The sequence below is a fragment of the Haliotis rufescens genome, unplaced genomic scaffold (genome assembly GCF_023055435.1).
Source record: "Haliotis rufescens isolate VD_foot unplaced genomic scaffold, xgHalRufe1.0.p SCAF_107, whole genome shotgun sequence".
Lineage (NCBI taxonomy): Eukaryota > Metazoa > Mollusca > Gastropoda > Lepetellida > Haliotidae > Haliotis > Haliotis rufescens.
The window spans coordinates 184,086-256,174 of record NW_025963788.1 but is presented as its reverse complement, the minus strand read 5'-3'; the positions used below and the strand labels follow the sequence as shown (position 1 = coordinate 256,174).

Sequence of the window (72,089 nt, the reverse complement as noted above, 5' to 3'; positions counted from 1 at the left end):
TCACAACATTTGCCAATATTGAGGTTGCTGTGTCTGTGCACAGAACATTGAATTATTGTAGAGGCATCGTTTGCGACCGGGCTCGTTGCTTGTCGGACATGTCGGAAGAGGATATTGCTGCAGAGTTAGAAGAGCAAGCTGTTACTGCAGTGAAACGTTTCACTGTCAAGAAAGAAGGTGTCATAACAAATACAAACACATATCTCTTGACGTTCGCGCGTATATCGATTCCGCAATCAATTAAGGCAGGTTACATCAATATCGGAGTGGAGGTGTATGTCCCCAATCCACTCCGATGTTACAAATGCCAACAGTTCGGTCATGGGTCAAAATCTTGTCACAAATCTGTGGTGTGTCATCGTTGTGGAGGCTCCCACGAAAACTCTGACTGTGTAAATGATGTACAATGCTTTAACTGTCATGGCCAACATCCTGCATCATCAAGGTCCTGCCCTGCGTGGCAAAAAGAATAAAAAATCATGAAAATTAAAAGTGAACAAAACCTATCATACCTAGATGCCAAGAAACTCTTCACAAATCAGACCTCGACTCCTTCTCACTTAACCTACTCTGCTGCAGTCACTCGTTCTGTAGCAATGTCCTCTATTTCATGTCAGACTGACTTGACATGGGTCAAGTCGAAACATCCTGTTGACAAAGATTCAATCCATCAGATTATTTCCGAAGTCACTCAGTCTAGTGCTGGATCTCAGACAGAGAGTCAGCCTGACAAACAATCCTAAACGTCTGTTTCACAACCAGCCTCAGTTCCTTTAACAAGAAAAGAAAGAAAAAAACTAAATAGCCATTCAACACCAACCGTCCCTACATCTTCTGAGGTTCCTCTACAGAACCTTTTTGGACCTCTGGATATGGAGGTCACCCTGTCCTCACAGGACAGGCAGAGGAGTAGTTCCTCCTCACATTCACGTGAAATATCTCCAATTGAGCCACCATGACTCAATTGCCAAATCTAATGCAATGGAATTGCAGAGAACTTAGACATAATTGCAATGAGATCCAATTATTGATACAAGATTTAAAGCCGTCAGCACTATGTCTTCAAGAAACCTACCTCAAAAGTACAGATAAGTTTACTTTCAGACAGTACGATGATTATCATTCCTTTTCTCCTCCTGGAGATAAAGCAACAGGAGGCTCAACTATCCTGGTGAGGCAGGGCATCATACATAGCCTAGTCCCTCTTAATACAAATCTTCAAACTGTTGCTGTTCGTCTGACTCTCCACATTGCTTTTATGTTGTGCTCCTTATATATTCCGCCTTCCTCTGATCTTCGTCAATCTGATCTTCAAAATCTATATGATCAACTTCCAAAGCCCTGCATTATCATGGGTGATCTGAACGGACACAACCCGTTGTGGGGAAGTACAAATGCTAATAATAAAGGAAAACTAATTGAGGATTTTCTTTCTGACAATAACTTATGTATCTTTAATGATGATTCCAGCACCTATTTACATCCAGCCACTGAAACTTATTCTGCCCTTGATCTGTAACTCACAGACTCAAACTTGTATAATGAATTTGCATGGTCAGTCCATGTTGACCTCTGCGGGAGTGATCATTTTCCCACTATCCTTAAGACTGCTAACCCTACTGATGAGCCACCGTCATCCAGGTGGAACTTTACCAAGGCCAATTGGTCCTTATACGAGGTACTGTGTACTGACAAATTAAAACAAGACATTTTCAAGAATATTCCAGATCCGATACAGTTGTTTTCGGACTTCCTGAATGACATTGCTGACCAAACCATTCCTAAGTCCTCTGCAAATCCCCATATTCGTAAGCCATGGTTTACAAATGACTGCAAACAGGCCAGAAAGTGTAGGAAGAAAGCAGAAATATAGAGTTAAAATTACAAATGCCAAGGCACGACGTGCTTTTAAACAGAATAAGCGTCAATCTTGGAGGAACTATGTCTCGAAAATAAATTCCCGTATGCCCATGTCCAAGGTGTGGAACATGGTTCAGAGAATAAAAGGCAAAGGCTCAACATTTTCTGTTCATCATCTTCAGGATGATGACAGGTTATTAACGGATAAAACTGACATTGCAAATAAGCTTGGAGAAACGTTGGCAAAACATTCTTCAACATCTAATTATCTCCCGGAGTTTCAAAAAATTAAGAAACAACAGGAACAGATCAAATTAAATTTCACTTCTGATAATGGTGAAGACTATAATGAAGTCTTCTCATTACATGAGCCACACACCGCCCTTGGGCAAGCTCATGACACAGCAAGGGGTGCTGACAACATACATTATCAGCTTTTAAAACATTTACCTGAATCCTGTCTGGAGACACTTTTAGATATATTTGATCAAATATGGATATCTGGGAATTTCCCTCCTTCGTGGCATAATGCCATTGTAGTTCCAATACCAAAGCCTGGCCGGGATCATACAGATCCCTCTAACTATAGACCTATATCCTTAACAAGTTCCGTGTGCAAAACCATGGAACGAATGGTGAATAATAGATTAATTTGGTATCTGGAAACCAATAATCTCACTACCAATATCCAGTGTGGTTTCCGAAAAAATAGAAGTACTATCGACCATTTAGTATGTTTGGAATCCTTTGTGAAAAATGCTATTGTAAACAAACAGCATGTAGTGTCAGTCTTTTTCGATCTGGAAAAGGCCTATGATACTACTTGGAAGCATGGCATTCTAAAGGATTGACATGATTTTGGTTTGAGAGGCCGTTAAACAGACAGACAATTTCAAGTCGGAATGGGTTCAACCCTGTCTGACCATTATACTCAGGATTAGGGTGTCCCACAGGGCAGTATTTTGTCTGTTACATTATTTAGTATCAAGATAAATGGTCTGTCAAAAGTTTTGAATGATTTCGTTGATGGGTCGCTATTTGTAGACGACTTTAACATTTCTTGTCGCGGGAAAAACATGAACACTATTGAGAGACAACTGCAGTTGTGTCTCAATAAAATCCAGAAATGGTCGCTTGCCAAAAGCTTTAAATTTTCTAAAACAAAAACTAATTGTATACACTTCTGCAGGAAATATAGACAGCACAAAGACCCCAAACTATTTCTATCTGATACACCCATAAATGTAGTTGAGGAGACCAAGTTCTTGGGGCTTATTTTTGACCGCCACCTAACATTCTTGCCACATATAAAATATCTCAAGGCTAAGTGTCTGAAAGCACTAGACCTGCTGAAAGTCGTATCACACTCTAAATGGGGTGGGGATCAGACAACCCTCCCATCTTTGATCCTCTCAAAATTAGACTACGGTTCCATCATTTATGGTGGAGCCTGTAAAAGTATTTTACAGAAACTAGATACAATTCATCACCAGGGCTTGAGACTCTGTCTTGGAGGTTTCAGGTCCTCTCCTGTCAATAGTCTGTATGTAGAGGCTGATGAGCCTCCGTTGAAACAGCGTCGTTTAAAACTTGCATTACAGTATTTAACAAAACTAAAAGCAAACCCGTCCAATCCAGCTTATGATTGTGTTTTTAATCCTCTCTACGAGGAGTTATTCCAAACTAAACCAAAACTGGTTCCACCTCTGGGGATCAGATTACAACCCCATGTAACAGCAGCTCATATAGACCTTGATATTATTGCACCCTACCGTTTACTGTCCATGCCTCCTTGGCAATTGGTCAAACCAGAAGTAGATCTTACACTTACCAATTTTAAGAAATCTGATACAAACCAGTTAATCTTCCAGCAAGAATATGTCCAGTTACGCTCTAAATATAATTCTCACCGCTCCATCTTCACAGATGGATCCAAGGATGACGGCAAAGTTGCCAGTGCCACCATCATTGGTTCCAAAACCGTTTCCTCCAGGTTACCGGATAACAGCTCAATCTTTACTGCTGAAGCTAAGGCTATTCACACAGCCATGACATATATTCAAAAACAAACTGTATGTAAACACTTCATCATTTTTTCCGATTCTTTATCATGCCTACATGCACTTAAGACTGTTAACTCGAACCACCCGTTAATTCTTGATATTTTAGAACTTTATAATAACCTTGCTACTAGCCAATACGACATCGTACTTTGTTGGTTGCCTAGTCATGTTGGTATTGCTGGTTACACACGAGCTGATGCTGCAGCTAAAGCAGCTCTTGATAAACCAATGTCCCATCTTACCATTCCCTACAGTGATTTTAAACAAGGCATCAAGGAATATATTCGTAGTTTGATGCAGAAAAGATGGGACACCCAAGTAGGTATAAATAAACGTCATGAATTTAAACCCAAATTAGGCTATACCTACTTGGGTTGCCAGTCCAGACACGACGAAGTTGTCCTGAGACGATGTTGCATTGGTCACAGTCGCTACACCCACGAGTATGTATTGAAAGGTGATGATCCTCCGTTTTGTGTCCCTTGTGATGAAAGAATCACGGTCAAGCATGTCCTGCTTGACTGTTTTGATTTTTCAATCACAAGGGATCAATATTTCAAAACAGCATCTATTAAGGATATTTTTACTAGTATCAACTCTCGTTTAATTATAGATTTTTTAAAACATATTGAATTGTTTTCAAAATTTTGATTAATAATATTGTATAAACACTATGTTTTAAACTTTGTAGAATAAATTAAAAACTGTGATTGTAAATGGCTGTATCCTCGAAGGGGGTTAAAGTACAATAAAACTATTGTCCCCTGGAGAGGATACATAACTTCCATTTCTTTCAAAGTAAACTTATAGCTATCACATTTTTAATCGTAGTATATTTGTTCGTTTTAATTGGTGGTTACTATTGCCTACAATCGCCAGCGGCTGAAGGGTTTGTGTAAATCCTGCTGGGGAGCCGTGCAGGTAGCAAAAGGATTGTAAGTCCCCTCGGTCCCTAGTGTGGTGGCTGAACTTTGGTTGCTGGCGATCTATAACCCGTTTTTATATTGTGTTGTTGAGTTGTACCATTGTTCTTTTATATACTCTCAAACTAGTTTTAACTACAATATGTGATACTCTTGTTATTGTACTGTCCTTTGTCGACAGGTTTTATAGTTCATAGTTCAGTTTTGTGTTTCATTACTATATAACTTGATTTAGTCACGATATGGCTGAAATATTGCCGATGTGACTATGAACCATAACTCACTCACTCACTCCTTCTAAAATTAGCAGCTCCAGGCCCTGGTTTTCAAATTTTGGCCAGGGAATGTAGGAACAGAGTTTGTTCTTCCGTCCGTCCGTCTGCTTCTTAAAAAAATATTTAAATTCAATTTTATACCCTGATGTTACTGATCATGATCTTTAATGAGTTCAAACATTAGTGTCTTAATTTTATTTTTACAGAGTTGTGGCCCGTGCTTTTTAACTTCGTGCATATTGTGTGAAATGGGGACACATTTTTCTATTCAGAAGTTACATGAATGGAAGTTTGCCTGCTTATTGAAGCGATACTTGTCAAGACTGAGTAATAACTGTGGTGCCGTCATTATTTGTTTACAGTCTTGAGTCCCTTGATCAATCCTTTCCATTTTAGTGCATCGAGTCGGCAATGGGGAAAGTTTTCTCAAACTACTGAAGTTACATGAATGAAACTTGGAAAGTTTATGAAAGAGATACTTATCAAGACTGAGTTCGAAAAATTAGATTTTCTCGTGACATAAAGCCACACTATCTGTTCTTAAGGATGTATAGGACTCTGTTTTGGAGTTAACATTAACTACCATGTTATTCTCTTCTCTATGAACAAACAAAATTCTAATGTGCCCCATGGCGGGGATTAGTGATAAGGCTGTTTTCTTGTTGGTTCTTTCTTCATTGTCCCTAATGTGTGTCGTTCAGTAAATGTCATAATATAGAGTTTCCTTCTTGGATAATTGAGTTTTATCTTTAAAAAAGGGATAAAAATATACAGTCTCAAAATGTCTTTTTTCTAAGTTTTATATCACATTTGTTAAGTTTTATGGTCGAAGAAACCAAGTAATCTGACATTAACATCCTATTAGTTGAGTTGTTGTTGCACAGTTATTGTCCCTACTGGTTTATATGTCACCCATCAATCATGCTGAATGTGTTTTCTTGTGCAGCAAACTAAGTAAATTATTTAGGCTGTATCATATAAGAATGCTTTAAAACCATCGTCAAACAAAATTGAGATGTGTAATCCAGCCCTATTCAGTAACATGATCTCATCCTACATTGGAAGTCAACTTATATTTTTTATCTCCATCCATAATAAATAACGCCAGTGCTTGCCTCCATCAAGCGACGTAATGGATCCCATTGGGCAAGAGTGAGTGATTGAGTTGGTTTTAACGCCGCTTTTAACATTATTCCAGTAATATCACGGCGTGTCAGCTTGATGTGGAGGAAAGCCCGAAGTGATGTAGGTCTGAGACGTTTACCACTTCGGTGAAACCCACGAGCACGGGTATGGTGCTGACAAACCTAGAAACGTACTCGGGGCGAACCGGGATTCGAACCCACAATCATAGGTATCTGGCGTGCCCAAGGGACGCAACTCTGTACAGCGAATCGCGGCGCCTTAGACGACTGGGCCACCTGTGGTGAAAACTATATGAACGGACCGCTGAAAACCAGTGATGCCAGCAAAAAGGGACAAGCATGTTCTGTCCTGCTGATAGCACCTGCGACTCACACAAGTTGCATAAAAAGTGTATGGTTTTACAACAGTACTCCTACCATGCACACAAACCAGACAGTCAGAAATCCAATCACACGGAACTAAAACCATTATGTTAATTTTGAATTACGCCTGCTGTGTGCAAGTGCAGAGATGCTTCTGCTTGTGATGACAAAATGTTGAAGAAATATGTTCGTTTTGCAAACCGACTGACCTAACGACCGACTCACTCTTTGGTTCTGTGTATTGGGTCCAAACAGGAAAGGATAGATGAAACTCGTCAAACTACTTACTATTTATTTAATGTGATTTTATTCAATAGATTTAAAATGTATTTAAATACACGTAGATTCAGATACTGAATAGTTTCTCAGTGGTTTCTTTGATTCCCAAGCTGGTAGATAGATGAGTTGAAGATATTTATTTATTTCGACATGTTTAAAAGAAATGAGGTCATTATACATCTGCAACTGATGTTGAACGTTTTCACAATATGTCCTCTCTCAGATTTAACTAAGGTAGTCCAAAACTTCCAATACATGTTCAAAGAGAAACAGATCAAATAGTGAGCGAGTATGGTTTTATGTCGCTTTTAGCAATATTCCAACAATATCAAGGCGGGTGACACCAAAATTGGGCTTCACACATTGTACCTATCTGGGAATCGAACCCGGGTCTTCGGCTAGCCGATCGAATGCTTAACCCACTAGGATAGGAGAGGGACAAAATCAATAGCCACGGGAATACCTACTACTTATCTCAATGTTTCATTCCCTAATTTAACAAGATACTGTGAGTCCTGAAATCTAAAATCCAAACACTGGATGTAAATTCAAGTTAGTCAGTTCAGAGCAACGGAATGATTGAAACTGGAACAGCACACTGGGAAGGGGTATGTCAGTTAAATCTGCGCATGAACGCAATCTTGAGCTTCTGGAAACAAACTAACAACGCTAGTGATCGGCCTGCAAACAGAAGAGCAGGAGGAGCCATCATCAGACATTATCTCTTCATTTTTTTCTGTTAACCCATCTTCCCGAGTTATCTGACTATAACAGTCCAGTTTCCCGAGGCAAGGGAGACTACTGACTCTTGCCGAACTAGGCTGGAATTCCCGGGCTCGACCGTAGCGCCACCAGTGGTTATTACGAGTTATGTCCATTCTAAGCCTCTCCCATGGACCAATCAGATTCCACTTCTCGTATCACTTGCATTTGTTTCAGAGAAAATGGTGCAGCCCAGTCAAAACCATCTGATTGATAATCGAGATCTATATTGTGGTAAAACGTGTCTTACATAGCGAAGTGCATCAAATTACGTGAGCACCTTGATCAAAAACATAAAAATACTTGGAAAATATGTGTTGACAACGAGATGGCGGTGCACATGCTTTGCAAATCCTGCAATCGACAGAAAGCTGCAGTACATTTTACAAACCGGATTTCAATTTCGGTGCGCGATTTTGATTGGACTATGCATAGACTCGTTAGCCCAGCCAAAATGTAACTCCATAATACCAGCCTAGTTCGGCAAGGATGGAAACTGGACTTTTATAGTCAGTTAACTCATTTGCCCTGGGAAGATGCTGTTAACCCGAATCGAATAAAGTTTTCATTACAGAGATAAGTTAGTGTCTTGCATTGTGAGAGAAAGCGTGGCCCAAAAACGTTTGTTGTTAGTATAGTTTCATATTGATTTCATTAAAAGACCATAAATAAAACATAATCTTGAAGGAATTAAAGCTGACTTGGAAAGAAAGTAAACTGCAGAAATACATCATCTTACTGTTGACACACTATTGAATAATAGAACATTTAATAAAGACCTTGCCTAAGTGACTAAGAATTGATCTCCGAATAAAAGATGACGAGTACCTTTTAGCACAGAATGCAGATAAAACAGCACTCTGACAATAGGTCCCTCTCAGCACTCTGACAATATGGCCCACAGAACACCCTGACAACATGGCCCACACAGAACACTGATAAAATGGCCCACACAGCTCCCTGACAATATGGCCCACACAGCACACTGATAATATCCCCTCTCAGAGCACACTTACAGCAGTCCCTCTTAGCACCCTGACAACGCTCCCTCTCAGCAGCCTGACAACAGTCCTAGACAGCACACGAATAACAGCCCCTCTCAGAGCACACTAACAGCAGTCCCTCTCAGCAACCAGGCAACACTCTCTCTCAGCAACCTGGCAACAGCCCCAGACAGCACACGAATAACAGCCCCTCCCAGAGCACCCTGACAATAGGTCCCTCTCAGAACACACTGACAGCAGTCCCTCTCAGCAACCTGACAACAGCCCCACACAGCTGCCTTACAACAGCTTCACACAGAGCACTAATAACAGCCCCTCAGAGCACACTAACAACACTCTCTCTGAACACCATGACAACGCTCCCTCTCACTGGCCTTACGTCAGCCCCACACAGCACACTAATAACAGCCCCTCTCAGAGCTCACTGACGACAGCCACTCACAGCACCCTGGCAACAGCCTCTCTCGACACGCCAGCAGCAGCCCATGACAGCACCCTGAAAACAGTGACGGCAGCCTGACAACAGCCCGTGACAGCATCCCGACAACTGACTCTCACAGCGCATGACAACAGACTCTCACAGCATCCTTACAACAGCCCATGACAGTACCCTGACAACAGACAGTGACAGTACCCTGGCAACAGCCCGTGACAGTACCCTGACAACAGCCTATGACAGCATCCCGACAACAGACCGTGACAATACCCTGACAACAGCCTATGACAACTTCCCGACAACAGACAGTGACAGTACCCTGACAACAGCCTATGACAGTACCCTGACAACATCCTATGACAGCATCCCGACAACAGACTCTCAGAACACACTGACAACAGCCCATGACAGTACCCTGCCAACAGCCCATGACAGCATCCCGACAACAGCCTATGACAGCATCCCGACAACAGACCGTGACAGTACCCAGACAACAGCCTATGACAACATCCTGACAACAGACTCTCAGAACACACTGACAACAGCCCATGACAGTACCCTGACAACAGCCTATGATAACATCCCGACAACAGACTCTCAGAACACACTGACAACAGCCCATGACAGTACCATGACAACAGCCCATGACAACATCCCGACAACAGACAGTGACAGTACCCTGACAACAGCCTATGACAGTACCCTGACAACATCCTATGACAGCATCCCGACAACAGACTCTCAGAACACACTGACAACAGCCCATGACAGTACCCTGCCAACAGACCGTGACAGTACCCTGACAACAGCCTTTGACAGCACCCTGACATCTGCCTATGACAGCATCCCGACAACAGACTCTCAGAACACACTGACAACAACCTCTCACAGCATCATGACAACAGCCCATGACCGCACCCTGACGACAGCCTCTTACCGCACACAAACAACGGCCTTTCTCGTTATGGTAGCAGCAGCCTATGAAATCACCCTGACAACATACTCTCACGAACCCTGACAACAGAATCTCACAGCACCCTTAGAGAGACTGTGATAGCACCCTGACAGCACTGCTTACCTTTCTCCGAGTTCGGGAACCGGGCTGCCATAGCTATTATTATGTTGAAACACAGCAGGATATTCGTGATCATTGCTCCAGCAAAAACCCACAGCAACTGGCCGACAGTCGTGGAACCACCACGTTATGGGCGCTTATCAATACTTGTTAGGATCCCTACAACAATTTTCTTAAAGCTTCTGAGTAGGCCTTTCAAACTACTAATAGTAAACCAAAAAGATTACATAATTTGCATTAGGAATATACACCTGGAAATTCATATCTCATGGATGAGTCACTTTTCTCTGCGACCTCGTGTAAAATCGATAGAACAGTATCCGATGTTGTTTCCTGGTTTCAAGAGTCAGCAATAATAAAGAAACCAAGGGTTTAAATCGGAAAAATGATATTTATAATAATGGCAATGCTTGCAATATGAAGAAAGCTGTGACATATGTACCAAACACAAAGCGGAAATTGCTATCGTTGCAAAATAAATACTAAACTGCTTGAAACCATTCTGTATTGTAAGAATCCTAAACCAATGTCAGAAGATGCAAAAAAGACAAGTTGGGACCTTGACGGCCTTTCCGTATCACATTCGCTGGAATATAAGATCATCACAATATCTTTTTGAAAAAATAACAAAATGAGAACTGTTACTATTGCAAAGAAACTTAATGGATGTTGATGTGAAATAAGTATCCCATCTGATGTTCCTCCTTACAAAAGTGACTGGTCACATATTACTCCTGGAACACCATAGCGTTAATGTTTCTAAATGGACAGAGTTTAATCGTTTCCGTGAAGCTGGTATCCGATCACGGAGGGCTTGCATTTGAATCTCTGTACAGACAACCCAAAGGTTGATCGGCTTACTGACGTTCCTGATCCCAAACAATGCTTTCCTGATGAACTAATGAAAACAATTGAAAAATGTGTTCCAAAGTCCTCTGCAATGCCACACATACCTAAACTGTGATTTAGCGATGCTTGCCAATAACCTGGGAAGGTTAGGGAAAAGTCAGAGTGTTATTTCCGTCACTAATTTGAATAAATTTTAAATTTTAAACGCACATCTTGACGAAATTATATGTCAAAAATGATTTCACAAAGTCTAATGTCCATGGTATGGAACATGGTCCAAAAAGGGAACTAAGTCTAGTATTCACCATCTTAATACTTTGGACCAACTACTAACTCATAAATCAGATGCTGCTTATAAACTTGGTGAAACTTTGAGTGAAACTTTTATGTACCTGTTGTCATTAGCATCAATTTGATACAATATTTTTTCTGATCATTCGACACTCAGCTAATAGCTGTTTGACAACCATTATCAGCCTTGACAGGGGAAGAGGAGATTGCATCAGAAAAGGTCAGTGAAGAAGTGGAAGTGGTTGATACCAGTTTCTTGGCGTCTGAAAAGGAGATATCATCTGCACACTTTAGTTTCAGAATTTGGGTCTGTGTTACAAAAGAGGACATGATTTTGAAGTGGACATGTGATCACCACTGCAGTGTGCACATTTGATGGTATCCATGCAGTCAGTGCTATCATGGGTCTTACTACAGAAAGAGCAAACTTGGATATGGCGACAGTCTTTTGCTCCATGTCCAAATTATTGGTATTTAAAGAAACTGAGTGACTCCACATCGTTTATTGTTATTCCTTTTAAGCCTTTCTTATTCCTAATCATTATTCCTGGTATCTAAGCTACAAGCAAAACAAGTAATGGTTAAAGTGGGTCTTCTTGCCTACATCCTCTTTGGTTCTGAAAAGAAACTGGAGAGATATCCATTTGGTATGGTCTATGATGCATTCTTATTTAAGATATTAACCCATTTCATGATATTTGGTCTGAAACCAAATTATTTCATAACCAAGTCAATAAATCGTTTGGAAACTGTGTCAAAACCCTCATCAAAAACATACAGTAATAAACGTCCTGCCCTATTTTGCTCTTTCAGCTACACACATGATAATTATACATGCTTCTGTCAGTTTCACTTATCCATGGACAAGGTATGAAGTCGGTTTGGTTACTATGAATTAATGTTTTGCATTTTAATGTTAAAGTTTTCTTAATTTTGGTTTCTATACAAGAGCTTAAAATTGTTAAATCAGTCGCCTGTTTTTCAGAGGCCTTCTGTCTTTGTTTCGTTTCAGAATACATGCAATTATTCCTCTAACTATAGTTGAGATTATCTGATTAATCTGAATTTTGTATATATACCTAAAAACCCATACACCGAAGTCATTCCAAAAGAATGAAAAACTGGGGACACAAATCAGCCAGGGCTTTTGTTTACAACTTTTAGGAGTTAAAACATTTCAGCAGGTTTTTCAATGCTATCTGCACATGATTATAGACACCATCTAATACTTGTCTGATTTCAAAAGTGTGTTCCCTATTAGAACTTCTAGATGAATACAGGATTTTGTAAAGTTCTTTCTGTTCAGGCAGTATTTTGTATCCTTCAGTGACACCTTCACCATTGGCATTTGTTAAATTATTAATGGTCTTATGAAATATTACTCAGTGCGGCGTTCAACAACAAACCAACCAGCCAACTAACCTATAGCTGGAATATTGCTCAGTGCGGTGTTAAACAGAAAACAAATACAAGTCACCTTGTTGTAATGAAGGCCGGGAGTCAAATACGCAGCAATAGCCATGACACCACAGTGTAATTTTATTTCCAATAAAGAACAGCAGAAACGCTGAAATATACCTGTGCACAGTGAATCTTACAGGCAATATAGTGTGTAAAGGATATCCTGTTCCCGTGTTTTCAGAATTTGCAAAACCAATTTATGTTATGATAATGTTATCTGGCATTAAGGCGTAAGAAAATAACCAAACAACTTTATTTACGCCGCCTCTATGTGTTAATTTTGTATTTACCACATTTTGTCTTCACGTGGTTAATGCCAGGAATTATTTATATCTACGTGTATAATTTTTCCCATGCATGAGTAACCTCTATGAGAAGGTGCCAAAATTCACCAACAATCATTATAGCTTCATTAGAGGATAAAAATCACACATCACAAAGGCATCCGGTCATTAGAAAAATCAAGCCAAGTGCATTGGTCAGTGTCAAATACAAAATGCAAAGGTAATTAGCTGATGCCAGTGATAATAATATATATTCACCCAGCAGTGACAGTGGTCAAGCTCCCGAGATGGGCTAGGCAAGGAACGATCAACAAGGGACGATCGGCGATCCCAACACGAAAGCTTGTCTTGACTTGATGAATATAGATGTGAGACAGAATGTGTGAGAGATCAGGCACACGTACTCTTGACCCACTTGTCCAATGCTGTAAGACCCTATACAATGCGAGACCAGTCTCGCCGTTTGTGGAAGTTTACACCCCTCTGTAGCATCTAAATACTAGTAAAGCAACTTCCTGACTGCTTAGATTAAATTGCACTACATTCCTGACGACTAATAACAGTCCAAATACAACGCAATGAGCTTCTACCGAATCTCAACAATAACAAAGTAACTCAGTTACAATCTTTGGTAACCAATAAAATACACTGAAACATAAAAACAACACTAAAATTTTGAAGTTTCCAAAATAATTTTCAATCAAACAATCAGTTTTTATATCACATACATTCAAGTTCACACACATTCAACTTGACGTGTCTCCTGGCGGTAATGAAGGCAGGGAATCACAGTACACAGGATGTTATAAGTCTTTTTACGCGGGCTCCAGTGACTTTGCCAAAGCATGCGAAAAGCCGGGTTCTTTTGCAGGAAATTCCACAATAGGCAACCCTGACTGATTAAACATGGACGCAAACTGAATGACGAACATTTTCCAATCAACTCAAACAAATTTATAATCTGATCTAACGACTTTGTATAAAACAAAAGTAGCATAATACTTTAATTTAAAGGTTATATTTAGTTAACATTAAGTTTGAAATTGCTAACTGAAACAACTCGATAGTATACAAGTAGTTCTGTCTTATATATATATACTACTCAGAAGAAGCTAAACAACTCGCGCTTGTTTCATATGACTACAGTTAATCTGTGGTTGGGCTTTGGGGTATTCCTGTTCATCCATGGGTTGCACCCTACTCGGCCCTGTGTCCCTGATATGTTTCTGGGTATGTGAAAGATCGACATGATATCTCCTTCACACAACAAGGCATCTGTCCTTTCTTGTCCCATCTCCACGGGATATTAGTGCCGTCAGTTACACTGGTACTTAGTGACAGAAAGTTAAATGAAAGAGGGATAGATGTGTATGTTTAAAAGTTGCTTATGTCTAAGATCTGCATCACTTCTCACCCCATGCTATAACTGAAATGCTTTTCTGTCTGTTGACATTCTACCCTGACGAACGATGATTGGATAGGCAGGTGCTGCAGGCATTATTTGGTGAACATGTTCAAATCACATTTCACACACAAACCAGCGTATTTTACTACAGTCATCATCGTTCCAAGCAGACCCAGACATCTGGATCAGGACACAGTCCTCGTCATGGCCTTCATATGTAAAGCTTGGCTCCCCTTTGTGCCAGTTCGTGTACGTCGGGACGGAACCGTCAGTCCATCTGTAGACGTTTGACCTGGTTGTGTCCCGCAGTCCAATCCAGGGCTCCTCTGAAACACCAACTGGAGGGGATGAGGGGAAGGTGTGACTGACGGGAGAGTGAGACGGAGGGGTGTGTGATTGGCGGAATGATGTGAAGACGCTACAGTATCGGATATTTTGTTTTTTCTGGAGGTTATGCCTAGAGGATGGATGTGACTGACGGAAGTGTGTGACTGATTTGTTGGTGTGATTGACGGGAGGGCGTGATTAAACTAAATGTTTTGTTTAAATCGGGAGAGGGTGTGACTGACGAAGGGGTGTGATTGACCGGAATGTCTGGCTTCTTAGTTGGTATCACTGACGCGACTGTGATACTGACGGGAGAATATGTTTTACAGAAGGTGGTGATTGAACTGTTTGTAACTTATGTTCTGTGTAACTGATGGGAGGGGGCAGACGAGGGTAATGACGGACTAGAGGCTGTGATTGATTGGTTCGTGTGACTGAAACATCTTTTGTTCCAGCTATATTCCAGCTATACGACAGCGATGTGTAAATAATCGAATCTTGTCCCCTGACACTCTAGTGAATGACAGCATGAGCATCGATCTACGCAATTGGTATAGGATGACATGAATCAACCAAATCAGCCAGCCGTACCACCCGATCGCGTTTCTCGACTCTTACGGCAAGCATAGTCGCCTTTTATGGCAAGAATGGGTTGCTAAGACTTGGATATTGTCGGGTTTTAGTCTATCACATGTTTACCTGAAACCTGTAGAAACCTGTGACAACTACATACAACGGATAAGGCAGTGGGATGTTTCTGAATTGCAAACTAAAAGTGCCCTTACACAGATGGATCTTGCGAGTTATTAGTCTATAACATGTTGATTACAGAAATCTGTAGAAATCAGAAGCTATCCTTACAGTGTCACTTACTTTTGTTTGTGTAGTACTTGAAGTTGAACAAGCCTCTGACGATGTCCTGTTTCTCCGCGGTGTCTATCTTGACCAGTGTGGCGCCGTCAGACCTGCACATCTCTAAGGCTCCGTCCCATGTACGTGCCACATTGTATCTCTTCAGATGGATCTCGTCCCCCTCAACTTGGAAAGTCGTGTATCCCTTTTCTTCAGCTGAATGTTGAAGATGGAACTCACTCACATAACGAAACAGTAATAGGCCAACTGACTGCAAATATATACTCAACAACAAAAGTCCCCATGACACCAATATTTTAGTGTATTTTTCAAACAAGTAAAGTTTGGTTTTCAATGTTGTAGTACATGAATTGAATCAAGTTACAAAAACGCAATTGCTGCAGAAAAGCTGGCATTCATGCAAAAGATGACTTTTATGCAAACCCCATGCATTTCACTACCAAGGAATGGGTATAAAAACATGTGCGTTGACAGGATTTTATATGCATTGTTTAGCATCGTGCTGACAACAACCATTAAGAAAAACAACACAATTACGCAATTATTCAACATTACGAAAAGCCACGCCTGTCTGAAAATGAGCGTCTGCGAGCCATCGGTTGCTTGAAGCAGGATCGAGTCAACGTGGTGTGGCAAGACATATTACCGTCCACAGAAACACCATTTGGTCAACAGACACTCCAGCAACTTCGAAACGTGCTCCAGCAGATATAGACAGATATCCCACAGGACGCCTGGTCCATTCCATGAGACGAAGATCGCAACCAGAGGTGGACACACATACTATTGATTTGTAAATTGACATTTTGGCATGTTCATGTTTCATGAGAGAGCACAGTCATGTTCTTACTCTCAAGCACAATATAGTAATGATGATAAAATGAGTGAGGATTGAACAGAGTTTTATATGAATAAGCTCAAAACACTTGGAAGAGATATAGCATTTTCAGGTAAGGTGTAATCTCCTCTCACAATAGGGGATAATGATAGCTTTTGACAACGACACAGGAAACTCCCCATATTCGTTTCGAGAATTGGAAAAAAAACAATCAAGAAAAGATTATTGCCTGGTAATTTTAACATTTCGACAATAGTGTAACCTACCCTAGCTGCCTCATTAGCCTTGAGTTTGTTAATTCAAACATGTATTTCAACCTTACTAATTCGATCATCTATTATATCAGTCAAAGGCAACCAATCAAATTGGTTAGACGGGATATAATCCTCGAAAGCTGAATCGTTGATGTGGTCATTTCGGCCTGTGAGTGAGTGAGGGAGGGAGTGAAGAAATTGACTCCACACATTGAACGCCTGCGGGGAATCGAACCGGGTCTTTGGCCTGACAAGCTTTAACCACAAGGCTACCCCACCCCTATGGAACTCTGAACTAGGCAGACGGGTGTATGTCGTCAGTAAAGAGGCGTAATTAGGCTATTACCACAACCTAGGTTTACATTGTACCCATCCAATCATATATTTCAATCGCCTAAACGACAGGTAACGGGGAATCAGAGTTAGAATAGATCCTAAGAAAGCTATGAAGGTCCTATGAAGGTCGTAAGAGGCTTCTTAATGGATCGAGTGGTTAACTTTCGATCCACATTTTAGACACCCCTACACATTAGCATCAGCTGGTTGGGAATAGCCATTGGAAATTATGTGACTTTTCTGATATGAGTACCATGAAATGAGATTCCACTTACTGTCCGAAATTGCATATCTGCATGCATCATCTGAGACTCGGCCCACTGACACTGGACTCCCGTCTGTCACACTGAGGTGGCCGTACATGGTACAGTGGGAGGTAGTACGCTTGTACTCCAGGGCGAGACATCCGGGAAGAACACTGCATTCTACATTGCATTTCAAGAGAGATACAGCACTAACTTCGTATAAAATGTTTAGTGTATCATCAAAAGGTTTGTCAATTTTCTTAAACCTTCTTCCAAGTACTGTTGCTTCTTGTGGTGAGGCCCCCAGTAGTATCAACACAGGCACAGCCACCGAGAACATAGTACACCTCGTGTGTTTCTGTGGAAGCGGTAACAGACAGACTGACTGTCACCTTTGTTCAATATATATGACCTACAGTACAGCTCAAAAGTAATCTCCCCGCGATTATGATATGATGCTGGTAACAGTTACTTCACACACACACAAACATACACATTAACACAAACAGATAAGAGATATGCACACACAGACAAACAGAAATATACACCTACACACACACACACACACACACACACACACACACACACACACACACACACACACACACAGAGATATACAAACATACAGAGACACACACAGATACACACAAACAACACACCGAATCACACACAGAGATACGAACACATACACGAACAAACTAACAGAAAAACACAGAGAAACAGATAGAGAGATACAATCAGATACAAACACATACAGACAAAACACAGAGAGAGATCCATCCACAGACCCACAAACAGACACACATAGATAGATATACCACACAAAGAGACATGCACACACATTCAGAGAGAGAGAGAGAGAGAGAGAGAGAGAGCGAGAGAGATAGAGAGAAACACACACACACACACACACACACACACACACACACACACACACAAACACACACGCAGATAAATCCACATGGTGACAAACACATACAGTGCATACACAGTAAAACAGACATGAACTCCCAGATATAGACAGAGTGACAGACATATGGGCACACAAACACACACTGACCCACTTAGAAAGACACTCAGACACTCACACATATATAGACAGATACACAAACACAAACACACACACACACAAATACACACACACAAACACACACACACACACACACACACACACATACACACACACACACACACACACAATCCACATTGTGACACATACAGCGCAGACACATTGAAACAGACATGTTACCTATAGAGCTGATAATTTTTGTGCTCCTTTAAGTGTCAAAAGTCAACTTAAAGGAGCACAAAAATTATCAGCTCTATAGGTAACAGTTATCGACACTATATATTGCATATAATTGTTGCTGACAGATAAGTATGAATTATTGATGGGTATATTATCTTGCTTGTGTATCTAGCATCAAACGAAACAGCTACCTGATATATCCCAGTAGCTTATTTTCGATTAACAGTTCTCCTATTTTACACATTTATCAAAAACCTTCAGAAGCTAATGGTTTGTCCCAGACGAAAGAAAGTCATATTTCATAGCCTGTGCTTCTCCAGTGATACAAAAGACTGATGGAAGTCGGCAGAAACAAACAACTGATACAAGTAAAGAGGCAATATATTTATAGTAGTGTTATAAGGTTAAAAATGCATCTCAGAAACGAATGATAATAAATAAAACCCATTAGATATAGTTCGTGACAGAACTTGTAATTGGAAAGGAATCAATAGAGAAAAGACATTTCACATTTATCATTGGATTGGTCTCTGGCTATTATCCATGAGTTAATGAAACAAATGGGGAATTACAAGGTATAATCCATTTGGAGCTTCGGAGAGAGTCACGAAATCAATAGAGAGATGAGCAATCTGGCACGTAGGTTTTTGGTATTTTTCCGATGGCGACACACATGAGTTCATGGTCAGATATAAACTTCTAACGAATCAAATGGAGGTATTGAGACATGTGACAAGGACAGGTCAGGCTCGAACACTATAAAATGATACCCACAACATTAGGAGAGTGGAGCGCGGTTTACAGTCGATCGAGTCGAATCTCGATCGTTCTATGTTTCCACCAGCTAGTGACGAGCCTGGCCAGTCTGATCCTGTTCTGTAGTGATAGATGGACTGAGAGTAAGTAAAACTATGTGAGTATAAACTGGTGTTGCGTTTCTTTATTATGCGGGTGTGAATGCTGATAGAGACAACTTGGAGTAAGGGTCATTAGGCCAATCACTCCTTGACGGAGCCGAGCCGTGGTGGACAAGGCGAGGGCAATGTCCTGGCTTAATTGACCACAAGGACCAGGAACGGCAGTACATTTAGTAACTGTAGCAGGGTTGCACTGGACCCCCGAAACCAGTTACGACATGGTGGAGTATGCGGGTTTTCTCTTGAACAAAATGTTTAAGATGATCCCAGTCTTTGTTTTTCCTATTGTCGTTCCGTGAGTAATTTCCATGTGTCGGACTTCCCTTCTACCGAGGACAACTTCCTCCGCCCCTCATCCCCTCCGCGCCCGCATCCGCTCCGCTCTTACAGAGATTACGGAAGTCCATATGGCAATCGATACTCTGAGCGAACAGTTAGCTACCCTTTTGGCGACACTTATTTTTCACCGTCCGAGATCAATACTTTTCACTGGAGTCAGAATCAGTATCCCCAATCCCTCGGACCATATCCTCCCTACCTAACTCGGCCGTGTAAACAGACAGGACAAAAGTTTCAGCACCAGCAGGACCAACAGCATCTTTGACGACGGCAACCAACTTCGCAACGGGCTAACCTCACCAGTGGTGGTAAGTATGCTTTTCTTTTACTCTGATAGGTGTCCCCCGTGTAATGCAAAATCTCATTTTTGCCTGCCAATTTGACATGTCACAGGAGTATGTAGAACTAGGTACATGTATCACTCCGTTCCCCACCCAGCCATGAACAATTATAGTCACTATCCTTCAGGCAACTTTGCCACTGTGCTGAGCAAACCATACTTACTGACTTTTGACAATACTTATTTGACGTCACGTGACCCACCGGTTTCTAAGTATCCATGTTGTAAGCAGCCTTAATCTCCTCACTGGCAAGTCACTTTAAACAAAATGACAACAGGCATATGATTCATGTTATTTAGGGAGAAAGTTAGTTTCTACAATTGTGGATTCAGGAGATGCTACTAGATTTTTAAGTCTTGAAGTTTTCAATGAATCATGTCTGTGGAATGACATCATTTTGCAAAAGTCAGGTATTTTACCTCAAATTATTGGTGATTTTTTTTAAATAGACCGACGCTTTCAAGTTGTAGCCAATTTACCTTCTATGATTTTAGGCTCAGATTTTCTGATACAACAAAACGCGGTCAGGAATTTTCAATATCGATCAAAATGGTTCAACAAATGTTCTGGGTAAATTGTATTTTGTTACCACCTGTTGCTGTTGCTGGTCAACAAACAGTGACCACAGAACAAGAACAAATTACTGTTCTCTAGCTCTCAAATATTATAATCTCCCCCCCCCCCCAATCAAAAAACAATAAGTTACTTCGCTTTCGCAGTTCAGTATCGATCGGGGAAAAACATGTTACTGATAAGAACGGTGCAGGCAATGATTTCGCCAAATCAGCTGACGACGACAAGATATCGATTTTGACTGTACCAGACATAGTATCAGATTTGTATGATAGACAGTACAGTTCCTTCTCTCTTAGTGTAATCTCAGACCCCATAGGGATTCGTCGATAGCATAAAGGCAATATGACGGTTCAAGTGAATTGTAATATTTTACTTACAACCTATCTTGGTATAATGATCACAGAGTATTTAAGTTTTGTCCACGCGAATCGGCTTAAACAGTTTGTCAACCCGAAAGATAGACCAACTAACCCAATTCCAGTTGTTGCTACGGACAACCAAACGATTCTGTCTCAATCTGACAACAATCATACGGAGATGACCACCCCGACGCCTCAGACATTAACCCCCAAGCAGGTACAGAATCCCGATTTGATTTACAGGAGGATGACGTTTTCATAGTAAAACGAATCTTAGCGCATAAAATAGTGAATGGAGAAAAGTACTACAAGATTCACTGGGAAAATTTCACTTTACAGGAAGCTACATGGGAACCTGAATCTAATATCCCTCAAGGATTGATTCGTGATTACATGATCCAGAAGTCATTAAAAAAGAAGCGAAAACGTTAGGATATATCTGAATATATTTGTCGAATAGTGTTTCAGATTAATTGTTATATTTTGTTTCCTTTTTAGTTCAGACACTGCAGCCTTCGTGTTGGAGACGGTACACTCTAATATTGATTTTTGCATGTGTTTTATTTCAGGTTTAGAATTACATGATGCTATATGCATGGAGCTAGCACATGCTATAGGTCGTTATTACATTGTTAGATGATTCGATTGTCACAAGGTTATAGAAAAATACAAACGTGCATATATGTTGAAAATGTGTATTGTGATTGTCAAATATTGTGTTTTGAATACTCCGAATACTCGGATTATTTACAGAGATGTGTTGGTTGACATTGAAGAAAACGAATCATGTTCATGGGTTATGGCCGCAGATGTATTTCGCGGGCCACGAGAATACAAATGAGTTACAATATATGAGAAATGACGACTACGGGTCGCATGGTTATATACTCCTTCTACGAGATGATTCTGGCTGCACATGTATTTCGAAGGCCACTATAAAGCAAGTTCGCTTTGTGTGTATATACGAGAAAACACATGAGTTACAATATACGTGTAATGACGACTACGGGTCGCATGATTATACAATACGGTTACAAATACAGTGACGTGATATACGATGATGTGAATTGAGATACAGTCATGTGAACTGAATACAGTCATGTGACGTGGAATACAAAAACGAGACAATAAATAATGTTGTGATGATATATGTTGATACTGTAAAAGAAGTTCACTATTGTTGGATGTTGCTTACTCGCACGGTTCCCAGTGTGAGATTATATATTACCTACTTGTGACAATTGTTATCATACTTCTAAGATACAGTCAGCGAGGTGAAGATTCGAGACGAATACAGTCAAACAGTTACTAGGTTTCACAAGACATGGAAACCTTTTTCTTACGATGAGTGATATATGATATTTAGTATGAAGTTAATAATTATGTTGATGCACTTATTTCTTTGAATTTTATAATCCAGAGGCCTCCTCCGACCAGTATTGGTCTTATTCATTGTCATCGCGTTGGTTAGCATCCAGAATCGGGTTAATTCCGTGCATACGGAACTCCGACTTCCATGGGGAGTTGTCTTCGTACATATGTCACGAATCGACATTTCCCAGAATAAATGGATTCATATATTTCAATATAAATTGCCTGATTTAGATGGAATGGGCAATAGATCAAGATATCGAGACTTTTGTTCCACATATACTTTGGCCTGTTATACCGTTTCGGCGATGGATGGATAAATAGAAAAGGCCGAACTAGAGTTGTTCGGATATTGGACAAATGTCCATAAAGACATTAACCTGTTAATTCCCCATATTAACATTTTTCACAAGGATTCACGCACTAAACGGGCGATACTTCCTTTTATTGGATCAATAAGTCGTTCGCTGTTTGGTACTGCTACAGTCGAGGATGTTGAACGACTGGCGCGGTATGTTAAACAATTGTCGTTGCATGCTGCTAATACTTCTCGTGCTTTTCAAGTCCAAGTTCGTCAGATGTCGTCATTTATAACTAAAACAAATGAACGCATTTCATCCGCTCTCGCGGGTATTGAAACAAACCATAAAGATTTTATACTTGTCACTAAACAAATACAAGATGTTGAGAGATTTATTTTTCGCCTCACGTTCCTAACTACTATTAGACAAGAAATTGATGAAATGTACTTAGGCATTCAACAGTTAGTTAATCAACGATTGAGTCCATCTTTACTCCCAGTTTCGGAAGTAAAGAGAGCGTTAAACATGATTCAAAAACGTCTCAATGCAGAATACCCGTTGTTTCACGTTGCACATAAGGATCCAGGTTATTATTATCGGGAACGCACTGTTCACTGTTCCCGGAATTCAAATTCAATTTTAATTTCGCTTATTGTACCTATCCAGACTCATTCTACTCTCCTTGATGTATATCGAATAAATTCTTTTGGCTTACCATTTAATCAATCAAGTACACATGTCACTCAGGTTATGAATTTACCAGATTATCTTGCTGTTTCGGAGGCTAAAGATCAGTATATTGAATTTTCGGCTAGGGATTTTCAAACATGTTATGGTGAACACGAAAAACACTGTCCAATTTTTCACAGTCCGAAACCAACAACATCGCTCACATGCGCACTTGCTTTGTTTACTAAAGACACACAAGAAATTAAATCCTTGTGTGAGGCACAATTCTTTTAACTGGCATTAAATCCATAATACTAACGTGCAAGGGTCGCATTGAGAAGCGTCCAGCTTGTCAGATTTGTATATTTAAAATTCCTTGTTATTGTGCGTTGAAACTGGATGAATTCGACATAGACATGAGAATTCATACATGTGTGAAAAAGTCAACTGCTTCAAAATTATACCCACCTAATTTTTTACTTTTATCGGAATTTTTTAATGCATCCATCTTAAAAAGCATTGATAGTTTACAGCCCCTTCTGAAAGATTCCGCTTTTAAGATCCCACATTTATTAATTGCTGATAAAGTTTTCGATGAAATTCGTAGAAAGGACACAGAATTTCAAGTTGATTTACGCCTTATTTCTCAGCGTATGAAAAAGGCACAGGTCATTTCGGATAATTTAATTGATGGTAATTGGATGGATTCCCTCCCACCTTACGCTTTAGATGGGGATTTAACCAACCCATATCACTTAACGGCAAGCATAGCCGCGGGTTTATCCCTGTTTCTCTTAATAGTCGTTCTTTTCTAACGGATTAAAGTTTGACGCTTATTTTTTGCATTGACCTTACTTACAGCAGGCTCCCCAACTGACGGTTTGCCAATTTGGAAAACAAATCCAACTACACCCTATCCAAATTATCCCCCTCCTTCATTTATGTCGTTGATTAAATCCACTATTTCCATGGATGTTTTTCTGATCATATCGACAGTATTTCTGGTATTCATTTTGCTTTTTTCGAAGAATAAAAAAAGTCAATCGACCGGTTACGTCACTGGTTTTACATTTGACAAATTCCTTTGCATGTCATGAAAGTATGGTCTCACAATTTTATCTTTGTCCCCAAGACCTCACGTTAACGGCTGGACATCCTTTAACTAATTTTCGTATTCAGCGGGTATTCCTCACTTATTATTTACTGTTTGATTGTCACAATTTGCAAATTCAAACCCCGACACAATCTATATATATTTTGGGAAAAATTTATGTAAGTTGGCTAATGGCGTTTCGTTTAAAACGATTCCTTCCTTCCACGACAGGTGTTTTTATGGTACTTCAACATTGTGGAGTCGCTTTGCCGTTACCTCTGACATGATTAACATCGAGATCAGTTCCTCTGAGGTTTCTTTAAGCACTGTTGACCTCTCCACTTTGGCCAGCTGCCTTGAAATAATGATAATGGTTTTCGTTGCCCAAATAGGATATTATGGCACGTATTACTTCATAATTGATTGTCTTTGTTATATCCCAGCCTTTTAACGACAGGCCACTCGTCACCCTCAGCATCATAGTCAGTAGGGTACAGTGAGAATATCAGAATATAAAATGGTTACGAATTTGAAATATTTGATCATATTAGTTATCCCCTTTACAGATACTGATTTACAAGGAGAAAAGTTTATTTCTACTTATTGCATCTCTTTATTGTGACAATATTGAATGAATTACTTTTCTGTAGAGACAAGACCTGTATTTGGAATTGGTTTCTCTCATATGATGGTCATCTGATAGTCACTTGGTGACATTACGTTACATTATTCTCCTATTGTGTATCTTCTATATTACTGTCTAGGTTCAATTACTATCGGTGTTTCAATGTGTGCTCTCAGTCCACCCCATAACAATTATATATGTTGTTCGTTTTGGTGTTAATAACTACAAAGCATTGGCTGAATGTTGTTGGTTAGAATTTTATGATAGTTAGTCCGACTGTACTGTTCAAGCAGTCCATAAGTTTTGCGATTTGATCGTGCTTATCAATGTCTTTTTCTGATAATATGTGACAACGCAATTGGACCTGTACCAATTAATCCAAACATTCGATTCCTACCGTTAGCATCCTTATATGCAGATATGTATTTGCCAGAAGACTATTCTTGTGTCTATAGTCTTATTTTTACAGGCAGCTGTCTGAGCTGCAGGTGGCACATCGTTCTATGTATTGATATTTCTATAATTGGTCTGGTATTCGTCACTTGTTGTTCGTGAATTACCAGTCTTTTTAAGTGTTGTAGATGATGGCCGTACCCCATTCTAAAGGGCGGAGAGTCAAGCACTTCCCCCGCTGTCGTCTGGTCCACGCCAAATCCTTATTCTGGCTCCTTGCTACACGCTTGCTGTCGAGGATGCACGCTGTCCTATCACCTCTGCCGCTAAACACACACCGCTAGCCACAGAGAGTTATCTATATCTGTCAGCACCCCGACGTCTACATCTACAGGTGCTCACGACGACCGCATATACACTGTAACTCTATCGGCATACAACATCTTTAGAGAGCGACCAGTCAACACTCAAGCAGTGTCAAGAAAAGTCGACCTCTCGCTTTGTCACCCCAGCCGAGGACCTGACTGTGTGCATAGACTGCGTGTTTTCAAGGATTCCAGGACATTGGACAGCATTCCGCCAGTTGACTTTTCGAAACAAGAAAGGAGCCAGTGAATTCGATTTGGACCAGCGACAAATGAACTTTCGTGAATGGTGGTGCCTTATTGTGGCCATGTGCAGTGACATTTGACTTTTATGCATCGCTATTAATTAATTCTACATGGTATTTGAATAATATTTCATGGTGTTTATGCTTTGTGGTTATACGAAATAACACAGGATCATTAACTTATTCTTTACCAGGTAAATACATTTTTAACTGTAAAAGTATTCGTTGTTTTCGAAATCGTTATAACATTTGAAAATTGATTACAATTTTATATATATAATGATCGATCCTGTTTTACTTCCATTATGTTTATTGTGATTGTATTTTATATCTCAGACCGGAACTCATGCTTAGATCTTCCGAGCTGTGGGCAGCTCTTGTCCACAGGCGGAGGATGTTATAAGGTTAAAAATGCATCTCAGAAAGGAATGATAATAAATAGAACCCATTAGATATAGTTCGTGACAGAACTTGTAATTGGAAAGGAATCAATAGAGAAAAGACATTTCACATTTATCATTGGATTGGTCTCTGGTTATTATCCATGAGTTAATGAAACAAATGGGGAATTACAAGGTATAATCCATTTGGAGCTTCGGAGAGAGTCACGAAATCAATAGAGAGATGAGCAATCTGGCACGTAGGTTTTTGGTATTTTTCCGATGGCGACACACATGAGTTCATGGTCAGATATAAACTTCTAACGAATCAAATGGAGGTATTGAGACATGTGACAAGGACAGGTCAGGCTCGAACACTATAAAATGATACCCACAACATTAGGAGAGTGGAGCGCAGTTTACAGTCGATCAAGTCGAATCCTGATCGTTCTGTTTCCACCAGCTAGTGACGAGCCTGGCCAGTCTGATCCTGTTCTGTAGTGATAGATGGACTGAGAGTAAGTAAAACTATGTGAGTATAAACTGGTGTTGCGTTTCTTTATTATGCGGGTGTGAATGCTGATAGAGACAACTGGGAGTAAGGGTCATTAGGCCAATCACTCCTTGACGGAGCCGAGCCGTGGTGGACAAGGCGAGGGCAATGTCCTGGCTTAATTGACCACAAGGACCAGGAACGGCAGTACATTTAGTAACTGTAGCAGGGTCGCACGGGACCCCCGAAACTAGTTACGACAGTAGGATGAGTGAAAATGACATGTTTTTTTAGCAGACGAAAAAAGCAACTAAATAAATAAAGTTTACTCTTTGGAAACGTATACCCTGCCAAAAAAAACCGCACAAATCGTAAATATCTGACAGACCATGGAACACATCTAAACAAAATTAATACCATGAATGTAATAATGTATGAATTGGGAAAATACTTTATTTGTGTGGAAAGAATGGGATATTGCAGAAATTTGGTGAAAAGATGGACAGTACACCCACGTGAGAGCACTTGAGTGCCAAAACACACCATCATGACATGCACGTGCAACATCACCTTTTGGGCTAAAAACGCTGGGTTTTCGTTTGCATGCCATCACAAGATCACAGGAAGTGAACAGCGAAAACATGTCACGACTGAAGGAAGCCAAACGCAACAACGCCATCATTCGACCGCAAACAGAAGAATCGTCTTTGTCCGTATCCAGGTTTTTCCACGTAGGACCAAGTACTATTACAATACTGTGGGACCGTTATAAGACACATGGGATAACACCTGACGGTTCAAGATCCGATCGATTATGATTCGCTACGTGAGCACAGGGACCTGTGAAGATCGAGGTAGAATAGGTCTTCACAAACCTATGCTTGTCGTAAGAGGCGACTTACAGGATCGGTTGGTCAGGCTTGCTGAATTGGATGATGCATGTCATCGTATCGCAATTGTGCGGATCAATGCTCATGATGTCAATCACTGGATTGTCTGGCCCAGACTCATACCACAGCAAAAAAAGTGCAGGTTTCCGTCTTCCAGAAACCTTCAGGAAACCTTCCGGATACCTACCCATTTTGGATCCGGCCCGGATCCCTTCCGGAAACCTTCCGGAAACCTTCCAAAAAAAATGTCATAATTTGGGGGGTGCATTTTGTTCACTTAAGTGTGAAACACATAAAAAAATTAACTTGAAAATACCAAGCAATTTGAAGGTTGCTGAAGGCATCTGGAAGGTTTCCGGATGCAAATTTTCTTCATGACTTGCTTCTGGTAAAAAATGTTAGCCTTTGTATTACAGGTAGCTGTTGTGATATTCTGGGTTACTTTAATGGTAAATATCCTCCTAAAACATTTTTGGAGAAGACAATTGTTCAATTTCATATATTGTCCTTTTCAGATGTTAATGCTATTTAATGAACAAACATCAGTTCTCGTATAATGATATCCTTAAATTTCATGTCCAGACTTCCAGTTTGTACTGAGAAAAAGAAAAAGTCATTGACAATGTGCTCACTTGGGCCTTTAGTCCTAGTGAGATGATAATAAGATGATAATATTTGTAACGGTACATGTATTTGTTATATCCAAAATACTAACTTCATTGAAATTTGCCTAACCCTAGTTTTATGGTACTACAGTAAGATCTTCCTCAGTTACTGTGAATTCTTTTATTAAAAGGGATTGAGAGTTAATTTGACACTGGAGTTGTAACCACTGCACATATATGTGTATTCAAATAATATAACAACTATGTGCTTAATACTTCACAAATATCTCCAGAAATAGGCATTTTAGTTATAATTGCAGAAATACTTTATGAATGACCCCTTCACTATTGCCTTGATCTTACACTTCAACCCTTCAAGAGTTATCACTTTTGAGTGTGAATTTGACCTTCAATATCAGTGATAAATATTTCAAAAACATTTCAAAGAGCTATCCAGCACATAAACCAAATATGCAGTCCTTTGGTAGAATTCAACATATCACTGACCAAAATACGGAAGTAATGTAACCAGTATATGTATAAGAGTTACTAAGACTTCTGCAGAAAAGGCAATTTAGGGGAAAATGTAGTATATATAGATCACACACGACCTTTTTCCAACTTCGACCCCTGTCCAAAGGAAGAGTTAGACCACAAACAAACTTTTTGTCTGGTTGTGACTTTGACCTTTGACATAACAGATCAATGTGTCATCAGACGTTTTCAGAGCAAAGGAAACATGTGTTATTTATCTTGAGATGCCCAAGCAATGCATGGTTTCATAAGATAAGTGTGGCTATTAAACTGAGGCAAAATCATGAAACATCCCCATTTACACAGCTGGCAAATGAAACATAAGCAACAATCAAATTATCAATTTCTTTTATTCATATGCCTATATGTATATCGCACATTGAACAGTGTTCACATGATGGTTCCTGATGCAGTATGCAATTTCATCCTATTCTTCAATACTCACAACAGAGTGTGATAACTGTTCGCTTGACAATCCTCCTTTTCTTTCTATATTGCCATGGATGAACAGGAACCAGGATGAGGGGATACCAGTTGGACTCTATCTCTGCTGCATTGTGTTAGTAGAATTGTGAACTTTCCATTTGGTGTTTGGGTCCACATTTAAAAACAATAAGTCCCATTTATCATTCCTTTCAAGTGTTTACCATATGGCTCAAGACAAGAATTTCCTGAATGTCCTGGAAGAATTCCACTCCAGCTTGGCATTGGTTGGTCTTCTCACATTAGCCAGACCAGCCTTTGTGTGTCCCAGTACCATTTGGCATACAACTTCTCGGTCGGCCTCCATTGAAATAACAGGACCCTCGTCATCGCTGTCTGCAAATCACCTCTGATATCTGAAGGGGTGCAGTCTCTGTTTAGGACTCCCTTGTCTCGTCCTTCCAGACTGTCAACCTGGAGTACTCATCCAGGGATCTCAAGCAGGACTTCAGTTTCTGCAGCATTATGTAAAAAGATTTTAGCAATCAAAAAGAATTGTTGCCACATGTACTTACAGATAGAAGGCAGCAACATCACTTAAGTTGTCATATGTGAGTCTTGTTATATGCTAAACATTTAAGATAATCACATCTCAAATCTCAACCAGACAAACCAGTGACTAATGTTATGAACTCGGTCCAGACAAACCGATGATAACTATCAGGACAATATCCCACATCACTGTGGTATGATTACATGCGATCAATGAGCCTACTCAATCACTACCTTATCTATTAATTAGGCTTGGAATGCTGGGAATCTTTTTAAGAGATGTCATTTAGTGATTGTTTCAACTCATCAACATGGAAAAATATATATTTACAATCCTTGTCATATAGCCAAACTTTTGCTGGATGCAGTGTTAAATAAATGAGTTGGCTTTAACACTGCTTTGAACAGTATTCCAGATATATCACCGCATGTTAGCTTGATGTGGGAAGAAAGCCCTAAGTGATGCAGGTCTTTGATGAATCCCACGAGCATGTGTATAATGCTGACAAACCTAGCAACATAATCGGGGAGAACCAGGATTTGAACCCATGACTATAGGTTTCTGCAAAGCCCAAGAGATGCAACTCTGCACAGAAAATCGTAGTGCCTTAGATAATAGGACATCCGTGCCCACAGCGATAAGGAACAAACTGAAGACATATTTGCAAAATAACCATATGAACCAAACAGAATAATTTCAAAATATTTACTACTCACTGTTGCTCTTCTATGGTCTTTCTTTGCATTGATGCTGCACAGATGACTGTCTCTTTTATTCATCCGGACATTCTACAAACATAAGTAGCATTCACATCACAGAAAAATGTCCAAACTGTACATGTTGTACATTTGATTCAAATGAAAAGACCCCGGTTGTGATTCCGACTTAGAACTACCCTAATCATAATAATTCATGTCAAACATTCAGAGATGACATTTATCCCCATATTTAACAAATGTCAAAACAATATTTTGACAACAAAGTCAGGGTCATTCAACACATACATTACATAGGAAATAGCTTGTTCGAGGTGAATATCATTCCATGAATTATTGCCAAATTTTCTTGAAATGCAGATTAATGCAATGCAGTATTTACTTTTATTTCTAGGCTATTTGTTTGGCTTTTTCATGGCACTGTTTTGACAGAGATCTAACCTTGATATGACACTTTGTTCAGAAATGATATAAATAAGAGAATACTTTATTATCCCCGAGAAAATTTGGGTTACATTGTAAAAGCACGGAGAAACAAGCATAAGATTCATGATTTAAGTTAAATACACTCGACCTGTGAAGATTCCGGGGTAGAATAGGTCTTCAGCAACCCATGCTTGCCGTAAAAGGCCATTATGCTTGTCGTAAAAGGCGACTAACGGGATCGGGTGGTCAGGCTCGCTGACTTGGTTGATGCATGTCATTGATCTCAATTCTGTGGCTCGATGCTCATGATATCAATCACTGGGTAGTCTGGTCCAGACTCGATTATTTACAGACCGCCGTCATATAGCCGGAATATTGCTGAGTGCGGCGTTAAACAACAAACCAACCTAAATACACTCATACATACACACACAAACACAACATCCAAACACGAGGGTTAGAAATTGGCACTAGTCATTTTGACATTTTAAAGGTTTTGCTATATGCTATCATTTTAGGACTAGTGGACTGAAAGAGTTAGTTCCTACCGCTGCAAACACTAATCAACTAATGAATTGGGTGGTCAGACTAGGTTGTCATCATACTCTGAGGGCATGGATCATTGCTGATAATAACAATCACTAGATTGCCTGGTCCATGTTCAATTATTTACAGGCTGCCATCACAGAGCTGGACTATTGTGAGTGTGATGTTTCACATTGCATTGAAATATACCATGATGAATACATGTAGTTTGTATTTATCACAAACACAAATACTCACACAATACTTAGTCCTCCCTGAGGATGTCTGTGAACCTCCCCACAAACCCTGAACAAGCTGAAACAGAAAACAACTAACTTGTCTTTATCCTTTCAATGTTTCAGTGTGAATTTGTTAAAGATTGATAAGCTGTCATTATTCATTGTGATCCATATCTCACTTTCAGGCGGTTCAGGTGGCAACACATGATTGGAATTGAATGCAACATGTTGTTTGACATGCACTCTGCCAGATTTATACCCTTGGTAACTAACCCTCATCATCAAATCCCAGCGTTATGAGAATAAGGACACGAACCTTAAAAGTCCTGCACCTGTAGCTCTTATACAAGCCCAAATAGAAATACCATGTCACAACAAACACTTGATCATAATAATAACAAAGGGTTTCCGAAAACAACAAAACTAAAAGGCCCTTGGCGTTTACAGTAGTAACATAGAGATCAGGAAAATATCTAAATCAATCCATTCCATAAGATCTCTGTATAGAAATCATGGAACATTATGTCTCGAAGCCCTGCTACGTACCTGGCATCTGCAAGCTGATCTTCCTTCCTTCGGCTGCCAATCGAGTTTTCGAAATACTTGTCGTCCTCGTTGTGGATGGCTCAGGTGGATTTCGACCGGGATTTCCGTGTTAGAGGTGATTGAGAACAATGTATTGATACACGAGGTAAGCATATCGCAATCAAGCATCACGGTGTACATCGATTACACGAGGTTTAAGTGTTTGTTTACATTTGTGTTCCAAAATGGCGCCCTCGGTCATACAGGGAATTATGGGTAGACTTGCTTGTCCCGGAATAACACGAGTTGGTCACGAATGACGAGCGGTCATTTCTGCAGCAGTTACGGAAAGAGACGAGGTTGGCCGATTACAGTTCATGCAGGCCATATTGGGAGCCGCGGGGATTTCGACAGTGTGTATTAGGAAGTATATCTATGTGGTGTATGGAATATGCGTTTGCCTACCATGCCAGGCAGTGTGACAAGGGATATCCCGGCGGATGTAATATTCCTACAGCAGAAATGTTTCACAACCTCGATTGCAGGGAGCTGAAGACGTGACATATTCAGACAGAGACCATAATACATAGACTGTTATATGGTCTCTGATTCAGGTAAGGAATATGTTAATAATATTGATAACGTATTAAAGTTATTTATCTTCTGTAAGCCACTTATTCTGTTTTATATATGTTAGTTAATGTGTGATTTAATTTTTGTAGGATAAGCAATCTACCTAACTTATGTTAATCCTTGCTAATGTATATGATGTAAAAATATGTTTGCTTACTTATATTCCTTTATCTAGATACTCTAAAGTGTCTCATTTTTTTAGGTCATACCGTACCGACTAAACTTACTTTTGCAGGTGTGAAGAATCAAGAACAAATTAAATGACAGGAGTTTTGCAACAGTGAACATTGTGAAGTGGAAGATAAGACATTTGAAAGGTATGGATATTTTCACTTGAACTTGTTGAAGAATACCGTGATGACAACTTTATAATGTTGGGAATTTTGGCGGTGGGGTAGCCTAGTGGTTGAAGTGCTGAAGACAAAGGTTCGATTCTTGTCATGAGTACAATGTGTGAAGTCTACGTCAGGTGTCCCTTGCTGTGGTATTGCTAAAAACAGCGTAAAACCATACCCACTCATGTGGGGATTCCGGGTTGGAATTGGTCCCCATCAACCTATGCTAGTTGTAAGAGAGGGTTATACTATAAAGGGAAATAGCACCTTGCCTACTATTGCCTGGTGAAAACAGCACCTTGTTATTTTTTTTACCTTGGGTCTGAATATGCCCGAATACATGAAATTAAACTTGCTTGGTCACTTGTAAACACAAATAACTGAGAAATTCAGACAGAGACCATAATACATAGACTGTTATAGTGTCTCTGATTCAGGTAAGGAATATGTTAATAATATTGATCACGTATTAAAGTTATTTATCTTCTGTAAGCCACTTATTCTGTTTTATATATGTTAGTAAATGTGTGATTTAATTTTTGTAGGATAAGCAATCTACCTAACTTATGTTAATCCTTGCTAATGTTCAAAAAGGTTTACATTAAAAACTAGCATCTACTCGCCGACTCTGATTTGGAGATGCAACTAAACTTATTGTGAAAATATATTATGCTTTGATTTCTTTGAAGTAAAATAAATGCAATTAAACTTGCAAACACAAATAATTGTTAGATGTTAATCACCTAAAAATAGTTTACATTATAAATTAGCCTCTGCTCAGATTTACTCATGATTCTGATTGGGAGGTGCAACTAAACTTATCATTGAAAGATCACATGCTTTGAAGTCTTAAGTAGCTTTACTCAGATTAGCTCAATGTCAAGCTGAAACTGAGTCTGGCGAAAATGTCAAGAAACTGGACAACAGGTATACTATATATGTCATATTTATTTTAGTAAGTAGGAAATAAATAGTAATTTTATAGAAATTTCATTTATATATCTTTCGGCCAGGAATCAACATGTCTCTCCAGATAACAGACAACAATTAGTAGCCCTTTTTGCCAAAACAAGGTGCTGTTTTCGTCCGAGAAATCAGTGACATTTTGCCGAGGTGCCGTTTTAGCCTCACCCATAAGAGATAACCTAATAGATCAGGTGATCAGGCTCGGTGACCTGGTTCATGGCATCTGACAGTAACAATCTAACAGTGTGGATTGATGTTCACAATATCAATCACTGGATTGTCTAGAATTTTGGGCCTACCTTTAGAATACAGTACCTAACTTTTCAAACAGGTCACAGTACCCTGTGGTGTAATTCGTAGTATTCTGTTGCCTGACACACTGGCAAAACAATGCCTTGTGATGTCAAGGGTCATTGGATGTGCATATATATGCTCTTTTCAGTGGTCTATCGTCTCCACACGCTATGTTGTTGCATAAGTTTTAATTATTTGTTTACTAAATATTGTTTTAAACATATTTATTTCACAACTTGTGAACTGGATGGGTAAACAAGCAAAAACTTATTTGAATACCGCTCCAGAATTAGAATACAATATGATATGACAAAAGTACAGTCAAGGAATACAATTATATACATGTTCTTATTATAGAAACTACGTTGTCGGCGCTGTCAGGTCGCATTTTTAGTAGTAATAGTGTACTGCAATATACGGCAAGGAATAGTATTATAAATTTAAGATGCTATGTAAAATCACAAAACCTATTGGATAGCTGATTGTAGTCTTGTACTGATTTAAGAATTTCTAAGTTTATTTTTGACGTCCTTTCAGGATTACCTAATAGAACTGAATTTAGATCATATCCCTTAACATAATAGTACATATTCTGTCTTAAATCATTGTAATTTGGGTATATGAGAAAGAAGTGAAGTGCATCCTCAGTGTGATGGCCACAGCTACATGCAGGATTATCTTATAAATATTGCCTGCGGATGCACATTGTATAACAAGTGCTTGTTTATTTTCTATATGCTTTTATTTCATTTTTTACTTATTCAGTGGTTAAAATGATTTTAAATATAAATTGAAACTTATAATGTGCAATAAGCGGGTTATAGCTGAAACGACACCTTAGCAAAACGGCACTGACTGGCGAAATACTGGCCGAAAGCGAAAACGGCGATTATTACTTGACGAAAATGATACCTGTTTTTTTACTTACTTACTTACTTTGGAGATTTAACGTGCGCTTTCCGACTGATGCGTATTTCGCACACGGGCCCGGCCAGGCCATTTAATGTGTTTCCGAAAGGGGCGAAGGTGGTCTGTGCAACCCAAGAGGGGGGTTTTAGGGGTTGCTTATATAGAATTTGGGAATTTTGAGATTTGGAATAGATGCCGATGGGATTGGGGAGGAGAACTAAGGGAGCTGGGTATGGTGGATGTTTGTTTGTTTATGTGATTTTGATTTGGTAGGTTATTGTGTTTTTAGATGCGTTTTATTAGTTCCGTTTTTATTAAGAATACGCCTAAGGCCTTGAAGTTTTCTAGTTTATTTTGTGGGTTTAGTATTGCTTCTAGAGTTAGAGCCTTGTTTAGATTGAGGGTGGTTTGTAATGCGGTTCGATGTGTTAGGTAGTGTGTGCAGTGGATGAGTGCGTGTTCTGGGGTTTCTGGTTGTTTGCAGTGTGGGCAGTTACCTGAAGTGTGTTTTTTAATTTTTTTTAGGTGGTTATTTAGGTTGGTGTGTCCTGTTTGGAGTTTAGTGATTACTCTGTCGATTTTTTTGGATGGATGGAGAATTTTGGGTTTGGTTAGTGGTTTGCTGAGCACTTTTTTGATTTGGCTATTTGAGTTTAGATATAGGTTATGCCATTTTTTTGTGATTTTTTGCTTGTTTACACTTTTAATTTCTGATTTTGAGATAGGTAAGTTTAAGCTTATTTCTGGGATTTTGAGGGATAGTTTAGCTGCTTTATCGGCGTTTTCATTACCGTATATTCCTACGTGGGCGGGTATCCACAAGAAGGTTATTTGTTTGCCTGCCTTAGTTAGGTCGTTGGAGCTTTTAAGTATTTGATTTATTAATTTAGGTCGGTTTTTGGTATTTTTGTTTTGGAGGGCTTGCAGTCCACTTAGGGAGTCGGTAAGTATTAGGATTTTTTTGTGGTTTTTGGATTCTTGATTATGGAGGGCTGAGGCCATGCCCATTAGTTCCGCCGTGAATATTGATTGGTTGTTTGGGAGTCGGAAGGATTGTGTGGTTTTAGTTGGTTGTGTGGTATGGACTCCGAAACCTGTGTGTTTGGAGGTCGGATCTGAGGATCCGTCCGTGTAAATGTGACACCAATTTGGCCAATTTTCGTGTATGTATGCTAGTGTGGTAGTTTTAGCTATGTTTGGGTCGGTTTGTTTATTTATTTGGCTAGCTAGTGTTGTGTCTATTTTGGGTATTTTAAGTTTAGGGGTGAAGATATTTGATTGTTTGCAGTTTTGTTTAAGATTTTTAATTTGGTGTTCATTTAGGTAGTTTGTTATTCTTTGGGATATTGGGGTAAGTAAGGGGTGTTTACGAGCTAGAGCTTGGTTTTTGGGGCTGATGTTTTGGTTTATTAAGTTTTGGATGAGAGGGTTTGATTGGGACGCGGCCCAGAAATTTAAGCTTAGCTGTTCCCTGCGTAGATTTAGTGGCATTTCTCCTGTTAAGGCCTGGAGTGAGGTGTAGGAGGTGCCATGTTGGGTGCGTGTAATTAGTTTGAGAGCCTGATATTGTATTGAGTCAAGTTTTTTAGATAGAGAGTTGTTTAGGGTGTTGTATATGGCGCAGCCGTAGTCTAGTTTTGATCTAATTAGTGATATGTAGAGAGAGAGGAGGGTATCTTTGGATGCTCCCCAGTTAGAGCCAGTTAGGCATCTTAGGGTGTTTAGGTCTTTACTGCATTTAGTTGTTAGGTTTTGGATGTGAGCATCCCAGGTGAGATGTTCATCGAAAATAAGTCCTAAGAATTTGGTTTGTTTTTGAAATTTGATTGTTTGGTTGTTTAGCTGGAGGCTTGGGGAGGCGGGTTTCATGTTTTTATGTTTGAATACTATTCCTGTTGTTTTTTCTGAGTTAAGGGAGAAGCCCCATTTGTCAGCCCATTGTTGTATTTTATTAAGAGATTTTTGGAGTAAATTTTGGACCATGTTCATGCTTTGAGTGCGGATCCAGATGGCTCCATCATCCGCGAATTTTGATGTGTTTACTTTAGGGGATAGGCCCTCGAATAGATCGTTTATCATTATATTGAAGAGGGTGGGGCTGAGGATACTGCCCTGTGGAGTACCATTTTCTAGGGGACATTGGTCCGATAGAGTTTGGTCTATACCCACGGTTATTTTACGATTGTTTAGGAAGTCCTGGATGTAGTTTATTATCTGACCTTTGAGTCCTATTTTTTAAAGTTTTTGTATTAGCCCATCGTGCCATACCATGTCGAAAGCTTTAGAGAAGTCTAAGAAGATGCCTGTGGTATATTGTTTATTTAGTTGTCCTGTCTTAATATCTTGTTCTAGTCGGGCGAGGTTATCTAGGGTTGAGCGGCCAGGAGTGAAACCGTTTTGGTCTGGGTTTATGATGTTATTTTGGGTTAAGTAATGTTGTAATCTATTTTTAGCCATTGATTCCATTACTTTACATAAGTTTGAAGTTAGGGATATTGGTCTATATGAGTTAGCTTGATTAGCTGGTTTATTAGGTTTAGGGATTGGTATGACTAGGGCCTGTTTCCAGGGAGTAGGAACCTGTCCGTTTAGGTAGATGAGATTGTATAGTTTGAGTAGTGCCTGGAGTAGTTTTAGGGGGAGTTTTTTAATTATTTGGTAAGAAGTTAGGTCTAATCCTGGGGCTGTGCCCTTTTTCCTGTTTTGGATTACGTAGAGGAGCTCCTCCATTGTGTAGGGTTGATTTATTTCTAGATTGTTATTGTTTGGTTCTTTTGTGGGTTTGTTTTCTGTTTTAAGTTTATCTTGGAATTTTTTACTGAAGTTGGTGTTACTGCTAACGGCCGAAAAGTGGTTGGCGAGATTATTTGCTTTTTGGGCGGGGTTGGTTGAGTTGTCAATGTTAGGGGTTTTCTTATGTCGTTTTAAGCCTCTAGTGGCGTGGATTTTGCGCCAGACCATTCTGGCATCTGTACGGTTATTTATACCTTCGCAGAATTTTTTCCAGTCTCCACTTTTGGCTATTTGGACTAGTTTTTGAACCTGGTGGTTTAGTTCGTGGGCTATGTTTAAATATTTGTTGTCGCGTTTTGCTTTATTGAAGGCTGATTTACGTTTTCGTCTAGTCTGTTCTATTTCCTCATTCCACCATGGTACCGTCGGTTTGCCTGTCTTAGATGTTTTGAAGGGGATGGAGGTTTTGGCTGCGTTTATTATATAGTCTGTTAGGTTTTTACAATAGGTTTCTGGATCATTATTTTCTATTTCGTTTAAGTTAGCTTCGTTGCAGATATCTTGGAATTGGTCCCAGTTAGCTTTATTATAATGGAATTTTGGTTCTTGGTTTTCTGTTTGGATTGGTACGTTTGTATTTCCTATAGTTATGTTTATGGGGAAGTGGTCACTACCTAGCGGGACGTCGTGCACTTCCCATTGAGTACTTTGGGCTAGATCTGCGGTGCATATGGTTAGGTCGATAGCCGACATTTTTTGGTTTATCTGATCGTACCTCGTGGGTTGGTTGCTATTAAGGAGTACTAGGGCGTTTGTTTCTATCCATTCGGAGATTAATTTGCCATGGTTATCTATTTTATCACCTATGCTCCATGTAGGATGGTGAGCGTTAAAGTCTCCTAGGAATATAGTAGATTTATCGCTTATTTGGAGTAGTTTGTTTAGATCCTCAGGTTGGACTTTTTGTTCCGCCCAGTGGTAAATATTTATGATGTTTATGTTTCGGTTATTTAATGTGATTTTAATGCCGTTGGCTTCTAGGTTTGGCGTGTCTATTTTTATTTCTTCGTAATTTATATCTTCCCTGATAAATATGATTAGTCCTCCTGTGGCTCTTCTTGTTTTCGGTTTAGCTCTGTCAGTTCTAACTGAGTTGTAGTTAGGTAGTGTGAATTTGGATTTTTTTGAGAATTTGGTTTCCTGTATACAAGCAATGTGAGGGCCTTTATTTAGTTTAAATTTAGTTTTTAGTTCATGGCCGTGGGAGGTGAGTCCGTTGGCGTTCCACTGAAAACTATTTAGTCCTTCGAATATTGGGTTCGGGTGATTGGTGATTTATTTTTTATTTTTTATTTTATTCGGTGAGTTCTTTTAGATGGAGGTTAAAGAGGAAGAAGGGAAGATCGGTTAATTTTAGATTGAATGCTACTTTGTAGAAGGATTTCATGCTAGCTTTTGGTGAGTTTTGACTATACATGTATGCTAGGAGTAAGGTGAGGTTATTTAGGTTTTGGGTGTTGGCTGGTTGGGGAGTTTGGTTTGTTTTAGTTGGAGTAGTGTCTATTGTTTCCTCAGTAGTGGAGAAATCTTCGTCATCTGTTAGATTAGGTTTAGCTGATTGAGTTTCCATGGGGGAGGCATGTGATGTGGAGGATTGTGAAGGTGTTTGTGGGATGGGTGTAGCTGATGATTTCTTAGTGTTTGTGTTTTGTTGTTGTGCTTGCTTGTGGGAGAGCGTTGTTACCATATGGGCTGTAGGGTGCTTGGATGAGGGTCGTGTTGTGGTGGTCATTTTGAGGTTTGTTTTGCATGCGGGGGTTGATGTTTTGGCTATGTGAGATGTAGGAGGGTTCGTGGTTGGTTGAGTGGCTGCTTGTATGTGTGAGGTGGGTGCGGTTTCTCGGCAGGGGCCCCAGACAGAGCTGTCGGTTATGGGTGTGGTGTTTGTTTGTGGGATGGTGTTTGGGTGTGGTGTAGGGAGGAGTGGTTTAGATGCAGGTGTAGCAAATTTTCGTGTTTGGATTTTAGCCGTGTCTATGTTTATGTGTTTGTTGGCCTGCTGGGTGAGTGTGTGTCTGTATGGGCATTGGTTTGAGAGTGAAGTGTGTTGGGTGGATTTGCAGTGGATGCACCAGGGTGTGCATGTGCCTGGGCAGTCTGTTTGTGCGCATTTTTTACATTTAGTTTTACGGTATGTGCATTGGGAGGCAGTGTGGTTGTATTTGAGGCACTTTGTACATTGCTTAACCTGCTTTATATAGGGTTTGACTTCTAAGTTGGTGTGGGCTCCGAAGGATATGTGTTTGGGGGCTTCAGGGAATTTAGCGGTCTTTTTGAAGTTGATTATGACAATGGAGGTTGGGACCGTTTTTCCGTTTCTAGTTGAGGTTATTCTACGCGTGCTGGTGATTAGGGGTTGAGGGTTTTGGTCTTGGTTTATGTTAGCTTCTAGAGAGTATAATTGTAAGTCCTCAGTTGTTTCCCTTGGGTTAACCCTAATTACGCCTCGTGTATATTGTTGCCAATTAGGTGTTTGTTTGATTACTGTGACGTGGAATATTTGAGTTATTTTATTTGCTGCGTTGTAAGATTCTCGGTTAGGGAAGATTATCTGGTATCCTTTGTTTGCTTTTTTAATATTGTTGTAATTTATTTTTTCTCTTTTAAACCAAAGTCTTATTTTATCTGCCGAAAGTTCTAGTGAGAGAGTGGTGCCTGAGCCTGCTGAGAAGAAGTAGAGGGCGAAGGTGGTGAGGAAGGCGGCCGGGGAGGGTGTGGGCGATGGAGGTGGAGTGGATGTGTCGAGTTTGCGTTTTTTGGTGTTTTGAGGTGGCGAGTTAGCTGGTTTGGTGGGGGTGGTGTGTGTCGTGTTTTCGCCATACTCGGTCGGGACGATGTTTTCGAGTGACCTCCCGGAAGTGTTGTGCGCTTCCGCAGGCGTGGGTGAGTTAGGAGCTGGCATGTCTGCGAGTGTGGCGTTGCGGGTGTCAGTCATGTTGTTTGGAGAGTTGGAGAGCGTGTGTTGTGGTGGGTGGTGGTGGAGTGGGAGTGGTGTTTTGGGGAGGTGAGTTGGTTTGTTGTTTTTACTTGGTGAGTTGTGTTTAGCAGGCGGAGGAGGTTGCGGTGGTTATTTGTTGTTGGTTTTAGTAGGAGGGTTTGTGAAATGGATTAATTATTAGAGATTTATTTTGTTGCTGGAAGGCTGGGATTAGGTGAGACAAGTGGAAAGCGGGGATTAGGAGATATTTAGTCGAAGGAGTGGAGGTATGTGAGTGGTGGGCGTGGGTGGTGAGTAGGAAAGAGCGTGCGTTGTGTTAAGAAGAAGGGGGGATTAGCTGTTTTTTTGTTTTTAGGAGTTGGGTCAAAGGGTGTGTTTGAGTGGTGGGCGTGGGTAGCGAGTAGAAATGAGTGCGAGCTGTGTTAGGGATATGGGGGAGGATAAGGTGTTGGTTATTTATAAGAGTTGAGTGTTGTTGTTTTTAAGGATTTAGGGGTTTTGTGATTAATTCGGTGAGAGTGATGTAGGTGAATAAGGATGAAATGATAACGTGATAATTACCGATGATGGAGTTTCCTTGGCTGGCTATCGGGCAATGCTCTGTGCTGGCTTGGGAGGTGTTGCTCGCTTGGCCAAGACTCGATTATTTACGGACCGCTGTCCTATAGCTGGAATATTGCTAGGTTCGGCGTTAAACAACAAACAAACAAACGATGAGAGTGATTTTAAGAGTATGTGAATAAGGCTGAAAGGATAACGTGATAATTACCGATGATGGATTTCTCCTTGGCTGGCTATCAGGCAATGCTCTGTGCTGGCTTGGGAGGTGTTGCTCGCTTGGAGTACAAACTGCAACTGTCCTGTTTTTTTTGTTTTTTTTGTTTTTTTTACCTTGGTAAAATAAATGAAATTAAACTTGGATTGATAACTTGCAAAGACCAATAATTGTGAAATGTTAAAACAAGTTTACATTAGAAATTAGCCTCTACTCCAACTTATCCTATACCCGACTTAATTTATTGTGATAACATGCTTTGAAGTAAAATATATGGAATTAAACACACATCGTCTCATACAAACACAAATACATGTAGTTGTTAAACGTTGAAACAAGTTTACCTTCGAAATTAGTCCCCTACTCCAATTTACTCACCGACTCTGATTGGCAGACACAGCTCACTTGTTGTGAATGTATTTTTCACTTTAAAGTTTAAAGTACTCAATGTCAAGCTGAAATTGTATTTAAGAATCCTAACATGGTGCTGTCAGATTACAATTTTTCACAATAGCCTTTCGATGTGTCATTTGAACATGTTGAAAGGTTTTACAAGGGATATTTTTCAGTAATAACTGATGCTATTTCTGCCCTTACATTACAACAAATACATCCGCCAATATGGAACTATTTTATTGATATGTGGCACCAAACATACTTCAGGCTGTACAGTTTACAAATGGGTTAATATCTATGTCATCTTGTTCCTCCTTATGTCTGGGCAGTTGCTCGCTACAATTTCGGAACTTCTTTACAGTTACAGACAGAAAATACCAGAACCGTTAACTACTACAAATCAAATACTGTATGGGTTTCACTGAAAGTGTCGCCACAACTGAAAATCTTCAAAAACCAGCATTTGGCTATAACTTTGGCTATTTTTTTTCTGTTCCTGCCTATTATCTATTCCTGCATCAGGTAAGGATGCAGTGATTTATTTAAGTGCACACATATATCACAGATAAACTCCTGAAGTCTATGAAAGTTATTTACAAGTTATACACATAAGGACTAAAGTGGAGAATGTATTAATGTCAACTTCTTTATTATGATGATCACAACATTTCGGAGTATGTACTTACTCCTTCATTAGGTGAATATTCACAATTCTGCTCCAAATGCTTAGATCAATGCTCATATTGTCAACCATATTTGCCATTTTTATATCATATTCATGTGTATAATACATGTTATTCCTAATAATGGCGTAATTGGGACACACAAATATAAAGTAACCCAATACTTTCCTTAACGGGCGACAATGCTTGTCTAAAGAGTTGACTAACGCCATCAGGTGGCGATCAGGCTCGGTGACTTGGTTGATACATGTCATTGATCCCAATTGTGTGGGTCGATGCTCATGATGTCAATCACTGGACTGTCTGATCCAGACTCGATTATTTACATATAGCCGGAATATTGCTTGAGTGCGGCATAAAACAACAAACCAAATCATAAGTGAGTGATTTGAAATTAGCAAGTTTTATGTGACCTTCAATCACTACAACCTGATCTGAGTCTTGAAAAGATATGACTTTGATTCAGTGAAAATTTGCATCATGATAGTTTCAACTGTAGATACAGTTAATCTGTTTTTTTGTACAGTTTCTGTTTATTCAATGTATATGTTGTTCAAATAAGCTTTGCCTCTTCACCAACCCTATTCCTTTTTTTGAATAAATAGTGTCTAATAATTCAAACACCATGACTACTAATCATCCTAGTAAACACAACAAAGAAATGCACATCAAAAACGTCATTATTATTATTTCTGATCTCTGATAAATTAGAAAAATCTGTTATCCAGCAAGATACATTTCCTTGGTCCCAAGAAGCATGTTACATAGTAAACTGACTCGATAAGTTGAATAGCAGTCAGCGTGGTTGTAAAGGCACAACTGACTAAGCCGTCACTACTCAATTAAGTAATTAACAGACAATTGCAAGTACTAATACCCACCCGGCACTAATTGCCCTGTTAATCCCTAGTCCACAATGAGTTGACATTGAGTTCATTTTGCTAATTACCTGTTTTTAGAGTAGCAAGGTAATAAACATCAAAGGTGGGGCAGGCTTTGATCATGTGTTCTGTAGAAGAGATGATGTAACTTGTTTTATGTTTATTTAGGATTAGCTACATCCCTTGATGCTACCAAGGCAGCCCTTGAGATTATCAGACAGTTTGGCTAGACACAAACTGATGTCTCCCTTGTAGCACACTAAGTGTCAGACACAGACTTTGACCACTCTGTGCAGATGCATATCAATGCATAAAGAACATTGGGTAGATGATACAACAATGCCACACAAGTCAAAGTTGGGTTTCACTGTATTTAGAAACAGATGATTGATCCAAAACTTTATAACAGTAATTATGATTAATTTAAACTTTGCCAGGCCAATATTTTGGCAGATTTGCATGTTATTGTTAATCTTCATTTAGTTAATTTTCAAAAAAGATAGGATAAATTATAAAATATGATAATGAGTCATGAATATTTGAATTCAGATCAGAACAAACAGGGAGGGTTACCCCAAAATGTGAGAGTCTCTAGGGGAGGCTTTTGACAAAATGGACAATAAAATATAAAGTGCTTTGCATTTTCTTTCAGGGAGGGTTGTGTCAAAAAATGAAAGAGAGCATACCGGTAATACATGACCGGCCCCTTTAATGTAATATACATAGTTTTTAGTTGATGGTTCAGGTTGTACTTTTCAGTTGAATTTCTTATCACTGTCTATGATGGACTACCAATAAACGGTATATATTAAATATCCATAATAACTTAGATAAATGCTTCTACAGTGTCATCCTAATTTGTCAAAATTTGAATTTCAATATAGCTTCCATTAATGAATTAATGAATTTGGTGAGAATATCTATTGTCTGAATTCCTAATATACTTTCTTTTGTATTTGGTGTGCAAGGGTAGCCTAGTGGGTGAAACAGTCTCTGAAACCCGGGTTCAATTCACCACATGGGTACAATGTGTGAAGCCCATAGCTGGAATATTGCTAACAAGCTGCATGAAACTAAACCAACTCACTCGCTCATTATATTGTATTTTGAGATCACTTACATGACCTGTCTGATTGAAAGTTTTGATTATTATGAATAGTTCTGTTTTTATGTATAAGAACCTATGTAACTTAGTTTTGCATAGTCTTGTTTACCCTTCCTTACATTTTGATGTAATGCAAACATTCAAGCAAAATTCAGGTGAACCTTGTGGTATTGTTTTAGAAGACCGGATACATTTTTGTATTTTCTGAACACTTTTCTGTTTGCAATGGCTTATTTACATGTTCAAAGATTGGTTAAATATCAGTTGCAAGATAAATTGTCAATACCTCACTGTTCGAGAAAACAACTTTAAACATTTGTAAATATGTGTGTGTTTCATAACTTTTGACTAACAAGTTTCTAAAGATGTTATGAAATGTTTCAGGTACCTGGATTTCACAATCTGACACCAGCTACATTTAAGAAGATCTTGCTCACACAATTCAGACAAGGGACTCGCCGGATGATGAACAGTACTCCTGATAACAACCAACAGATTCACCTCAGAAAGTGATGATTCTGAATGAATAATGCCACACCAGTGTTACTGTAGGTGGTTTTATTATGACACTAATGAAGTCTGAATGAATTTATGCCAAAGCACTGTGACTATGTCCAGTTTGTGTACACCGATGCTGACTATACAAATCTGAATGACTTTTGTGGTTTACTGCAGAAACACAATTGACTTTAGATATTCTTCTTCAATAAAATTCTTCTGAGATTTGACTAATTTGTTTATTTAAGAAAATGGCATTGAAGCGTCTGTTCTGTAAGGCCTTGCAAACACCACTGGTTACTTTATGCTAGTTCCTCTTCTTGCTTGATCAAATTTCAATTTGTGATATGTACCAATGAAATGGCATATAATCAATAAATAAGATTTTTTTCCAAAAACATGATTTGTTTTGCTTCATTAGCATAAAGAAATATAATACTGATCAGCCATAACATAGGTGCTGAACAAATATAAAATGTACTAATGCCCTGAATGTTTTCCTACTATAAATACAGCTCACTTAACAACAGTTGTAGTTCCACCTTAGTAGACAAATGACATTGATATTTTTTTTGTACTTTATTTAGGTGTTTTCTATGGATGCCATTAGTCTTATGCACCAATTTGGGACAATTGTATTCTGTTTCATATTCCCATGAAAGTACACTGTCCCAATATAAGTACTGATACCGTTCCAAACTAATCTGTTTATCTCACCAGGGCCAAATGCCAAAGCACATAGCCAATGACTTTCCATTTTTTTCTGAGTGAGAATGCTGTTTTGCCACTTTTAGCAATATTGCAACAATATCATGGTGGGGGACACCAGCAATAAGCTTCACACATTGGACCCATGTCGCAAAACAACTTGTGAACAATGCATGCCCACATATCTCAGTTTGAGGAGGATATTTACAACTAAAATAACACAGAATATTACAACAGGTACCTGTAATGCACAGGCTAACATTATTTACCAGAAGCAAGTCATGAAGAAAATTTGCATCCGGATACCTTCCAGAAACCTTCCGGAAACCTTCCAGATGCCTTCAACAACCTTCAAATTGCTTGGTATTTTCAAGTTATTTTTTTTATGTGTTTCACACTTAAGTGAACAAAATGCACCCCCCAAATTTTGACATTTTTTTGGGAAGGTTTCCGGAAGGTTTCCGGAAGGTACCCGGGCCGGATCCAAAATGGGTAGGTATCCGGAAGGTTTCCGGAAGGTTTCCGGAAGAGAAACCTACACTTTTTTTGCTGTGTACTTTACAGACCATCGTCATATAGCTGGAATACTGCTGAGTGAATGAGTGAGTTAAAATTTAACGTCGCATCGCCATTATTTTAGCCATATAGCGACGATACCAAGTTTAATATGTTAACACTTGAGTCATTTAAGCAAAGGAATATATAAAATCAATTCATGCATACCATATTTAAAAACAATTCACGAAACATACTTAAGCACAACAATATAATACATTTTTAAAACACGGGCCATAGGCCACCAGCAACCAAAGCTAGGCCACCTGGCTGGGGATCATGGGGACTTACAGTACCTCTGCTTCCTGCATGATACCCCAGCAGGATTTTCGTCATCACTTTAGCCACTGGTGGTTGTGAACAATACTAGCCAATATGAACAAAAATACTGACGAGTAGGCTTAAAAACACTTGTTGATGATAGTTACATCGATAATGATAGGATTACGTGTCACACAGGGGGACAATATTTTTACGCTACGTAAACCTCCTGGACAGAGCCTTCAGTAATGTCAGATGATAATAGCATCACACCAATTTAAGAATAAGCTTTTAATTATTCACATACATATTTAAAATTTATTATAAAGACCGATTTTCTTAAAATAGCTGATAATGAGTTGCCCGCTGACACGGGAAAAGAGACCTTTCAGATTTACGCTTTGGTAATGTGAATCCCTTGTGACTCGAAAGTCCACACAATCAAGCAATATATGCTCGACGGTGAATTTTTCAACACAAAGGATACACTTGGGAGGTTCGTCCTCGCCTGTTTTAAGCAGATATTCGTGTGTAAACGAACTGTGGCCAATACGACATTGTCGGACAACTGACAACCAAATAGGTATGACCAATTGTTGGTTTCAATTCGTGTAGTTTATTGCTTCCTACTTGGGTGTCCACCTCTTTTGCATGCGATGCCGAGTATAAGATTTGATGGTTGGTTTGAAATCACTGTACGGGATCAGAAGTGGAGATAACGGTTGTCAAGAGCTGCTTTAGCTGCATCATCGGCTTTTTTGTTACCTGTTATCCCTACATGACTTGGTAACCAGCAAAAGACGATGTCATATTGGCCAGTAGAAATATCATTATAGAGTTCTAAAATGTCAAGGACAATAGGGTCATATGGTGATATGCCTAAAGGCAAGATAACGAATCAGAGGAGATAATGACATTTTTAGATTGGTTTTGTTGTTGAATATAGGTCAAAGCTGTTAGGATAGTAAAGATTGAACTAAAATCTGAGATTCTTGAGGTGACAGTTCTGGATCTAATGATGGTGGCACTTGCAACTTTGCCACCATCCTTGGACCCGTCTGAAAAAAAATGGACCTGTGAGAATTATATTTGGAACATAAAAAGGGGGACTGATAGTATGCTGCCTTGAGGTACGCCCTGATCTTGATCGAAATGATCAGACAGGGTAGATCCCACTCGTACTTAAAATTGTCTGTGGTTTAAAAATTGAGATATAAACTGAGGTAATCTGCCCCTCAATCCAAATTCTTGCAAATCTTTTAAAATACCATGTTTCTACGTTGTATCATATGCCTTCTCTAGATTGAAAAAGATGGATACAGTATGTTGTTTGTTGACAGTGGAATTTAGAAAAAAAACGATTCTAAACGCACCAAATGGTCAATGGTACTTCTTATTTTTCGGAAACCACAATGGATGTCACTCGGGAAGTTATTGGTCTCCAGGTACCAGACTAATCGATTGTTGACCATGCGCTCCATGGTTTTACAAACACAGCTAGTTACTGATATTGGACGGTAGTTGGATTGATCTGTATGATCCCATCCTTGCTTTGGAATAGGAATAATAATAGCATTGTGCCACGAAGAAGGGTAATTTCCGGTTGTACATAGTTCATCAAATATACTAAGTAACGTTTCCAAACATGAATCGGGCAAGTGTTTAAGGAGTTGATAGTGGATGTTGTCGGCTCCTGCTGCAGTGTCATGAGATTGCCCTAGGGCAGTTATATAATTCATGGAGTCAAAATGTTTCGTTATAGTCCTCACCATTGTCACAGTTAAAATATACTTTTTTTCTTTTCCTGCTGTTTTTGAAACCTCTGAAATTGAAGATTGTAGTTTGATGATGAGGAATGGTTTGCCAATGTGTCTCCAAGTTTGTTTGCAATTTCGGATTTTGTAGTTAAAAGTGTATTAAAATCTTTGAGATGGTGAACTCCAGATTTGGATCCTTTTGCCGTTAATCTTTTGAATCATGTTCCACACCTTGGACATAGGCGTACGGGAATTAATTTTTGAAACATAGGATTCACTTTTATTCTGTTTAAAGGTACGTCTCGCTTCAGCGCACCTGATTTTAACGTTTATCAAATTGTTGACAGTTGGATGTCTTCGGAAATATTTTTCATCTCTCTTCCTATTTTTCCCCAACTTGTTTTCAATTTTTTATCGAACCATGGTTTACGTATATGAGGGTTTGCAGAGGACTTAGAAATGCTTTCATCTCCAATATATTAGAAAAAAAAAGATGTATAGGATCAGGAACATTCCTGAAACTGTCGGGTTTTAGTTTTAGTGTTTGAAATAAAGACCAATTGGCCTTTGTAAAGTTCCACCTTGTTGACGGTGGTTCGTCAGACGGATTAATAGTTGCAAGTATGATGGGAAAATGGTCGCTTCCACAAAGGTCATCATGGACCGACCATTCAAAATCATTTTAAATATTTGAATCTGTCAGTGAAAGGTCAAGGGCAGAGTATGTGCCAGTGGCGGGATGAAGATAGGTATCATTACCATCATTGAAGATGCATAAATCATTGTTTGAGATAAAATCTTCAAGGACTTTTCCCTTATTATGTGTATCAGTACTCCCAAATAAGGGATCATGACAGTTCAAATCGCCCATGATGATACAGGGCTTCAGGAGCTGATCGTACAAAGTCTGAAGATCTGATTGACGGATAGTTGAGGAAGGTGGAAGATACAATGAACATAATGTAAACACTATGTTCAAAGTAACAGGGACAACAACGGCTTGTAGAGTAGTATTGAGTCGAACAGAGCTATGGATAATGCCCTGCTTCACCAGGATAGAAGAACCTCCTGTAGCTTTATCACCAGGAGGGGAAAACGAGTGGTAAGAACTGTACTGTACAGCCAACTGCTGCAATGGATGGGGTTGTGGTTGACGTTAGCGTAGCCATCTATCCAATTCATCCCATTGGTGCTCTATCGGGTTCAATTCTTTGCTGTATGCGGTCGAGCGTTGTACTGCTGGAATACACTGTTGTGTTGGCTGCAATTGGGAGGACGTGTGGTAGGATCATTGAGCCGTAAGATTGCCGTAGATATAGACCTGCCCTGATGAGAGATAGCCGCCCACAACATAACGGTACCCCCACCAAACCTGTCCAATTCCTGTACGCAGTTCCCGGCGTAACGTTCTCCCCGACGTCTGCAGAGGCGTGCTCTTCCATCCTATCGAAGTAGAAGAAATCGTGATTCGTGGCTGAACCAGACATCTCTCCATCGCAGTTGAGGCTATACTCTGTGTTGACGACACCAATGCAGTCGTTGTTGACGATGTTGTCGACTCAATATGACGCGTAGACCTGCTGTTCTTTAAAGGTTTCGTACGGTATGATAGGAGATTCTGTGCAGTCCGGGTATTTGGGATGCTGTTGAGGTGGCTGTGGTCGTCCTGTCATGTAGGTTGCCATCTTGGGCGGGGTTGGATACTCTTGGTCATACTGACCTTGGCCGATCACGTGTTGACCCATGCTGTTGATGGGCGTTACATTGAAAACCCTGGCTACAGCTGATCGGGATCCCCTGCCTACAAGCGGCCTACTACGTTATTCCTTTGCACTTCTGTTAATCTTGGCATATTGTTTAACTGCCATTGTTCGGTTGACGCAGATGTCAGGCAATCAAACATACTGTACTTTGATCCTGTTCATACTGCTGCTGCAGCTGTAGTGCGTTCAGCACCATTGCTCTCTTGTTAATGTACTGGGTGCGTTTTTACGAATTGTATGTGTTTCCTGACTAATGGTTTGCATGTCCTGGCTGTCATTTTGATCCGGGAAATTTGTCGCTGACACTATAACACATTAAACCTCGGCATTGTGCACCTATTGGTGCGCTAAGTTTGCTTTTATGGCCAACAGTATCCGTATTGAGTTTCTTTTTTTTTTAAGAGTATATATACATGTTACTATATATATTTCATATTTATGGTTATATAGTAACATGATTGCACACGTGATCCCTATCGCCTGCTGACAAAACAGTAAACAATAATTACTTGATCCATGTTTAATGACTGTCTAAACTTGCGAGCAGAATAGGAATGCAAAGGGTGATATTTTTTTACTGTATTGTTACTCATATCCCTTAGACCAGAAGTGGGATAATACATTTTAAATCAACAATTATTAAATTATTGAAGATTTCTTCCTGGCTGATGATAATATACTAAACCACAAAATAAACGTCACCACGGATAGATATATGAGAAACCTTATTTGTCCAAACACTGTAAACATACTTTGAGACATATTAAACAGAAGAAACATGGAAAAACTGATCATCAAGGTTAAAATTATATTGTCAAATGTCCTTAAAGTGAAATACAAAACTAGTCTCTGAGAAAATGGCATCACAAGTCAAAATCTCTTGTGTCCGCCATTTGCATTGATGACTGCAGTGCAACGTCGATACATGGAATGGATGTGGCGGTGATGAAGGTCATAGGCACTTGAGCCCACACTCTGAGGAACGCCTGACGCAGTTGTCGGCCTTGGTCGGACGTCATTCAGTCATCTTTGATTCTCGTCTCACAGGTGCTCAATGGGATTTAAATCGGGACTGAGAGCAGGCCAATGCATGGTTCTGATGACATTCTGCTGGAGGAAGACTCTTGTTGCTCTCGCACTGTGGGCACGGGCGTTATCTTGCTGAAACTCGTGGTTGCGGCGACGTGCCAAATGAGGTATGTCATGTGGTCTCAAGACTAGATCAATGTACCAAGATGCTGTGACACCATTGCCTCTCTCCCTTGACCGCGATTTCATATTTTTTTTCAGCTTCAGCTACAAAACCAGATTTATTTTTATATTTAAAACTAAGAGTCTGATTTATTTTCAGCAGTGTTAAATTTGTGGCAGATAGTTATATTTTTCATCAGTTGTAAAGCATAAACCTTTTTTCCAGACGTTCGATGACAATATATGTTTTAAGATAAAATCCCCATCCGATTAAAGGAACATTACCTGCATGCTCATCTTTGCTGTTTGCTGGTACTTGAAGACGTCGGTCTACATGGGCAGAGAGTCTGCCTTGTGACTACTATAAACCCACACCGGACTGCTGTTGTTGTACTTCCCTTTATTTCAGTTATATGAAGGTGGCCTCCTCAGAGTGTGGGCTCAAGTGCCTATGGCCTTCATCAACCGCCTCATTCATTCCATGTATCGACGTTGCACGGCAGTCATCAATGCACATGGCGGGCACACGAGATACTGACTAGTGTTGTGTTTCACATTAAGAACATTTGACACTTAATTTTACTTAATGATCAGTTTTGCAAGTCTCATCTTTTTAATATGTCTCAAAGTATGTTTACAGTGTTTCGACTATTAAGGTTTATCATATATCTATCCGTGGTGACGTTTCTTTTGCGGTTCAGTATATAGTGTCACCGAAACTTCTTGAAAAAGTTTATGCTTCACAACTGATGAAAAAAAGAAACTGCCTGCCACAAATATAACACCGCTGTAAGATGAGAAAAATCAGACTCTTAGTTTTAAATATAAAAAAAATCTGTTTTTTAAGCTGAAGCTGATTTTTTTTTATCAAATCGCGATAACCCCCCCTCCCCCTTTCTCAGTGATATATATGTGTGAATGTTTGACAAGTATAAAATTAATAACAAACACTCAAAATGTTTCAAACTTATTAAGAATTTGATGTGGGCTATTTATCCGGAATGTAAATGGAAATATATAAAGTATCATATCCATTGTGGTTCCCAGTGGCAACAATGACAAATTATATTAAGAAGTACCTCTGTGTAATTGCATCTGTTTGTAAATTTGTTGATTGGTTTCTTCTCCTTCTGTTATACATAGGAGTAATATACATTCGAAGCAGTAGTTAATTATTAATGTGCAATACGCACATAGACCCAGGCAGTATATATACCTCGCCATCTTCTTGAAATCCCTCCAGCGTCAAGACACGAGGTGTGTTCAGTGGACGACCCTGTTTCGTGGTCATGCTTCTCCATCGAAACATGCAACTTATTTGTCTAAAGGCAGTTTGGATTTTGCTGTTTAACGCCTTTGACAGTGAGTAGATTTGGTTTGGAATGTTTGTTGTTTTACGCCACACCCAACAATATTCAAGCTATATGACGGCGGTCTGTAAATAATCGAGTCTGGACCAGACAATCCAGTGATTGATATCATGAACATCGATCCACGCAATTGGGATCGATGCTCATGCTTCAATCAAGTCAGCGAGCCTGACCACCTGATCCCGTTAGTCGCCTCTTACGACAAGCCTAGTCGCCTGTTACGGCAAGAATGGGTTGCTGGAGACCTATTCTATCCCGGATCTTCACTGGTATAGAAAAGGAACCGTTTCACTTCATATTTGCTGTTCAACGTGTCAATGGTCCAGCTTTATGAAGGCCATATGAAAATACAATGCAACGATCGACGCAAGCTGTGCTTGTCGTAACAAGCAAATTTATGGACCGAGTGACTCTTACTTGTCTGGTCCCGATTCTATTCCTGACAAACAGCCGTTATTTTTAGCATTGGTGTCACGGTCGGATAGAGACACAGCACTTCACTGTGCAGAGTTTCGCCCCTTAGGAGTGACAGAAACCCATTATTCTGGGTTTAAATTTGTGCAAGAGTTTCTAATAAATTATAAAATTGTAAATATATTTTTCTCTGAAATTGACAAACTAAAATTTTGCTGTTGCTTTGCCCTCACACAGTCTACACCTTGCATTATGGCATTCAAGTTTGATCTTGTGTGTTGCATTCTAATTCCAATAGCGAAACATTAAAGATATACGTGATAGTTCATTTCAAGCAGAACTTCCCATCTCGTCCATCCCATTCTTGAAAGGAAGATTGAAATAGATAATAATAATAATAATAATAATAATAATAATAATAATAGATAAATGAAATCAATAGAATTATGTTTCATAAATGAATAGCAGAATGTAAAATTCTTATAACTTTAAACTACGAAAACAAAACAAGCAAAATCGTAATTTAATTGTTTATTTTTGCCTAGGTCAGCTAAAACATGGAGAGAGCATATAAAGTTTTAATTTGTGAAAAACCGAACTTCTGAATACACGCAAGAATGCATTCACCCTGATCTTAGACAATATTTAAATTCTAATGTGTAGAAATTAGCAATTTGTTTTTAAAACATAACTAAACACATGTACTAACATGGCAATGAAGTATTTTGAGTTTAAAAAACTAATTTGCTGTCATCAGATAACGCAATTACTAGTAAACTGGATGATTTTTAAAAATATGACAACAAAATCCCCCAATTTCGACCATTACAAGACATAGATTTTGTCATTCAGAAATCAATTACTTCTATTCTTTGTATTTATTCGATTAAGTTATTGAACTGAGTGATTGATTGAGTTAACATTTTAAGTCACATCGGCAATATTTCAGCCATATCGTGACTAAAGCAGCTTATATGTTCAGATAACATCAATATAGATTACATGAAAACCTGTCAGTAAAGGACAGTAACATTACTAGGCTTATAATAGATATCTATTTTCAAAACTAGTATGTGGCCATAAAAAGTCATTACTAATCAGAACAATACATTCTAAGAACGGGCTAAAGATCGCCAGCAATCGAAGGTACATCCACATACAGATCATGGGGACTAACAGTACCTTTGCTACCTGCATGTACCCCAGCAGGATTTACATCATCCCTTCAGCCGCTGGCGATTGTATGCAGGTTTAGCTATCGATTAAAACTAAGAAATATACTACGATTAAATTCGTGGTAGGCCTGAATTTACTTTGAATGATGTGGAACTGCAGTACCCTCTCAGAGGGACAATACCTTTACAGAACCTTGACTCCCTTTAAGGATACCGCCACCAACAATCTCAGTTGCTAATTTAATCTAGCAATTTTAAAACATTCATATCTTAAAACACGTATCAATCAACATTTCTAAAACAAACCTCTATTTCCTTAAAACAAAAACACTAATTAAACGATAATTTATACTGTAGAAAAGATCATTAATGGATGGAGATTTGAAATATTTAGCTCTTGCGATGGCAAAATCAGTGCAGGACATGTTGGACTGTGATTCTCTCATCACAAGGAATACAAAATGGAGGACCCTCATCTTTAAATAAATATCCATGTGTATACATGCAATGGCCAATACGACATCCTATTATGTCCTCTTTAAATCTGGACTGACAACCCAGGTAGGTGTAGACAATAGTTGGTCTAATTTCATGTAAATTATTGATACCTACTTGGGTGTGCTACTTCTTTTGCATCAGATCTCGAATCTTTTTGTAAAATGGGCATGGCTCTGGATAAGATCTGTTTCCGTTGTATTGTCAGAATTGGAGATGATGGTATGGCATCTGTTTGTGGGGCTGAACTTGATATAGTAGAGACTTTGTTTTCATTGGGAGCGGTGTCCTCACTAATGATCTGATCATCTGTCGCCCAGGAGATTGATGTTTGGCACCCTGTAGAAACGGTAGCAGCTTTAGTAACAACAGCCAGAGAAGAGACTGCAGCTGAATATGATTTGGCAGTGTGAGTTTGAGATTGAAATAATATATTTGCATCAAGGAAGGAGATGCAAGTCTCAAACTGAAATACAGGGCAAGATTTGATCTCCATGACCGTTGAATGAGACTCAGTCGACGCACAAAAGAGACTCAGTCGAGCCCTTGATTCCATGATTTCCACTGCAGCGGCAACACACCACCGTTTTGCTCTGGCAGGATTTGGCCCCATGGCAAAACTTTTGACAATTATAACATCGGAGCGGGTTTGGTACATATACCTCCAATCGGATATTGAAATAGCCAGCTTTAATTGATTTTGGGTTTGTAGGTGTTGAAAATGTAAAAAAGATATATTTGAGTGTTGGTATTACTTCCATCATCTCTTTTCCTGGTGAAACGATTTACACCAGTGACAACGTGTTGCTGTAGTTCAGACACTTTCTCTTACAATACCTCGACTTGAATTGAGTGATCTGTGTACAGAGACGACAACCTTAACTATTAACAAATGGCAATAAACACATCAGGTTGACTGATTGCTGCCTCTGCAACACATTCAAGAAGTTTTCATCCGTTACGAAGCTCATAACATTTTTCACTTCCTCACTTTGATGCGAAGGAGATAGGGAAAGGATTTAGTTTCAATTTATTTCCATCAACTGAAGCAATGACAATAAATTTCGGCCAAGGGTCCAAAACTCCAGGAGCTGTATCTTTTGGAGAAGGGTCTTCATCTGATGAAGCACAATATACATGTTTGGAACCAGGAGGTTTAGTGTGAGACATTGTGTACATAAAATAAAATTAGCATCCCTGGTCCCACGAGCCATCAAGTGTCAACAAGGACGGTTCCGCAGTGGAAGCCAGGCTGCAACACCAGGGGTGCTATACTCCCGAAATAAAGACATGAATAGCTGTCGTTAATAAAAGGAGGAATATTAGGCTGGTTCGGCCCATGACATTTTCCTTTACTAACTCAGAATTCAATGGTCCATATCACCAGATGAGCCACCGCCTTCTGACATAGGACTCTAGGCAAAATCTTATTTGACATACTCAAGGTCATCATATATTCTGATCAAAACCTGTGTGATAGGATATGTCTAAATTATCAAGAATTCCATGCACAGGGCAGGGCGTGACCAGCCGAGTGATAGCATCGGGCCAATTCTACCACCCGTCTAGGTGAAGTAAGGTGTGTTTGGCAAAAAGAACCCCTGTTCCTGGCTCCAGTGCTTTCAACCACCAGAATCCCGTCCACGACCGACACAGGATTGCAACCTACGTTAAATAGGTTGCCCTATTCTGTCACCTTTAACGACCAGCAATGGGGTGCTGAGGACAAATTCTTACCTACATGTACTCCGGGTCCGCACGGGGGGGTTATTGAACTGTTCAAATCTTACGCATCTGTTATGACCAGTACACAGATCAGCTGTTTGACGTAACGTCATCAACTTGACAACAGTTGAGGTCAAACCACGCACTCCTGTCAAGACGACAACATAACAATAGTGGGCTCTATCAGCCTACACACAAAAATATATATATTGGGATGTCAGTGAATGATAGATCAAAACGTTGCTATCACTACAGATAAATAATCAAATAAATGTTAAAGACTTGCGATAGACTGATCCACGATAATAGAAAGTATGCTCTCGTCCATTAAATTATTCATTTAATAGAATCATCCACTGTAGAATTATTAAAATATTTATGACGCTTCTTATTAATGAGGCTGTTGAACGGCAAAGGATCTTGTGTTTGACAAGCACAAATATCGGGACTGTTTTTTGTTGTTAGTAACGCTATTTGCAAGAAACTGGAACCATGGAGGTTATAAAACCGTGATTATTCAATTAAATACAAAACTGCAGTAACCGAAAAATAATACATTGTTATTGTGACCATTTATTTAAATATTTGTGTCTAAAGATTAGCATATTTCACAGACGTCATTCGCAGTTAACTCACCAAGTTTACGTGTACAGCTTCACCTGGAGCTCATCGCAAATATTCTGCTTAGTCAGGTATTCATACATAGGCATGGCTTTGTCCCAATGTTACTTTAAACAATGCCATTTGTTTGTGCCGTTTATGGTAATCCTGTTACTTTCCCACACTCTAGAAGTGTTAAACTTCTAAGCCAAATTAACTTGACTTGTATTCGCAAATCCGAGCAGAGATCCCGATTCATATGCAGTGAGTGGAATCATATTCTTGCCAAAATGTCTTACCATCACATTGTAGATGTAGATGTTATAAATGAGGACATCAAGCATTTCACATATTCTCTTTCCAGTAAACACATGGCATTTGCTGTCATGTCTGACAAATCGTCCTGAAAGTCTGAAGATAAATATGTGGAACTTAATCTATGGTCACCACACTTAGTAGCATATCAGCCAATGGATGAAAGAATTAAGTTTATTTTTTATGATTGTGGTGTACAAAATTGAACAAAAGTCCCCTTGTTGAGGATCTTTACAATTACTAGTCATCTCTTATTCCACCTTTTGGAATAAGAATTATTTATGGTGCAAATATTGAACTTGCTAATATATCTCCTTTCCGCCTTCTCCTGCGTGGGAGTTAGTAAATACACGGACTGGACATCGACCAAATAAAGAAATCAAAAACAAATCCTTTACAGTATCAAGAAGAACATAATCAGTCAAGAACCTCATAGTTACATATCTATATTTACAGTTCGATCTAAGGATGGCAATGTCGTTGGAGCCAGAACTACATCAAAAATACCAGGTAAATGTTCCATTGTACACTCGAATTAAAGTCTCCACCAGCTATATCAATGAACAGTTGAAACAGACTGTTTCAGACTCTATTCTCTGTCTTCAGGCAATTAAAAGTTTTACTGAATACCACTGAATTATATAGCTAGGTTAAACAAAGAAGAAGAGGCTTTTCTCAGACTATATGTGGATGACGTGTGTCTAACAAAGTGGATAAAGTGTATTGTTGGACTGATACTATTAGTGACCTCAAAATAATAGTATAGTGACCTCATATATTGCTTGACCGTGTGGACTTTGCATTCGCAAGAGATTAACATTATCTCTTTTCCCGTGTAACTGGCCTCTCATCATAAATTACTTGAAAGAAATAAGGTCTCTATAATAAATATTAAACATGGATGTGAATAATTAAATGCTTGTTTTTAAATGTGGTGTGAGGCTATTATCAGCTGACATTATTGAAGGCTCTGTCCAGGAGGTTAAACTACCGTAAAATGATTGTCCCCCTGTGTGACACGTAATCCTATCCTTATCGATGTAACTATCATCAACAGCCTACTCATCAGTATTTTTTTTTCATATTGGCTAGCATTGTGCACAACCACCAGTAGCTAAAGTGATGACGTAAATCCTGTTGAGGTATCAAGCAGGAAGCAAATTAAGTCCCCATTATTCCCAGCGAAGTGGCCTAGCTATCGTAACTGGTTGTCTACAGCCCATGTTTTAATACTGTATAGATGACATTGTTATGCTCAAATGTTTTATTTATTGTTTTCTTAAATGTATGGATGAAATAGTGCTGATTCGACGTTAAATTTCAACTCACTTAAATCCAGATGTTATCAACTTCAGTTAACTTATGACATGTGACTGTACAGGAACGATAAGAAATATACATGGATTTATTTATCATGCTGTGGAACAAAGAAATTGCATGCATTTCTAACACGCCACAGACTATGTACTATATAGGCCTTTGGTTTTATCAGTATCATAAATAAATATTGACTGAATTACTAGACTTGCTATGGCCCAATGCTACATCGTTTTCTTTGTCGGTTACCAAGGGAAGTTGGAAGCATTGGTAATACGATGGCCGATGTTGCGACAAAGTCTGCGCTCAATATTTGTTTTACATTTCTTATCCAATACAATGATTATATGTCTGTTATTATCTGTAATCTAATGCAAAAGAAGTGGACACCCAAATAGGTATTATTAAATGAAAATAAAAACAACTATCGGTTACACTTTGGTTGCCAGTCTAGAGGAGATAAGTTTACGAAGATGGTCAGAGCAGATATGAATATGAATATGTATTGAAAGGTGATGATCCTCCATTCTGTATATGTTGTGCTCACAGATATACCTGTTCTGCTTGAAAGTCTTGAGTTTTACATCACACTGCATAAATATTTAAAAGTTTCAGTTCAAAAGGATGTTTTTCATAATATAAAGCTCTTACTAAATCACAGCATGTGTTCTGTAAATTAAATGATACTTGTATGGTAAATTTTAAGTCGTCATAAGTTAATAACCCTTGAAGCGACATTGACATTTGACACAACCATGCCATGACAGTTTACGTTAATTATAAACTATTGGAAAATAAGTAGGTTAATCCGAAATTTCGTGGTTATTCTCCTTTTCATACTGCCAATACTTCCTAAATTAAACTACCCATTTCAATCATGCATTAGTGTTGAGCTTCTTTGTGTCCCTTAGGCCTGCCTAAACCTTAAACCTACGATCCTAGCTTTGAATGTGTGCAAGGCGTTCGAATCCATAATTTAAATTTAAGTATCTTCTTCTCTGAAATTGTCAAACTGCAACATAGCTATATCTTTGCCTTCGCACACGGCGTTGTCTCCCCCCTAGAACGTGAAGATCCTTACACCTTGCATTTTGTTCCCGTGTCTCTGGTTCAGGTGAACAACGGACTTGCCTTTGCATGTGTTTGTGACTGGTGGCTCAGAATACGCTCATCTGGTATCATCACTATTTTATAGTGATTCAAAAACACATGTTCAAGTCGGAATCATACAATTGACTCTGCTTTCAGCAGCGATGTATTTTGAATTTGGGAAGGATTTTGTCGCTTTAGTTTTCCCATGTTACTGGGCACTTGATGAGAACATTCTGAACATTTTTTGGCAAATATATACGCTTTTAAAACTGCAACGTAAGCACAGGGCAATATGAGTTGAACAACAATGACAAATTACATATAGAAGTACATAGAGAGGCGCACACATCTTTGGTTCATCATGATACAGTTTTCCCCAACTAACACAATAGGCATTATAACATTTAACTATTTACCCACAGTTTCACAGATTACGAGTATTGCTCTGAACAAGCCAACATACAGCAGCGACAACTTCGACAAGCTTTCCTTGTCGTCTAATGCCGTCGACGGCAACCTTGATGCTAACCGGCTCAGTGGTAGCTGTTTTACAAGCAACTGGTCACCGATGTGGTGGATGGTGGACCTCCTGGACATGTACAAGATCAGGACTGTCACCATACAGCGAAGAAGCGATGGACAGTGTAAAAATTCAAATGTCTATTAATTACTTACCTCTGTTTTTTGAAACACTTTAAAGTCAAATTTGATATGTTAATTCCAAATGAAGCATATTTAAACAGCATCACAAGGATGGTTGTGACTATAACAAACAAAGATAGGGTAAGGTTGTCTCTTCATTTGGACGCTATTGATACCCGAAAGCAAACTGCAACCATTATATTCCAAAATTCCCTGTGAACTTTTGAAATAATTAACTTGCGTTTTAGTCCATCGTTTCAGAGACTTGGCGATCGTAGCGTTCAGGGAAGACCCCCGGCACTATCCCTGGATTGCCCCCATAATCTGTACAGAGAAGAGGGGAGCCCTAGGGGCCATGGATACCCTGCCCTGTGATGAGCCAGTAGTGGCTAGATTCGTCAAGATCCAACGGTTGCCAATCTTCAATGGTCACCTGACGATCTGTGAAGTTCAGGTTCGTGGTGACCTCTGCACTGCAGGTGAGTGAATACGAGGATGACAAAATTTTCAATACAAAGAAAAATGTCCAATTTCATCAATAAGATCATTGATATAGTTACCCCTTTTTCGTTCCAATCCTTATACCAAATACATTCATTTTCTATTTTAATGTTATCATTATACCAGTCTCCTGCGAAAGAATAGCCACCATTTTGAAAACTGTCCAAATGCTCTCCATGCCATCGATACCTTTTAAGGTTGCATTATTTCTTTTATTTGTTGGCATTTTATTCCCCCTTATCTTTATTTTCACATATAATTAAACTTTTTCTATTTCATGAACTTGAAACGTCGTTTGTGGGTCAGGTGGGTCATATATTGCTGAAAACAAATGATTTTAACATTGTATTTTTTCAAAGGGGTGTTAGATTTCAGATTGACCATATTGCCATTGATCTTACACGCCCCTAAAGCTTACTTTTATAGTTGGCTTCGATCAGATCTTGAGGATCGATTCCAAATACTGGATATGTGGATAATATCAATATCAATATTGACCTTATTTCTTTACAATGAATAAATATGTATTGAGACAGGGGATCTCCCTGGCGACATCATGTAAATATTTAAACAAATATATATGTACAATATCCATTTACCAATACTCACGATTGTTTACCATTGTAAAAAGTTTGATCCAACTTTAAATTGAATCTAAAAAGTCTAATGCTTCTTGAATAAATAGCCAATCGACAGTGTCACAGGCTATTTCAAAGTCCACAAGCAAGAATAGTCCTGGAATTTGATATCTGTCAGTGAATTCAAATAGATCATATGTTTGTCTTGAAATTTCGCCAATATATCTCCCAGATATAAAGCCGTTTGGTCCTCACTTATTTGTATATTAAGCAGTGTTTTATTTATATGTGAGATTGCCATTTATCCAAGTTTATACAGTATTGAAAGAAATGATATGGGACATCATTTTTAAGGACGGCCTTTGTTTTTTCACCCTTAGGGATGGAAGTATGTTTGTTTGGGGCATACCCGTAAACCTTGAGGTTTTATGTTGTAAATGTCCTCCAACTCTGTATTTATAATATCACTTTCCGTTAACATGTCTTTTTGGTTTCTTCTCGATGTCCTTATCTAACTTAATGGCTAATTTATTAGGGTTTTCTTGTATATTTTTTCGTTTTTTTCACGTTCTTTCTTTTTGCCTGATGACTGTAGAATGATTTTCACCTATTAATTAAAATGATAGTTTCCTAAAGAAGTGGCTCGCTAATAATAGTGAGTGAGTGAGTGAGTGAGTGAGTGAGTTAATATTTACCGTCACATCGGCAGTAAAATCGCCAATACATTCTTGATCATTGGTTTAATATTGATCTGTTGTTTTAACACTTTTTACGAGATTTACATGATCACAATCTCTTAAAACCAAATTGTTAAATTTCGAAAAATATTTACTATGCTGTAAGTCAGATAGTTTAAAAGTAATAATATAAAGGAATTGAAATTAAAGGTCGGTTCAATATTGTCTCTGACAAAAGTTGTAGTTGTGAGAAAGAATAAAAATAATCACGACCTGCTTCTTAAAGGGCGTTTGGTCGTCGTCATATGTATCATTTTAACAATGGTTTACTTTCTCTCTGGGATTAATGAGGTCAAAATCCTCTTTCATTTTTAGGATTTGTTCTCTTTATTTAGGATTATTTTGGTATGACATTCCAATCACCGCATAGAACTATGTGATCACTATCAAGGGATGGAGCTTTAGAATTTGGGCCATATCCTGTGCAAGTTTATATTCGTTTATAGTCAGTTCTAGAGTAAGTAGGTTACCGTTTGATTGCGATCTATCATATGATGGTACAGTGAATGTTTTAGAAAATATTATTGCAACACCTCTTCAGTTACCTCTGAACGAACTGAATAAGCAGTGCTTATTTCCCCAAATCTTCTCAAACTCCTTGTTCCATTTCACCTGTGAAGAGAATGACAGAAAACAATGGCTTGTTTGTTCTTTAAAAATGTAAACATTTCCCTGCGTTTTGATTTATCATTGATGCTCCCACAACTTTGAGATATTGCTTTCATCGTATCACCCACAACTATAAGGGAGTTTCCAGAAACTTTAATTAAAATGAATTGGACTTGGTTCATTTCTGTGATTACATAAATTTAAGCAAATCCTTGAGCTTTTGAGAATCAACATGGTCTTAATTCCACTTGTCTCAAAGACAGTCTGTGAATTTAAAGAAAATCCGTGCTTTATTGTATGAAGAATTGTGGTTAATATTAGAGACAGGGATTTGGTGGTACAGTAGCTGGACCCGGCAATATATCACTCCCAAAATACTGTGTCAATATTTTTGTAATTTTAAAAAAGATCCACACAAGATGGGATTGCCTATGTCTACATAATACATTACTGGTAACGTTGTTTATTATCCAGATTGAATCTATCTCAAGCTATAAATGACCCTTTTGATAGGTCATTATTTGTAGATTTTGGTGTGTCATGTCGATGTAAAAATGTACAGTCAATTGAGAGACAGTTGCAACTTTGTCTCAATAAAATCATTGATTGGACACAGCATAACGATTATAATGTTTCAACATAAAAAGATAATTTATTTCGGAAATTCAAACATGGTGACCAAGAAATATACCTTGCCGGCACTACCATGAGAGCAGTAAGGGAAGCCAAATTCTTGGACGGCGTGCCATCTCTTAAACCGCTAAACATAAAATATATATTCTAATGAGTCTACCCCTATGTGTTAAATCCCCTTTCGAACGATCTTTGCAAAGGGGTGTAATCTATCATTCCGCCTGTTGGAATAAGAATTGTACCTTTTATATTGGGTGCCTCACCCTTACAGTATCAAGTCACCACGTTTAGTAACATATCAGCCAATTGATGAAAGAATTAAGTTTGGGATTGTGATGTACAGAATTGAACAAAAATCCCCTCTCTAAGGATCTTTACAATAAGAAGTTATCTCTTATTCCACCTGTTGGAATAAGAAGTAATTATAGTGCAAATATTGAACTTGACAATATATCTCCTTTCTGCCTTCTACTCCTTGGAAGTTAGTAAAAACACGGGTGGACCAGACGTTGACCAACTGAAGAAATCAAAACAAAACCTTTATAGTATCAAGATGAATATAATCAGTCAAGAACGTCATACAATACTTACATATCTATATTCACAGGTGGATCCAAAGATGGCAAAGAAACTGCCAGCGCCACTGTCGATGGATCCGGAACAACATGTATATTTTCAAGAATACCAGGTGAATGTTCCATTTTTACAGCCGAATCAAAGGCTCCAGACTATAATACTCAACAGTCTAAAAATCATTATTTTTTCGGTCCTGTCTTCGAGCAATTAAAAATAAATCGTGCCACACCAAATTTTGCTTGACATCACTGAATCACATAGTCAGGAAAAACGAAAACGACAAAGCTATTCGTAGACTAGATGTGGATGAAGTGTCTTACAAAGCGTGAGTGAGTGAGTGAGTAAAAAGTTAACATCACATCGGGAATATTGCAGCCATATCGCCAAGAGAACAAGTTACTTCTTTTTACATATCGTAGGTAAATATCACAGTTGAGATGTGCATCAAACGATGTCAACATCAAAACAAATAATGTATCAGTAGATTAGATAATGTATATATAATCCAGGCTACAGCTAAAGCGCTTGGTTCAAAATTAAAATAAGAGGTATCTATTCTACAGTGGGACTACATCAAATTTCAAAACACAGTAGGTTTATCTCCAAAATATATATCCTCTGCTGTCTTGTTAAAGCGGGTATACCAACAGAAAGAAGCATTCATCTTCTGTTCTAAAGAATATTGACAATTACAACATCTTGTTTCCCAATGGTCAACATCATAATCGTAACGACTAACACTAACCATTGCCTGACATTGAAGTAATGAGTAGTGCCGACAGCGTTGTAAAACAGCAATCACTTGTGATTTGTGGCGCACGGGGGCCCAAGTTGTTATTTGTTCGTGGGTTCGAATCTCAGATACATCCTGCTTATGATCTTTGGTTTGTCATCTTCACACACTGTCTACAGTTTTCCAAAACTAATATGATAGGCGAAATAACATTTTTACACACAGTTTTACAGATTACGAATATTGCTCTGAACATGCCAACATACAGCAGCGACAACTTCGACAAGTTTTCCTTGTCGTCTAATGCCGTCGACGGTAACCTTGATGGTAGTCGGCTTCATGGTAGCTGTTTCACAAGCAACGTGTCACCGATGTGGTGGATGGTGGACTTCCTGGACATGTACAAAATCACGACTGTCACCATACAGCGAAGAAGCGATGGACAGTGTAAAATTTCAAATTTCTATTAAACATTTACCTCTGTCTTTTGAAACTCTTTAAAGTCTAATTTGATATATGCATTACAAATGTAGCATATTTAAACAGCTGCCCAGGCACTGACACAAAAAGGAAGGTTGTGACTAAAGCGAACAAAGATAGGGTAAGGTTGTCTGTTTATTTGGACGCTATTAAACCCCTTAGCAAACTGCAACCACTATTTTCCAAAATTCCCTGTGTACTTTTGAAATCATTCATTTGCGTTTTAGTTCATCGTTTCAGAGACTTGGCGATCGTAGCGTTCAGAAAAGACCCCCGACATTATCCCAGGATGGCCCCCATAATCTGTACAGAGAAGAGGGGAGCCCTAGGGGCCATGGAAACTCTGCCCTGTGATGAGCCAGTAGTGGCTAGATTCGTAAAGATCCAACGGTTGCCTATCTTCAGTGCTCACCTGACGATCTGTGAAGTTCAGGTTCGTGGTGAGCGGTGTATTGCAGGTGAGTGAATACGTAATTGTGCCAAAATATACCTGCCACATCCCAGTGGATAATACTCCCTTCACTTCTTGATTACCAGTTGATACACCGTTCCACGCACATCACATACATGTATTTTGTAACGAGTGAGTCAGCACAAAGTTAAAATACAGTCAACAGTGTCAATAGAGGGGTTTATAACATTGTTTACAGCAGTCATCTGTGCAAAAAAAAGTTTCCTCTGAAAACAGATATGATTAATGCAAATCTAGATACCCGTGAAGATGGCCATAAAAGGCGACTATGCTTGTCGCAAGAGGCGACTAACTATCGGGTGGTCAGGCTCGCTGACTTGGTTGATGCATGTCATAGTATCAAAATTGCGTGGATTGATGCTCAGTCACTTGATTGTCTGGTCCAGACAAGGACATTATTTCATTATTAAGGATATTACTTCATATAGCTTGACTATTGCTGAGTGCGGCGTTAAACAACAAAACAAACAAACAAACAAATATTTGAAGCATCTGCGCAACAAGTGTCTTTTAAAAGACGTATCCTTTAAAAGAAAATTCCTGATCCACAGAGCTGTCATTTTTTTCAGAAGCTAAATCTACAACTAAATCCACCAACATCAAAACAATCAGGGGGTACATGAACGTTGGCCCAAATTCTAGCACAGACATCACGGGCTCGAGTCTTACAACATGTGCAGTCACGTGTCTTTCTGAACACAGATGCTATGGATTCAACTTTAACAGAGATTCACACAGGTGTGAACTTGTAACGAGGATGCCTTCCCAAATACATGTTGTTTCTGATCAAAACTGGTTGCATTACGGAACCATGTGCATAATATATTCTTAGCTGTTTCTATGGCATGATACATGCCACACTGATGCCAGAGGGCAACAACACTGACAATGTCACTTCTGTCAATTACTCAGTCATGTCTCCATGTTCCATAATAAATTTTGACACGCGGTACGCCATGGGCATCATGATGGGCATGTTATTTTCGACCTCAGCATAACCAGTTATTATTATTATTATTATTATAATTATTATTATTATTATGTACGTACGTCAATGAATAGAGACATGTACTCTTTCACATGTGCTCTTGCTTATCACAACAACCCTTGAATGTCTTTTCTGATCTTATATCATTTTCAACAAAAAATCAATTGAACAATGTATGTTTTTAAATATGAAGTCAAATACCTTACAGTGAGAAGGTATGTTTGTTTATTTTTAGATGTAGTACATCATATTTAAGAATCGCAATTGTGATTTGTTTGCTCGAATGGGCAATTGATATACTATTTTATATCAGATATTTGTTTTCTAGGTGAAACAATACAGGTAAACAATTGTCAATGCAGTATCAAATGTACAGTATCCAGCTATTTTTTGAAAATTTATTTCATTCATTTTTCATAAACTGTTACCATTTATTGCTTTATTTCAATAACATAGCTTATATTAATTGTTAAACATTGAGAATATTCAAAGTTCAGAATATTGGGGTTGTGTATAATTTGTCTTTGCGTACATGATGTAATTTTTATTTGAATGTGTTTTGAGGGAAAACATTTAATTACCCACACACATATTACGTTTGATCGGTCTTGTACTGTTGATATAATAAACGTATCAAAGTCAAAGATATTTTTTGCATGTAAGGCCTTTGGCCGATATATAAAAAGTTACAAATATGTAGTTTTACATATTTGGATATATACTAATGTTTAACAAGTTGTTTCTGAGGCAAACTGCATTGCAACACATATAGCTAGTTTTAATATGACAGCAGCATCTTTTGATGAAAGAAGGGAAATAAAAGCAGGTACAGGATAATTTCACAGGTAGCGATCTGGTATAAACTTGTTTCTTAGATCACAATAATAAGGACATACAAAAAGTAACATGCATTTTATTTTCTATAGCTTAATGACATAATGGGAATAACATAACCTCGTCGACTTTTCAGTGGACATTTTTCTTCCTTCATTTATCATTAGATCTATAAATCCATTCCTTAATTGAATAAATGTTAATGTAAATAAAAAAATTCTGGTTGAAAATTAGACCCTTAAAAGTTATATACAAGTCATGTAAAAGTGGTATGCCATTTCTAAAAAACAACAACATATGAATGTATTGTTCAGGAAATTGTTTCAAAAAGAGTTCAGAATCATCGCATGTGTGGTTTAATCATACAAAGCCATAGCCTTGAGAAAACAAAAGGTTTCTAGTATGTGATACCCATGTTACTTAGCCCACATAATCGAAATGTAAAAGCATAATGAGAATATGAAACCAGTATTTCAAGCATCTAATTTGAGTTGACGTATAAAGGATGTCTTCCACACTCGCCATAGTGTAAAGGCTAAAAGATGTAACTTTTCGAGACAATCGTATCGCTGAAATTCCCCATATTTCTGATCCATATAACAAGATTGGTTGGATAATTCAAAAATATATATTTGGTGTAAATGATCCTACTCTCTGCGATTAAGGCCTTCTTTGCATGTGATGTTAAGTAGAAGACACTTTTCTTGAAGTTCATTGTATGGGTAAACATTACACCAAGATATGTATTATGACTCAGAACATAAACACAGTTACCATCGAAGAAAACATCTTTCATTCAGTGCCCCCTGACCCTCTTCTTAAATTGACAATATTTGTTTTATCATAGTCAACTGATTATTGCCTCTCTTAGGTGTAACATTCTTAAATTTCTTTTTGTAGTCCAACAACATAATCTGATAGTAAAATTACATTATCGGCAAAAAGAAGCATACACATTTCTATTAATTTGGGAACATTTGAATATCATGTTTACCCTTAGCTATAATTTCATAATATAATTCACTGATAAGTGGAATCAGACAAACACGTTAATGATATGTGCAGCGTAAGTGTAAAAATCATCAACCTACGGTAAAGAAACTGTGCTTCATATAAAGTGCAATAAAAATATATTAAATCTGCAATTAAATAATGCATCTTTCAATACTTATTCACGAAGATATCTCCTTGACGTTAAGGTCAATTTGATAAACAATTTTGATGTTTGCGGGTTTGTTGGTTGCATGACACTCTCATAGAACCTGTCTGGGATGAGCTTGATCGACGCCAACGACAAGACCAGAACCAGCCGGTAACGCTAGCTCAGTTTGGCCAATCTTTGGTTGACATTTGGATCAACATCCCCAATGCTGCTTTCAATCATCTCCAAAAAGCCGCCACTGCCTCGACAGTATCGAGAGTCATGGAAAAGATTTAGTGTGCAAGTTGTCAACTAAACATAATCTAGCTAAAACACCCTAGTGAAAATTTCAGCCTAGTCCAACATGTTACCTTGTCAACCTTGAGTACAGTCATTCTGAGTGCCTAGTTCAGCATGGTACCTTGTCAACCTTGAGTACAGTCATTCTGAGTGCCTAGTCCATCATGTTACCTTGTCGACCTTGAATACAGTCATTCTGAGAGCCTAGTCCATCATGTTACCTTGTCGACCTTGAGTACAGTCATTCTGAGTGCCTAGTCCATCATGTTACGTTGTCGACCTTGAATACAGTCATTCTGAGTGCCTAGACCAATACGTTACCTTGTCAACCTTAAGTCCCAGTCATTCTGAGAGCCTAGTTCAACATGTTACCTTGTCAAATATTGAAGCCAACCATTCTGAGTGCCCAATTCGACTCTGTGTTATGTTACACAATCAAACATGCTTTCTTTTATTTTCTGTACGTATTTTTATTTTTTGTCCTTTTCAATACCTAATGTTTAATAAGGTTATTACGAATAGAATGGTGCAGTCTCGCCCGGCGTGTAGAGCTCCGCAGTCACTGGAGTTGGCACACAGGTGATGCAAGCGGTTGTATTCCATCACGTGGTCCTTGCCCTGGAGACAGCAGAAATAGCTTTCTCATCAGTTGACATATTAATGATTCAATGGATCATATCGACCCGTTCAGTAATCCTGGGCATTATATACCCTGCACACATAGAAGCCCTGTCTTGGTCGTAGCTCAATGAAAATAAGTCGTTTGAGATTTGTTTTGTCCGGTCGTTGTTTAATGACACACTCAGCAATATTCCATATATATGACGTTAGTCTCTAAGTAATCATGTCTGGACCAGACAATCAAGTGATTGACATCATGAGCATCAATCTACACAATTGGTATAGGATGACACGCAACAACCATTTATGACAAGCATGGGTTGCTGAAGACAAATTCTTACACGGATCTTCATGTTTGTGCTTAATATGCCAAGGTTAATTATTTTATTTGCAACGTCATTTATACTCCAACAAATGAATTGGCAATATTTAATATTTGACACATACCCAGAAATATTCTGATGTAATTCTCTTTTGATATTTCTCGTAACAGAAATGAAACATGCGTTGCCCTGATATTATCTCTAAGCCAGTATTTGCTTTACCATCCATCTGATGCCCGTGTACTGCCAGTCATGGATGTGGTTGTAGCGCATGGATATCCCCACCCCTCCAGGACTGATGGCGTTGTAACCCACGGCCCCTACACGTGCATACTGCCAGATGTGGTTGTCTTCTATCAGGTTACCAGAAGGTGCCAGTGTTTTCCGGTCACCACCTGTTTGTTAAAACAGAAAGAGCCACAAGAACTACACAATTAATACCTCGCTGTTGTTAGAGTATTAATCACATGATTAATGCCCTATGCCGTAATGCCATATGTACTTGTTTATCTTAGGGTTCGTTAAACAACAATAATAATGTATCATGAAGATTATGTAGATAGAAAAAATACATTTAAGAGAAAATATTATCGTAACTTAACATATCAACGTTTGTTGAGATTAATCTTAAGTAAGAGAGTTTCTAAACTAATCTTAGTTATACAGATACATCTTAACTAAGATCATTTTAAAACTGTATCCTATCATAAACTTAAAATATATTTTTTTTAACATAATTTGTTAGGATTAATCTCAGCTAGGATCGTTTTGAAGCTGTATCTCATCGGAAACTTGAGTCATCTTATCTTTGAGAAAATATATCCATGTTATTATCTCCTGGCCTCAAGACTTTTTCTCGTAGCACCAAAAAGGTATTTCAGAGACCATGGATATTAACCTACGGACTCTAAACATATAATAGCTCCTTCAGTTTGTTTCACCATTGCTTTCCACAGTCCGGCTGCCACCTGCCTTACCTGCGATTGCGATTCCTCCACAGGTGTGATGTATCTCAGACATAGAGACCGTCCCAGACCGACAGTCACCAGAGCAGTGGATTCCATAACCACCTGAAACACACGTCCTACTAAAGATATGTCATGATTTTTTAGTGTTAGGTTTTACTTACAATTCAAGGTTTGAATTATTATCAAAGTCAATATGTGTTTAACCTTCTCATCTGAGGTCAGACGCCAAACCTTCTGGGATCGGGTGGTCAGGCCCGCTGATCTGGTTGACGACTGGCGTATCTCAGTTGCGTTAATCGATGCTCATGATGTCAAGCACTGGACTGTCTGAGCGTTAAATAACAAGCACACAAACACAAACAAATACATTGCACATATGTGACTGCATATGTGATGATGCTTAGATTTAATTCTTGTATCGAATGATGATTTCTAAACATGGTAAATGTAAACGAATACCAGTGTTTTAAATCTGCATATTCTTGAAACCAATGCTGTGTCCGTTGTC

The 72,089-nt window shown here is 38.8% G+C and overlaps 2 protein-coding genes and 2 long non-coding RNA genes across 4 annotated transcripts in view; 2 read left to right on the top strand and 2 right to left on the bottom strand.

Moving 5' to 3' along the window:
• Nucleotides 1–14,589: 14,589 nt before the first annotated feature.
• On the bottom strand, nucleotides 14,590–17,466 carry LOC124123103 (CD209 antigen-like). The gene is made up of 3 exons (XM_046486374.2): nucleotides 17,379–17,466; nucleotides 15,676–15,870; nucleotides 14,590–14,801 (listed from the first exon to the last, which is right to left on the bottom strand). The coding sequence occupies exons 1-3, from the start codon at nucleotides 17,464–17,466 to the stop codon at nucleotides 14,590–14,592; spliced, it is 495 nt and encodes a 164-aa protein (XP_046342330.2).
• A 15,140-nt stretch (nucleotides 17,467–32,606) lies between these two features.
• Nucleotides 32,607–45,881, top strand: LOC125377930. Its single transcript, XR_007219879.1, has 3 exons — nucleotides 32,607–33,115; nucleotides 33,370–33,451; nucleotides 45,594–45,881. It is a non-coding gene; the product is annotated as an uncharacterized LOC125377930 (long non-coding RNA).
• Nucleotides 45,882–65,661: 19,780 nt separating this feature from the next.
• On the top strand, nucleotides 65,662–67,314 carry LOC125377945. Its single transcript, XM_048392058.1, has 2 exons — nucleotides 65,662–66,392; nucleotides 66,976–67,314. Exons 1-2 carry the CDS (start codon nucleotides 66,224–66,226, stop codon nucleotides 67,236–67,238), a joined length of 432 nt encoding a protein of 143 aa, XP_048248015.1. The 5' UTR covers nucleotides 65,662–66,223; the 3' UTR covers nucleotides 67,239–67,314.
• A 3,559-nt stretch (nucleotides 67,315–70,873) lies between these two features.
• The window catches only part of LOC125377944, a 1,286-nt gene continuing 70 nt past the window's right edge, over nucleotides 70,874–72,089 (bottom strand). The window contains exons 1-3 of the long non-coding RNA XR_007219884.1: nucleotides 72,041–72,089; nucleotides 71,591–71,683; nucleotides 70,874–71,008 (exon numbers count right to left, since the gene is read on the bottom strand). The exon at nucleotides 72,041–72,089 is cut by the window's right edge and continues 70 nt beyond it. This is a non-coding gene — a long non-coding RNA (uncharacterized LOC125377944). The remainder of the gene's footprint in view (nucleotides 71,009–71,590; nucleotides 71,684–72,040) is intronic.

What these genes read in the sequence shown, in the direction of transcription:
- LOC124123103 (XM_046486374.2), bottom strand. Translation starts at nt 17,466, where the DNA reads ATGTACGGCCACCTCAGTGTGACAGACGGGAGTCCAGTGTCAGTGGGC. An exon ending in CAGATATGCAATTTCGGACA is followed by an intron (nt 15,871 to 17,378) that starts GTAAGTGGAATC and finishes TTCAACATTCAG; the next exon opens with CTGAAGAAAAGGGATACACG. An exon ending in CAAGTACTACACAAACAAAA is followed by an intron (nt 14,802 to 15,675) that starts GTAAGTGACACT and finishes TTGGTGTTTCAG; the next exon opens with AGGAGCCCTGGATTGGACTG.
- LOC125377945 (XM_048392058.1), top strand. Translation starts at nt 66,224, where the DNA reads ATGGCCCCCATAATCTGTACAGAGAAGAGGGGAGCCCTAGGGGCCATG. An exon ending in TGGTGAGCGGTGTATTGCAG is followed by an intron (nt 66,393 to 66,975) that starts GTGAGTGAATAC and finishes CATTTTTTTCAG; the next exon opens with AAGCTAAATCTACAACTAAA.